Genomic DNA, 72,089 nt, shown 5'->3' on the forward strand with positions numbered 1-72,089 from the left:
CCATTTTCACCCTGGAACCATTTTGTGGCTAAGAGGTAAGAATCTAAGATCGTGATGAGGATTATTATTGCCAATGAAGCCATAAAGGATTACAAGGCTCATTAAAGGGAAAACAATGGTTTCTAGATCAGTTTTGGAAAGGCCTTTGTCCTTTGACCATGTTGACTAGGGCTTCTTTTCTAGAATATATGGGTTGCGATATCCCAAGTCCGAGGTGTTTAGTGAGTTTCATGAGGGGTTTATTGATTCTTCCATAAACAAGACCTATAGGTTAAGGAATGTTGTCTTGTACTTGTACTATCTCAGAGGCTTTAGGAGATTTTCTGTAGAGTATTTGACACAAATGAAGGCGTGGAGGATTATAGGGCTAAGAAAGTGGAGGGCATCATGTAAAATGTGGAAGGATGAAATCTTGAATAAGATCAGATTTTCTGTTGGTTGATCACACATAGGAGGATTAACAGTATTGGATCTATTCACACGTCCTCTTTAGAGGTTCTTAGTCCGCAATGCTGTATTTTGTATAGGCAGACTACAAAAATTTTAAATCTCTTCCTTTGACTTGCTTTTTCCTCAAAAGATTCAGTGAAGGTTTCTACAGAGTTTTGTTGCACGACAGTCCTAAAGTCGAGATTTGTCATGACATGATGGAGAAGGCGCTTTGGACAAGATAGGAGGACGCTCTTTTCGAAAACCGGTTCTTTTTGTTATCATTTGTTTATGGCCAGGAAGGAAGCAGAAGATTTGTGGGTTGTAGAGAAGACTTAGCAGGAGATTTGGCATTTGGCTCACTTTTAACACTACTCCTTAAACTACTTTAACTAAGTTCCATTTTGAATTTCTTTTATTATTGATTCACAACAACTGGCTTTAGACTATTTCAACTAAGTTCTTTTCTGATTTTCTTTATTATTGATTCAAATCAAGATCAAGTTTTTGTAATTTATATCTATATTTTAGTGGCTCCTTTGTCCTTCGCTTCTGTTCTGTAACATTTGTATAGCTTCATTTCGAACTTTTATTCATCTTAATGGGGTTGGTTTTCCTTTCAAAAGAATCAATCACTACTCAATAAAAAAAGATTTATTAAAGGAAAAAAGTGTACTAAGACCATCCACACAATAAAGAAATTGGCAACCTTACAACATATCAAGGTACAACATTCAACTCATCCACAGCAGGGCTTAGAATAAGAGGCTGAAGCCATTTTTTTAACAGGTTGTGACAAAAATCAATTATAAATGAGTTTAACATTTACCTATCAATGCAAATGGTTTTCAGAAGCAACATATAACTTGATAAAATATTCAGAGAAATCCAAAATATTCAAAGAAGCTTTTATCATCATAAAACAGCCAACCATCAGATTAAGAGGAAGGAGAGGGGGTAAATTTTGTTACACATACCCTCAGGAACCCCTTGCCCAATTAACCGGGCTTTTCGACCGGTCTGCTCCAAAGCTTCAGTCATTATCTTCACAGGCGTTGTGCCCAATATCCGAACCACTTGATTACTCAAGTCCACATCAACACTCTTTACACCTGAAACAACACTTGAAGAAATGCAACTAATGTACAACAAACGAATAAGGGTGTGCTTAGAAATGCTCCTAACACATTTTATAGTAGTTTAATTACAAGCACTTTGATGAGAAGTGTTCACTGAGAATAATTTTAAGGGTTCTGTGGAATCTTAAACGTGCTATTTTCGGGTGCTTTTGGGTGTGTAAAAGTACTCCATAAGTGATTTCTTAGTTAAAAAGAATAACTTATAGTACTTCTAAACAGAAGTAAATTAAAGGCATTCCCAAAACGTAGTCTAACAAGAAATCAGAAACCAACCAAAAGGTGAAACAATTAACAATTGAAACATGAAACTTGAATCAAACAAGATAAAGAAAATCTTCTTTTAAAACGCTTACCATCAACACCCTGTAACTTGTTCTTGACGGCATTAACACAGCCCTCACATTTCATATCCACCATATACTCCGTCTGTCACCCGAAGAGAACCAAATAGTTAATCTTTTTTGTTATCAACGACAGACCAACCAGCTCACCAAGTAAATTCCCAACACAGACTCGAAATCTCATATAAATCCATAACTAAATAACCCTTTAACCATTTTGATCAACAAAGTTCCTTATTAAAAAAAACTACATCAATAACCAGAAGCTACAAAACAACACACCCACACAAGGTGGAAATTCTAAAGAAATAAACTCACCAAAAGTTCAGGCAAATCAACATTGTTCTGCATCAATCAATACCAATTAAGGGGGATTAGAACTGAAACACGAATTGGGTTTAAGAAATTGAACGAACGAAAATTTAAGGGAAAAAGAGAGATGGGTTTAAGAAATCAGAGGAAACCTGAGAGGAAGAGATTGATTCCGAAGTGGGTATCTCCATACGAACAGCAGAGAGTGGAGGGGTAAAGTTTCTGATAAATCCGAAGGAATTTGGAGTTGGAAATGGAGAAGAATGTAAAGAAAGGGAATTGGGTTTGAAGGATTGAGGGAAATGAAAAGGGAGGGAAGCAGAAGGAGGACTGGTGAAGATGAAAGCTGCAGGTAAAGCAGATGCTGCTATGGCAAGGCTAGTAGTTGTTGCTGTGGACCTTAGAAATGCCATTAAGAGCGAATGTTCTTTGTTTCTGATTTTCCTTTCCACATTTGTCAACGAAACGAGCAAAATAAGAGAACAGTTGAATAAAGAATAATCTTTTTGAGAAAAATGAAAATTTCTCGAAATTTCTATAATTTTGTAGCTGGGATTGAGAAGGGTGTTTTGTAATTTTATTTTAAATATTATAATTTCTCTAAGGAAGATAATGGATATGTTTTTTTATTTACAACAACAACGCCATAGACAATAAAGAGCTAACAAATCACAAGTCACAATAAAGATATCTGATCTTCAACATGACAAATTAAACTGTGAGCAATTATAGTTTCAGTGATAAAAAGGAAAACCAAGAATAATGTCATGTTAGGAAATATTAGAGAATTAGAGTACTACATTATTTTTTTGTTAAATTAAATTATTATTTGATGTCAAAATGAACATAACTCAACCGTAATTAACATGTATTAACTTCGTCGAGGTCAGAGATTCAAATTCTAATACTCCTCATTATTGTATTAAGAAAATGCAAATTTATAATTTAATCGTTGTGTTTGTAAGGATTAGTGTTACACCATTTAAAAGACATGGGATGTTTTGAATTTATAGTTGAAAAGAAGATTATTAGGGTAAAATGCACTTTTAGGTAATAGGATTTTTAACTTAGTTTTTATTTGGTATCCCGATTTTAAATAAACATTTGTTGTCTATGAGACTTAAGTTTAGTTTCTGATTGATTCTTAAGATTTCAAGAGTGATATATTTAGTTTTCAAAGTTTGAATTTGATTTTAGTTGTTCCCTGAAATATGAAATTAGTTTATAAATGATCTTTTAAGTAGAGTTGACATAACAGTAGTGAATGAGAAGTTTTTCCTTCATTTTAGATTTGGTTTACAATGTTAATCGAAGATGTCCATAACACTGCACATTTTGGAGTAGAGTAACGAACGATCAACATAAATGCAATGACTGTAGACGATAAAGGCAGTTAGACGCCAATGAAAAGTTCATTGGAGAAAGGAGGGAAAAGAGAAAATGAAGTAGAAAAATAAAACTGTCCAATCACATGTTTAGTCACCCAAATAAATTATTAAATTAATATAATATTGCCTGATCAAATGGTATAATCAAATTTTAACTACCAAATTATTCTATCGTTGGTAACTAACGGTCAAAAGAGGTCAATAATCCTTTTTAATAATTTTCTAAACTTTAGGGACAAAAACGTTATTTTTAAAATCTCATCAATCAAATAGACAATTCCAAATTTGATGAACCAAAATTATATTTTGCCCTCGCTACGATACACATCATCTAATTTGTCAGTAAGGCGACCTTAAAAAATCAAGAAAATATTAGGAATTGAAAAGATTTGTGAACGAAAATGATTTTCTACTATCAATTTTAAGTTCAAAGAGAATGAACCCTAAATTACGACAGATATTTCAAACTTGAGGCCTTCAATCAAACTTCTTACCTTACATTGAACAACATTCTCTTCTCAACATAATGTTTCACAATTCAATCCACGTGGAATTCAAACTTTATACATTACAATCACCTGCATCCATTACAAACCATGGCAGATGAGATGATCAATCGATTAATTGCGACTTTTTTTCATCACATCGCACATGGGATCCGACCAAATACTTGTTGCAAGATGCTTGGAACTGGTGACTGCATGATCAGAAGAAAACCAAAGTAAAAATGTAGTTCTTCAACCGAAACCAGGAGGAACATCCGGGTCTTCATCACTACCAGCATCTTTACACATTTGGTTGTGCTTCCTGTTTGAAACAAAGCCTGGCGGCAGATCAACATCATCTGCATCAAACACATTGTTCGGATGGTGTCCCTCTACATTTCTACTATCATTATTGTGCCTGCCTTCATGACATTTTGGAAATTGCAGCTCCTCTACGTGCTGCTTTCCATTGTTCGTATGATTGCCGGCAAAAGAAAAACCTGGAGGTTCTATCGGATCAGCCTCGGAATGGTCAAATTGACTGGTGGAGGCCTTCATAGAACCATTATTAACTTCCTTCCGAACTGGTATAGTATGTTGGGTAGATGCTTCGGCATTTTCCTCTGCTTTTGGGTTCGCTAACTTATTGTAGACAGATTGTACCGTTTCTGTGATTTCATTTTTCATGCCATCAGCTGATCTGATTATCTCCCATAAGTTATCAGAAACCTTGCTCATTATTTCTTCCCTAAAGGCAAGGAAAGTACATTATTACCTTCTTATCTCTCAATAGAGTAATTTTCTTCAAACGAAAATTTTAGTACAGACAATAAAAAGAGGGAAACAAAGATATACTGGTAAATTGTATAAGATAATTGACCTATTTTGCGGCCTTCTCAACAATTTTTGTCTTGTCAATGTTTATCCAACTAATTCAGCACCGGATAAGACTAACTGGTCCTATATTTCCATAGAAACAAGTGCCAACAAACAAAAGTATCCAATATATTTGGTCTAAGGCATAGATAACTTGGGTCACTCATCCACTCAGATTTTGAAGTTAGTTAATGATGGAGAATTCGAGAAATAGTCAGACTCAAGGGTGTATATTTCTCTGTGGAATAATTCAGTCAACAAGAAAAGACGCACTTCGGAAGATGAATGATATGTTGTCTCTGATATTAGTGTTGACAGTATTGATAAGGAGGAGTTTGATTTGTAGAATCAAGAACAGAAAGACTAAAGGTTAATGAATTAAACTGAGGGGTCCTGAAGGATGAATTAGTGCACTTCACGAAAATGGTTTATGGACGTGTTTTCTTAGCTTGGTGGGAGAAGTTTTGGTTGCTTTCGCTTGTTGATTGCTTAGGTATTTTCTTCTTCAGGATAAATATATGTGCATATATATTTGTTCTTGTAATATTTGGAGATTTTCACCCTTTTTTGTTATTTGGTTTTCTTTTCACTCTCTTTGGAAGTTTGTATCCTCAGTACATTTTTCTATCTTTTTATCTATCAATAAAAGATTTGTTATTTGTTAAAATAACTTGAGTAAAGAATGGTTATGGGGTCTTATAGAACTTCATAGTGGGAATTTCTTAATGTGAAGCAATTACTTCATCTGGCTGAGATAGAACTTTCACCTCCCATTGTAAGAAAGTCAGCCCATTCTATGCCATCCAAATTTTAGTTGCAACATCACAAAAGAAACAGTCATAATCCCAGCTCCACTACCTAATTCAACTAGAGAAACTCAATAAAGTTCACTATAACGAAAATATAACCAATGCCAAAAGAAACAAATAAGAACATGGGATGGCAGAAATTTGGTCTTACCCAACCTCGTCATATATCGCATCAGAAAGTTGCCGAGGCTTTACATTTTCAGCTCCTGCCCGATTAAGAGCTGCAGATTGCTTCACTATTGCAATTATATTATTGCGCAATTCTTCCTACAATTAAAAAAAAAACTTTTTCTATAAGAATCCAAAATTCAACAAGTATGTCAATGTTCTTGGAACTTCAATTAATACTACCACCTCGTGAAGTCAAATTTCTCCGATTTATCTCCATTAATACCCTAAACAAATATACTTCATTTGGAATTAGAAGAATGAAAGAAGTAATAGCTCAAATGTATGAACAAATCCCTCCTTCGGCGCAGTTCCATTCTTTCTTATATGAATTCCATACGATTGATTAGAAATTATGGCTTGGTATTAAGCGAAAATTGAAAGAAGAGCAAAAACTATAGAACAAAAACCTAGGAAACAATGGAAATCGGGATGAAAAGGAAATGGGAAAACGAAGATACATTGTCTTTCAGCTTGCGAATGATTTTGAGACGGAGTTTGTCGAAGTCGCCGTCATCCTTGAGCTTTTCGATTACATCTTCTCCACTAATCTTAGGCCCGATCTCCATTAACAACAACCAGTGGCTTTCTTCCAAGCTTCGAAGGTCTATGTTCTATTATCATGATCGTTTGCCCTACACAAGTAGCATTATAAAATTATTATTATTATTATTATTATTATTATTATTATTATTATTATTATTATTATTATTATTATTATTATTATTTAAAAAACAAAAACAAAAGTTTCTACTTAAATTTCTACCTCGCCTTCTAACTTCAGAGTTTTTTTTCTCTCTTTTTTTAATTTTTTTAAGTACACTTCAATGAGCTCTTAAACTTATGTTAAAAGTAATTTAAATTAAACATATAAATCACATTCTATAGGTTTCATTCAACTATGTACTCCAAAAAGGAAAAATCATTCAACTATTAATAGAAAATGTCTCATCTTCTCCTTTTAGTCATGAGTTTGGTTTGATTGGTAGATATTAAATATCTAGAAGTTTAATTTAAAATGTTTAAATATCTAAGATATTAATTATTTGTATTTGGATAAATGTGATTGTTGATGTCAAACGAAATATGTGTCTATTTCACTACATTTGCTCGCGAGAATCCTATCTAATTAACTAAGTAATGAATAATCATAAATTAAAATTAGTGTTATGTAATATAGGCAAGATTGCAAAAATCATCCTAAAGTTTGGTAGTAGTTGATATACCTTTGAACTTTCAATGGTAAAAATGGAGCTATCAAACTTATTCAAGTGTTAAATTTAGACTGTCAAGTTTAAAATAGTTATAAAAATTTGATCTAATTTGAATCCTTGAACTTATACAACTATTACGATTATGATTCAAGGAGATGATCCAGTTGAGTTTCCTCTAAGATGATGTGGTTACAATTCTTCATATCTAATTGCCCATGGCCGTGATGTCAAATACAATATGTGTTTATCATAAGAATTATATTTAATTAATTGAGTAGTTAATAATCATAAATTAAAATCAATGTTATGTAATATATGGCAATTTGCAAAAATCACTCATGAAATATAGTGGTAGTTGCAATTACACCCTCAAACTTTCAATGGTACAAATTGAGTCCTCAAACTTATATTGTTAAATTTGGACCCTCAAACTTGAAATAACTATAGATGTTGGACCTATAGATCGAGTCCTCAAACTTATACAATTGTTATAGTTATGATTCAAGGAGGAGATGATCTAGTCGTGTTTCCTCCAAGATGATGTGATTACAATTCTTCAAATCCAATTGTCTAGGGGCCATTCAATCGTGATAATTAGATCATATGTGACCTCGACAAGAAAAGTGTGTCTAACGTTAAAAACACTTACTTTCTGGGGTGAAGTTGGCTAACTTGAATTATGTTTGTTCCTCTATAGGAGATGTCTTTATGAACTTGTAATAGTCCATATGGAAGGCTAAGATTTGGTAATGAAAAATTATCCATGATATTTTATTAAAAAACTAAAACTAGTATTGCTAAGAAAGCCGTTCTAACTTATCTAATATGCCTCATTTTCAAGAATCGTGTGGAAATGACAACTCATTTTATGTGGCAATGTCAGGTATCTATGGAGATTTGGCCTCGGTTTCTTTCCACTAACATTAATCCTCTTTGTGATGGTAGGTTTTCATGGAGTTATCGAGATCACTAGCACTAGCTCTTTGCACATGTCACCTTTGATTCTCTGGTCAGGTAGCAGCCACTTGCAGTGTCTTTTTGGAAGTTGAACACATGATGCTACTTGAAGTCATGTATCTAATATGAGTGGCCCTGGTTGGGTGTTTTTAAGATCATTTGGGTCATGTGCCATTTGGATGAACTGACGTTAATTCCTATATGTTGTGAAGTTAAGATCTTTGAAGTGATGGCAGTTTGTCTTAAAACGGAAAACATTTTTCAGATTATTAATTCAAATCTCTTGGTTGAATTTGATTGTTTAAAGGCGATCAACTTGTTGAATAATGTTGTGGTCGATATCTTTGAGGTCTCTTTCTCCATCGATGAGGTTAAGACTTAAGATAATGTTATGGGAGCTATCTTTTCCTCTCATGTTGATCACTGATGTCAAAATGTCCTAACATACTCTTTTTGCAACTAGTGCTGTGAGTCTTCCCTTCTTACTACTTCTTATCCTAAAAGATTTTTTTATACTCGTGTTTTGTGATGTAATCTTTTTAGTTTGTTTGTTTTTTTTTTTTTATAGTATCATCCTAAGTAAAAGATGACATTTCCTTTTATTGTTTCACTAGTATTTATAAAAGATATCAAAGACGTCAATATATCTTTAATATCAATATTGAATCATTCAATTTAAGAATATATTTACATGTCAACGAATATTTTAACCATTAACTACAGAGACAATATTCGAACTTTCTCTAAATATGGGGACGAAATTTATAATTTAACTTACAAAAATTTATCTTTACATTTGCGGATACAATTCACAAATTCCGAAACCATGATAAAGGCCTTAGTCTGCCACGTGACAAATACACAGGTGGCAAGTGACCAAATCAAAATCATCCACATGATGAAAACTTAAGGGACAGCTCAGATCCCAACAGCCAATAAAAAACAGCCATGAAGCTGACGTGGCCGATTTGATCGATTTCCCAAAACCTCTGCGAAATAATATAATAAAAAAATAAAAAGAAAACCGTTACAATTTTTTTCCCTCCACACATTTTCCCATTGCCTTATCTTCCTTTCCCTCCAAACAGGGAGGGAGAATCCATCAACCATCTTCCAATAATCCTACACAATTTCTGCTCAATTTTTCCTCTCCAATGGCGACCAAATTGACGCTCTCCTTAGCATCCTCGAGTTCGCTCACTGTTCCGATTCAGAATCAGAAACCAGCAGCTTCTCTGTTTTCTTCTTCTTCTTCAAGGTCCCAATTGGTTAGGGTTTCTAGCCGGCGCCTGTTCCTTCGACGGCGAGTGGTTCTTCCACCTCCCCGGGCAACTACTGATCAACCAGGTTAGTGTTTTCTTTTTGTTACCAACTCAACTAACCAATATATTAGTGAGTAGTGTTGAGATTAGTTAGTGCGATTTGTTAATGGGAGTGGGAGGCAGGGGTGGCAAGATTAGTTTGTGTTTGATGGTTGACGTAGTGGTATAATTAAATTCACTGTAACATATTAGATTAAATTTTTGAATTAACGGGTGATTTAACATCGTATCACGTAGTAGATTGTCTTGAAAATTTATAATACTTATTGAGATTTTTATATATTTTTGAATGTATAAGTGAAGGGAGTGTTGAAGTATTGATATAATTAAATTTATTATATAGTATTGATATATCTTCTATGTATTTATGTTCGTTTTTTGGAGTGTTTTGTTAGAACTTTGAAGAATACTTCTAACCGATAATAATACTAAAAAAAAATAATTAAAAGTAGTTTGAAAAAGTTTGGAAACAGATTAGAGTGCACTCAAAATGCTTTTGTTCGAAACATTTTTCTTCTAGAAGTGATGTTTCACTTAAAAACACTTTTTGTTCCAAGGACATTTCAAATTCACTCTTAGTTTGAGAGGTCAGGTTCCTTGGGAAAAAAAAACGGTGTAAATATGAACTAATGATGCTGTTTGTTTCTTTCATTTTCCTAGTATTTGTTGTTTTTATTCTAGAGTAGAAGTGTTCTTATTTAAAATCACTATACAATACTTTGAAATAATTATACATTAAAATAATTAAAACAACCAAGATTGAAACGTTTTTGAAGGTTAACATTCTAATGTTGTAGAGTGGAAAAATCACTTAAACTAGTGATAGGTACTACATTTTAGATTTATTGAAAGTAAATGGAATAAAATTGAACTTATGAAAGCATACATACTAAAATTGGACGAGTCCCAAATAAGTTAGGAGAAGTTAGAAATTTGCAATCAAGCATTTCATCCTCTTTAAATAAGTTAGGTGAAGTTACAAATTTAGTCTATAAATTTTCAATTTTTTTTTTTTTTAATTTTTAGAATTCATGTATCTACTCGAACAAAATTTTAAGTTTAAGGCTCCGCTAAGCATAAAATTCATACTTGAATCTAATAGATAAATTAATGTTTAAAAATGTTGAATTTGTCAAGGACCTATTAGGCACAAAATTGAAAGTGTATGGACTTAAAGAAATACAAATCTGGATACGAGACACGAATATGATATGGATACGGACACGGTGACACTTCATTTTTTAAAAATGTAGGACATGACATGGCAATGACATGTTTATTAAAATATATATCGTTTTTATACCCGAAGAAAATTCAAAGTAAATGGGTTGCTTGATATATTTCACACTTAAAATGTATTATTATTGTCATATATGTATCTTTTTAGTCTACTCTGACAAGTGTTCTATGCATGTTTAACACATTTGTTGTATTAACAAGTGTCCAACAAGCATCAAAGTATCCAAGACATAAAATAAAGTGTCCATACTTCTTGATGGACCAATATCGTTTATAGACCTTATTAGAAACTTTTGAAAGTTAAGTGCTTGTGTGTTAACATTGTTGTTTTTTTCCCCTCACTTTTTTTTTTTTTTTTTTCATTCTTTTTCATTCTTTTTATTATTATTATTTTAAAAAACCTACATCTGATAACTATTTTTTTTCTTTTTTCTTTTTTTATTGAAAATAGAAACAAAAATAAGTATGATAATCATTTCTTGTGTCTTATTCTCTAATATTGCAAGTTAAAAATGTAAAGTCGTATATGAAAATTAATTTTAAAAATTAAAAATCCAAGATTTTTATGTGATATATTTTTTAGATGTTTATTATGCATTTTATAAGTTGATTAATAATAAAAATTATTTTATTTATATTTTGGAAAAAAAACTGGAAACAGTAGTAAGAAACAAAAAATTGATTTTGTGGTTTCCAAAATTTCTCTACACTTATGGAAATGTTATGAAAATTGAGCAACGAGAAACAAAAACAGTTCCCAAACACTTTTATTTCTAAAATACTAGGGGGAAAAAAAATGTACACGAGAAACAGGAACAACTCCTAATTTGCTTGCAGATCCTCATGAAATTAATCCTTTGAAATAAAATGTTCACCAGATATCTGATTCTGTAATTTTTATGAAAGGTTTGGTATGACAATTAGAAGATAATATTGAAAACTTCTTGGCTTTCACACCATCTTGTTTGCCTCTAGAGAAGGTTCAGAAAGGAAAATTTGATTAATCCTTGATTGCAAGAAGAAAATGCAATGTGCTGAGTCCAACTCTCTTTCAGGTCAGGTTGAGGAAGATGAAGTTGTTGATAGTAACGTCCTTCAATATTGTAGCCTAGACAAGAAGGAGAAAAAGTCCATTGGAGAACTTGAGCAAGAATTTCTCCAAGCTTTACAGGTACATTGTATAAAGATTCTCAACATTGAATTCTGAATCTCTTTATCAACGTTTTCTTGTAATTTATGCAAGATTTGATATTTTTAAGGTTTAATTATAAATTTAGTTTCTATGACAAGGAGAAAATTAGAATTTAGCACTATGATTTAAAAGTTAAAATTTATTCCCATGGTTTGTTAACAAACTACAAGGTTGAAATTCGTACTATTAAAACCATGAGATTTAAATTCTAACATTTTTTAAATTATAAATATCAAAATTGTAATTTAACATTAGGACTTGAAGTTTGGTATCAGAATTGATCTAGTTTGAACTCAGGAAACTCATAATGTTTTTATGCCTCTAGAAGTTTGATAACTTAGATTGTATGCACTCTCGAGTCAAAGTTTTCATATTTGGATTTTGTTACAAAGCAATTTACTTGGTAAGAAAGAATTTGTTGAGTACTTTTGGCTCAAATGATTGATGAGAAGCACTTCTAAAGTACTTTAAAAGCAGAGAATTAGGTATCAAAATGATTTGTTAATTACAAAAACAATACTAAACAATTAAAAGTACTTTTAACAAAAAGTACTCATTCTTGAAGCACTACCAAATGCACCCTAAAATAGTTTCTCTTCGCTTGGTGCAGGCATTCTATTACGAGGGTAAAGCAATTATGTCAAACGAGGAATTTGATAATCTCAAGGAAGAACTTATGTGGGAAGGCAGCAGTGTTGTAATGCTAAGTACGTACTGATCAAACAATCAAATCTCTCCCTCTATACCCAATTCGATTGAAGATTGATCAGATACTTACAATTTGTGATACAGGTTCTGATGAACAAAAGTTTTTGGAAGCTTCAATGGCATATGTATCTGGAAATTCGATTATGACGGATAAAGAATTTGACGAATTGAAGCTGAGACTTAAGGTATATTAAAATTAGTTACAGTTTTAATCTCTGCTGGGCTGATTGAATTGCAACTTTATCTTGATTAACTCCTACATGGTTTTAAAGTTGTAATTTATTTTCTTTTTCTAATTATATGGCCATGTGACGAGAAGTTACTACAGGAGGGAAACGGAAGATGTAATTGGAAATTATTAGGGGGCATGCAGATTTTATAATCCACCTCCCCCTTAATTTTTCCCACGCGGCCCCTTCCTTTTGTTGATGATCTCTACAGAGTGGATCAAAGTTTTTTGTTCTTTTTTGGGCTTGGTTAATATGGTTGCCAGAGGACTAACATAATTATACTGATAAGTGAAACAAATAATGCCTTGTGGAATCTTAGCCATGTAACCCTGTCTCTCCACTGTCCTTTTCAAGTACATTTCACTTCACAATCAACAGTCCTCAACTCAAGAATTTGTTTGGACCATGCCCCTCATTATATAGTTACTGCCTTACTGGATACAAATGAGAAGTTCCAAAGGAGGTGCCCCAATGTGCATTTTGTCCCAACCTTGGATGGAAGCTGTTTTCATGAATGTACAATGGAGAAGTGGGTGTTCTACTCATTTTCAGGAAGTTTGGTAGTTTAAGAATAGATGCAGATGAGGACTTGGAATAGCTCAAGCCAGAGGTGCCACCTTTTTCTGCCTCATTCTTTAATATTCTTGTTATTTTGTCTCAAAAAGATAACACAAGAACAATTAGGCCTAGTTTGTGAGTCCTCAAGTGCAAGCAATATCAATAACCTACCCATATTTGGGGTTTGTTAAATATCTATCTAATCTCATTCCATGGTTTAGAGTAGAAAACCACGTGAAGATAATAGTGGTTTACATAAGACAGAGACATAACTTGGAAATAAATTTGTAATTGAGTTTTGTAACTCTGTTCACTTGCTTGATTTGTGAAGAATGGGAACCCATTTAGAGTTGGGTATGTACAACCACTTTTCCTTAATACATGGAGAGGTCACAACAATATATAAAGTTACAAAACTAATAATCAAATCTAAACAATCTAACTAAATCTGGAAGGAAATCACAACCATTCCTAATACACCAACTCAAAACGCATGACGGGAGAGGAGTCATGAGTTTGGAAGAACAAGGGGCAAAGGAGTGGGAAGAGAGTGATTTAGTGAACAAGTCTGCAACTTGGTTCTGTGAAGAAATGAACCGAACCGGTAGATCTTTCTGAACAAACTTCTCTTGAATAAAGTGATAATCAATTTTGATATGCTTGGTCTGAGCATGAAAGACCGAATTACTGGCAAGATAAATAGTAGACATTATCACACCACAGCCGTAGCCAGTAAACATCAGAAGCAGTACTAGCAAGGGACCGATACTCAGCCTCCGTTGAGGATTTGGACACAGTATGTTGTTTTTTTGGTACACCATGAAACAGGAGAGGAGCCAAGAAACACAACATAACCAGAAGTGGAACAACGATCCGAAGAATCACTTACCCAATCAACATCACAAAAAGCTTGGAGATGTAACCTGCCAGGTTTGAATAGGATCCCAAGGGTTCGTGTGCCACAAAGATACCGAAGAATGCGCTTGACAGCAGAAAAGTGAACAACAGTAGGTCGTTGCAGAAATTGACTAACACGATTAACAGCAAAGGCAATGTTTGGGTGAGTGAATGTGAGGTATTGGAGGGAGCCCACTAGCTGTCTGTAGAGAGTGATATCAGAAAAGGTGGAGCAAAAGCATGAAGATCCACCGTTGTAGACATAGGTGTCAAACAAGGCTTAGTAGTAGACATTCCACAAGACTGGAGTAGATCCAGAAGATATTTAGCCTGATTGACAAAAAGACCCCCAGCAACAGTCTGTAGAGATCCATAATCATGAACCATCTATTCTTAGCATGGTGGTTTGAGATTCATTACTCAATTATATTGTTACAGTTCCTTCCACGAACATAGGTGCCTCATCTCTATTGTCCGTCCCTTCATGAACTTGCGTACCGAGGCCAAAGTGAGAATCCAAGCTACTTATTATATGCGTGTCTTAAACATAGGATTCCATCTTTCAATGATAGTCCCCAAGCATTTCATTCAACATATCCACATATACATACAGTCTTAAACGTGAACATGATCAGAGCTACACCTTACATCTCTATCAATGTATGTTAACTTGCTAAGGGGGAACTAAGCCTGAAGAAAAGGCACTTGCATTGAATGTATTCATGAATGAAATTCAAAGAATTGTAAAGAACTTTATAACTAGCCTGTGGTCAAAGTCTCTAGGATGTGAATGGTAAAAACTGTACAGAGTTGACTTAGGCAAATGATCTTCCTTCATTACTAGGTTGAGCTCTGTCATAGGGGAAAAAATATATGAAGACTCACTGAATGTTTTTAGAGTTTAAGCTTTGAGTCTTGATAGGAAGAATAATATGGGCATGTTTGGAATGACTTTTCATGTTAGTCATTCCAAACAAGCCCATGATCTCCTCCCCAGAAATTGTGTTTTTAAGGTGCTAATCAACAACTTAGTAGAGAGATTTTTTTCCACTGAGAAAAAAAGGTCTCTTTCAAAATTGAACAAGCAGAAAAATGAATGCTTTCTGCAGCAGTTCCTACTATCCTACTACTAAAGCATAACACAAAACAAATAAAATGAAGTTAATACATTCAAGTCTAAAGGGTGTTCAATATCTCTAATGCGATAAACTTGAATTTATTGAACTTTCAGATGGAAGGGAGTGAAATTGTGGTTGAGGGTCCCCGTTGCAGTCTCCGGAGTAGAAAGGTATGTATAATTGAGTATATGGATTCAATCCATTTTATAATTGGGCGAGTTGAGTATGGTGAAATATGTTTGGTTATCAAAAGTAATTTTGGGAATTCTTTGTACACTTAGAAAGAAGTACTTATCCGAAAAATGCTTAGACAAAATATTTTTTGGGTGGGGGGTGCAAAATGCAAATGATACTTCAATGGGCTAACTTGTTCTGTTTGCATATCTATTACAGGTTTATAGTGACCTTTCTGTGGACTACTTTAAGATGTTCCTCTTGAATGTTCCAGCCACTGTAGTTGCACTCGGACTGTAAGTCTCCAACTAACTATTTCAATTTAGTCTCTTTTAAGAACCATCTCAACCAAAAACTTGCAGATTATGTGATGATATCTGATCTAGAAAATCTTGAAGGGCACATAAAACTTTCGGGAAAAGAATATCTGTATCTTGAAGGGCACATAATATTTTTTATCTTAAATGCTGTAATCTTAATCTTAAAAGTGAACAACGGTTGCTACTTTTACCTTCTGATAAATTTCCAATATATATATATTTTACGTTAATATAAGTTTTTTAAAAATAAGAAACCAAAAATTAAGGACCGTTTGATAATCATATATATATATATATTTTTTTTTTGAAAAGTAAGCCTATTTCATTCACATTTTTTACAATGATTTGCATATTTCTTAAGTATAATAGTTGAATTCTTATCCAAATTCTAAAAATAAAAACAACTTTTTGAAAGCACTTTTTTTAGTTCTCAAAATTTGGCTTGATTTTTTAAACCATTGGTGAAAAGTAGATAACGAATGAAAAAATTTGGAAGTAGAAGTATCGTCTTTGACTTAATCTTCATAAACAAAAACTAAAAAAAAATAATTACCAAACGGGACCTAAATTATTATCAAGTTTGGCCTAAAACTAAATCTTGAAACTATGGCAAGGTACTTGTGATATTGCAATTTTATCATGCCTGACCAATATTTGTTTCTGCATTTGCCTAACACATACATTCTCTTATGGATCCTTTTAGGTTCTTCTTCCTGGATGATATCACCGGATTTGAAATTACATACTTGTTGGAGGTAAATTTTCATCTTCTTTCATTATGGCGCGAAGCCTTATTTCTAATTCTGTCGATATGACATCTCAAATTAATAATTTTGCTACCCCTTCCTTTTAACTCTCCAATTCTCAAGCTCTTACCCTGACTTTTCCTTAACCAAGTTTTGAAAATAAACAAGATATTTCTCTAATCAATTGCATCCTCTAAAATAATCCTATCAGCATCTTCGAAACTACATAATTCCTGTCACACAAGGAACAAAACCCTTTTTAAGCTTTATAGAGCTAGTTTTTAGCAAGCGACAGCAGTGACTACAATGATCTCTCTTTTTATTGGCATATGAATTGTCAATCAATTCTTTTTCAAGAGAAAGCTCTATAGGTAAAGAATAAGGTAGCAGAGAGCTTCCACCAAACATTGCACCATTTGTTTAATTCTAAACTCTCATGAGACATAATAACTTCTTACTTTATGCTCTTATAACTTGGAATTTGTTCACACTGAGTTGTGTATGCAGCTTCCAGAGCCATTCAGTTTCATCTTTACTTGGTTTGCCGCTGTGCCATTTCTGGTTTGGTTAGCTCTTACCCTCACAAATGCAGTTGTTAGAGACTCTTTGATCTTGAAGGTAGAGTTCTTTGTCACCAGTTTTTTTGCCAATTTACACCTTGAAATGGCCTATGGAGCAATCCTGACTGAAGAAGAATCTTATTTAGGGACCTTGTCCAAACTGTGGAACTGAGAACGTTTCCTTCTTTGGCACCATACTGTCAGTTTCGAGTGGTGGCAGCACAAACAATCTCAAGTGCTCGAAGTAAGTACGAATCTCATAAATTTGCAACCATTAGTATCAACATACCTATGATCTTCTTTTCTCAATTAGTAGATCCATCATCCAGCTGCTCATCTTATAACTTCTCAATGTAAAAACTAAATATTTTCCTCAGCTGTGGAACCGAGCTGGTTTACAACTCAAAAACACGCCTGATTACGTTACCAGAAGGAAGCAACGCCTAAGTGAGAGGTACACTTTGAGATCATCTTCAATCCCCTGAGGAATTGTCTTTTAACATGCATCTACTGAACATTAATTTCTAAGGAACCAAAGTTCATCCCACTTTCCAACTCAGTTCGACATTTGAGAACTCATGCCCCTTATCTCAAACCCCATCTCATGCTACTTACTTAATATCTGTTGACAAAAATCCAGGATTTGTTAGCTGCAATTCCAGGAGAAACAAGACCAAAGGATATCATTAGGCAGTTACAAGAATTCTCCATGGTTGGATACTAAGGATTTTAAGATATTTAAAACCCTGCCTTGTAGAGAGTGGATTCTTCAACTGTTGTACAACATTGTATCTTGATGTACAAATTTGTGAATACTCATCATGTATAAACGATACCTAGAGAAGGGTGTGATGAAGTTTCAGAATGCCATCCAATAAAACATAATTCATGTACGTAAATCATCAATCTAGTTGAATATTTCAAAACTAAACTTTGCAGTTGAACAGAATGGAAAAGTATTTCCTTTGAGAAATAGAGTTTCTAATATACATAGAGATCTAACAATACAATATCTGGGGAAATATAAGAGGAGGTTATTAAATATAAGAGGAGGTTATAAAAATTCACAATCAATACAATCTGTTCTTCTACCTCACATGACATCTAAATATAGAACATAAAAAATGCAGAACAGAATCGATACTACAAATGACGCCAAATCCAATCTTCTAAGGCAGCAAACAAATAACTCTCACTCTTCAACTAAATAATAGCATCCTTCAACATAACCAAGATTTCTATAGGATTGCCACGTCCAGATAGTCTCCAATCTACATTTTTAAAGTTAAAAACACATGAGAAGATATATCAGTTTATCCTCATAAACTTTCAAATAACTTAGTTCATGAACCCTAAATTTACCTGGAAGTCCAATTCACCCAATGCCTTGCTATCGTCTAACCTCCTCCCATTTCCATAAGAATGTGTCATCCCCACCTTAAAACGAGTATATCATTTTCATATTAAGAAAATGAAAACAATTTATCCAAACAAGTAGCGCATTTAATAAGTAAACTGCTAAACATTTAGTACAATTGTAAATGAGAATAATTTAAATTCCATTGCAGTTGCAGGTGATGTTTATGTTAACATTCACTAACCTGTTTCAAAACAAATCGACCGCGCTTATCGGGATAAACAAAAGCAAAAGAAAGTTTGGCATTTCTTCTTCTTGCCTCTGGAGCAACCTCCTTAACCTAAAATTAGATGGTCATTTGTCAAATACAGAACAGCAGCAGCAAAAATATATAGAAAAACACTAGAGAAGAAACGGATGAATGTAGGTTTTCAGCATACTAGATCGGTCAGCTCCCGAAGTGTTGCATCTTTCCATGTATAAATCTGAACCTCATCTTTGGGTTCCTTACCTCTAATTGCAAAATCATCATCAGTGTGATGACCTCCAACCTGCAAAAAAATGTAAATGAAGCATATTTTGTATAATAATGTCTGCAGTAAGATGAAAATACATTATGAAGCAAATTTTTCTCAATATACTTCCCAAGTGCACCAATCAGAAAAGAAAAACATGTGGACAACAAGAAAAACTTCAACACAATCTTCACACAACAAAAGAAACTGCCATACTGATTCAAGACGAGGTATCATCAAAGGTACTGGCAAGTCAATAATGGAAAACAGATACCTATTCTCTCAAATTCCAAAAGAACGATGATTAAATCAGACAAGCATGCTTCTCGATGAATTCAAATGTACCTTAGTGAAAACGCGAAGCAACAAAGGGCAAGTCTTGAGATCACCACAGAGGAAAAGAAAATTTGCAAAAAACGAAACGAAGAGAAACGTCAGTTGAATTAACGAACCCAAGATTTCAGAAACCATAAACTTATCTGAGTGATGAAAATAAAAATAGGAGCGGAAGCAGCAAGCCCTAAGAGAAACCTTTTCGCGGTCGACAGGCTCGAAACGAGGACGAGGAGGAGGTGGCGGAGCTTTGGGCGGAGGAAGTGGCCGCCCCGACGGTCTCCCTTGCGACGGAGCAGTTGCAGCTCCGCTCATCTTCTCGTCTCTGCTTCTCTTGTCCATAGTCGTAGTGTTACAAACTTCTGATTCTTCCATTTTTGGTTTAGCCATTTCTTCGTCTCGTTTTGGGCTTTTGGAATGAATTGGGCCGAAAGTGGGAGAAGCTAAGCCCACTGCCTTTATAGCCCATTTTGATACATTTCTCCCTTAATTGTAGGCCTATATTACAATATTGTCCTCTAAATCCAATTTATTACATAGGATTGTAAATTTTTACTAGTATTGTAGTGCATTTACCATTAGGACCTCATCCAATGTTTTTATAAAATAAAACAAAATTTAAAGAAAAATGACGTGACTCTTTTGTGACCATTTAATTAACAACTAATTAATCAGTCGATTAATAGCTTGATTGAGCCTGAAATTATAAATTGGAGCGAGTTAAGTAAGCCCAAAACAAATTCAAGCCCCTTACAAAAATTTGGTTCAAATAAAAGATTAAGCCCAAATAAAACAAGTCTAAGCCCAACAAGCAGTTGGACTCAAGCCCATGGGAAATCTAGCCTCAACCAAGGGTCATGAGAAGAGCAGAGAGACGCAACCAAATTCACCACATCACCTTGTCACGATTATTCTTGAAGAAATTCTCACCTGGATAAGAGGTAAAGATGTCCACGGGACGGGGCGGGGCCGGGACACCATTCCCCATCCCGTCCTCGCTCCCCATTTCATTTCCCATCCCGTGAAATTCCTTACGGGGATCAGGGCAGGGCGAGGATCGAGTTCCCCGCGGGAAACTTTTTCCCGTAACTTTTTTTTTTTGTAAAAAGCCAATTAATTTAAATCACCAATGTGAGCAAATTTTAATTAAATAATTAACTTTATCACTAAATTGTTTATTATGGTTGGTTTTATATAACAATTTGAATTTAAAGATAAATTACTCAAATTTTGGCCTAAAAATGCTAATTAATTTTTTTAGTAGATAGAAATAAATATAAATCAAATTATTCACATATATAATCTAAATTTAAACATATTCATTATGTTTCCCAATAAATAATCAAATTTAAGATTTAAATGTAATATTTATATAATAATAATAATAACATAATATTAGATAACAATAGTAAAAGCTAATCGGGGCGGGGTCGGGGGCGGAGACGGGGAATGTCGTCCCTGTCCCCGTCTAGTTTACGGAAAAAAAATTTCTCCTACACCCTCCCCATCCACCTAATCGGGGAATCCCTGCCCCCTTCAAGGCGGGGCCTATGGGACCCATCCCCGTAGGAAAACTGGATATCTCTAATAAGAGAACCAATAGAGAATGAAAAAGATCTTCCTTAGGCGAAAACAAAGATCGTAAATTAGAAAAAGACCGTAGTTGAAATCGTTCATTGATGATCTTCTCGATGGAAAGCATCTTCCTTGAGAATTCAAAACAATTATTTCAATTCATTAGAAAAATAAAAATATAGGACTGTTTTTTACCACCATCGATAAATTATTACTCCAACAAAGTTTTCCACAAAAACATGACATTGTCAAAGACTAATAGGCTAAGAAATTGGATTTTTCCCAACTTTTTAACCATGGATTTTGGTCGGGATTTTCGGTTTTTGCTATTCTTCAATTCAAAACCCCAAATTTTGCTATCTGATAAAAAATTTCCTGATCTCTGAATAACATTTAAAAAATTTATTAATGAATTGGCTTTTAAAAAAATAAAATTAAAAAAAAAAAAAAAAACTAATCAGAACTACAAAATATTATTCAATCTAAATCTCAATCTCACACCAACATTAAAAAGAACATACACTCAATTTATGTTAAATAATAAGAAAAAAATTAAAACATATGACATACCTTTGAATTAAAAGAAAAGAGTATGATTGTTCAATTAAACAAGAAAAAGAAAAAAAATTCCTCCTCATTTTGGGAATAATGTATAAATTTTCTAAAAACAAAAATCTACTTCCAAAAAACAACTTAGCAGCTCCCAAAGCATGAGCTGAAATGACGTCTCTCATTCCAATCTTGAGCATCATTTCACCCTATTCAAGATGCTGGAATGAACTAATTCCCTGTAAAGAAGAACAAACGTGATTAGTGGCTCATGAATCCAGTATCCAAGCATCATAGTCATTTTCCACTAAACAAGTTTTTAGAATAAGTAAATCATATTTACCTTCTTTCTCTTTCTTCTTATCCCCAAGGTACTTGGGGTAATTACTTTTCCAGTGACCATCCACATTATAGTGGGAGCATTTGCCCTTATCAGCCTTAGCTTCACCCTTACCTTTTCCAGCAGCGGGAGCCTTCCTCTTCACTCCTTTCTTTTTCTGGATCTTTTTAGAACTAGAGGTCGAAAGAACAGACTTATTTCTAGAGGATGAACCCCTATAAAACTTTTTGGAATGGACAACATTTGTTTCTCCTTCTACTGGTCCCTTACCTTTCATAAGGGACTCAAAAGTCTGTAACTCGTTTAGAAGGGTAGTCAAACTGTACTGTAGTTTGTTCATAACCGCATTGCTGCAGAATTGAAGAAAACTCTTCGGAAGAGATTCTAAAATAAAGGTCACCTAATTCTGCTCGTCGATGACCACACCTTTCATTTTGATGACATTGAACTAGACCATCAGGTCGAGAACATGTTCTCTCATCGATCGGCTTTCTTTCATGTGCACATTATAAATGTACTTGAGGGTTTCATGCTGGATTTGAATGGATGGTTGTCCAAACATCTCCTAGAAGAACTCCATGATCTGACTTGCAGACATTATGGCCTCATACTTCTTGGTAAGAACGTCAGACAAACTTACTAAATATAGACTCGGGTCTCATCATTAGCCTTCATCCAACGGTTATAAGAATCCTTTAACATTTGGGATGCATTTCGAGTGAGGACTGGAGGACATTCCACTGTAAAAAAAAAAAAAATTACAGATCATCAATAACCAGAATCATATTCAGGTTAGATTTCCATGTCGCATAGTTTTCACCAGTTAATTTCTCATTTGGAAGCAAAGATATGATTATGGAAGACATGCTGAAACATAAAACAATCAATTGACCGTATTAATTATATTTGTCATAACCTATTACTTAATAATCCAATCAATTTAGCAAAAACAAATGTAATAATAGAACCCTAATTGAACTATTGATTTTCGTTTTTACAACGATATTTCAGAGGTTTAGAGCAACAACCACTGAAGGATGATCGGCTAGTGTTCCCCTGAATCGAGACAATCTCAGCTAATCACTAACACCAAATTAACTCTTATTTCTATAGTTTTTAGCTACCATTGTTTCAGCTAAGGATTCATTAACTAATACAATTCATCCTATAAGTGTGACCCTCCCATTTTCGGATCCCAAAGGTACGCTTCTACAGGCTACCGAAGGGAAAGACAACTGTTGAAGATTAACCTAAGAAACCCTATCCATTGCTGGAGTTTGCGTTGTTTCGACCCCTATAATCAGACTCTTCGAAGAGATGGTCGCTCCAGGACAACATGCAACTGGACCATAGGAATCTCATAGTGCAACCTAATGGAAGAGACTGTAGGATACATTGACACGCGTCTGTTGGGTTGTATGTCCTAAAACTCGCAGTTTGTAATGTTAAACGTATTCTATTATCAATAAAGATGTTATTAATGTTTATTCAATAAAACTATTATTGAATATGTGAATTGCACTTGTAAAGTCTAAATCTAATAAACTAAAGATCCATGGCTATTATATGAATACATGAACTTTATGTGGAGACATAAAAGTGGATCAAGTTCAGTAAATAGCCAAAACGGTCTATAGTATATGAATAAGGCTGGGTACTTTATTCTGGTAACACTATTGGATGCGGCTCACTCTGTAGTTGTTACAATTTGTTGTAAAATTCTATAAACGAACTGATCCTAATTCATTCATATATTGACATGAGGAGTGAGGGCGTCCTATGCAATGAAATTGCATAAGATCGGACCAAAAATTAAGTCACTCTTACTTTATAACATTGTTTACTATTTAAGATTGACTATTTCACAGCGATGACCTTGGTAACTTGACCTTAATCCTGAGCTAACTATGAACTCCTATTTATTCGGGATTATCTTTAGATTTGCATGGGTGAGGGTTAGCTCAACAGCGTCGGCTCAATAAGCTTCCCATTTTAGGGGTAAGACCGGGTAGATAACTGGGGACATAGGGTGCAAGACGGAATTCACTCCTACCCGCCTTTAGGGATAGTAGAGAGGTTGTTCCCTTAAGTACTGACTCCGAGTCTTGAACAAGGGGCCCCACCCTCCCATTAGCCTGAGAGGACTCGGTTTAGTGATTGAATCACAAACCAATTGTTCATTATAGGATCAGTGGAACTTAAGAAGCAAAATGTAATCTCGGGGGTAAACAGCTTTTGACCCATTCGTTATTACAAACAACCTGTGAAGGGTTGACTTACTAATAATGGTTATATCGAGCGAACATAATATATCTACAATGAGGGGAGTGCAACTACTGGCTTTAGTGGAGTGATCCGGTAGCTAACGAATGGTGGTTAATTAGGTTAAAGAGTTTAGCCAGTTAATCGCGGATCGTTGGAGCCCATGATTTGTAGGTCCATAAGATCCCCTACTAGCTCCAATTGAACTAAATCTTAGAACAGTGTGACGAACGAATTTGAAGTTCAAATTCGATTTTTGGAGCAAAGTGTTAAATAGATATGATATATTTAACCTAATGTTTAATTGTGAATTAAATATACATAGAGAGAAAATATGAGATATTTAAATAAGATTTAAATATCATAATTATGAATAGTGATTCATATAATAATATTAAATTAAATTAAATTAAATTACTTAATATTAATTTAGTTTTAAATTTGATTATTAGAATTAATTTTGAAATTAAATGGATTTGGTTAAAATTGCATTAAAAGTCAATTTGTTGACTAGGTAAAAAATGCAATGGAAGTCAAATTGTTGACTTTTGATTCTTGAAAGTCAAAAAGTCAAATTTGTTGACTTTGAACTTTGAGAGTCAAACTTTGATCAAGTTAGTGAAAAGATCCAACATTTGTGAGTGGGAAATGCCAACTTTTGCATGGCTAAGTATTGTCTTCATTTGAAGACACTTGTCCCACTAAATCCCACTTTTTGAGTTAGTGGATTTTTTAGTGTCAAATTCCATCAAACTCAACGTTGCATGTTTGAATGTAATGGTCTTTAAAAGGGAGTGTTTAATGCTTTTGAAGAAGACTTGGCCATAGTGGGTTTAGATGAGATTATGTGATAATCTCATCTCTTTTTCTCTCAAAGCTTTAGCTTTTTCCTCTCCAAATTAGTCACTCACCGGATTCCACCATCCCATTCTAAGGACAGAGAATAGTTGGGAAGACTCTCTGGTGGTCTACGAACCGTTCGTGAGGAGATTGGAGTTGATTTGGAGAAGATTCAAAGACTACAAATGTTGTATTCTTTTTCTCCTTTTTCTTATTTTATTGCATGCATGCTTATCTTCATAATTAATCTAATTAGAGTACTTTAGATTCGTTTTTCTTCCATTGCGCATATGTTTGTTCCATCAGCGTCCCTCTCCCACTTACTATGAGCACTTTCCTCATTCACCTTGTTATTGACCCATAAAAACACTTTCTAGAGGGAGGTTGCGCCTAGGGTGACACGAAGTTGAGCATGAATCTCACAGTGTGAACTCATAGGGATGTGAGAGATGAATTTTGATATATCACGTATACCATCATCCTCCCACTAAAGTATTCTAATATTTTTAGGATTTTATTATACTTAAACCCAACTAATGAATTTATCTAAGTCCTTTTATATTTCCTCAATATAACATTTATGTTTTATAATTTGACAATACTTGATTTCATTTATTAAACTCTTTTTAATAAAATCAACCATTTATTGCATGCTTATAAAATATTTTCCCAATTCACCTTCCAGGTCGGTTTCCAGGTGAAGGTGTTCCGTTTTCGTCAACTTAAATACCCCTCCTAGACAAAACCTTCCTTAGACAAAGGTACATTATGGGCAATTATTTTATAAATTTAATCTTTTAATTAAATTTATTTTAATCCTATTAAAAAAAATTAAAGAGATAAACCTATTTATAATTCCATTAGAAATAACATAAGTCTAGGTTGATCACTTTTAAACTATCTAAAATTAATTTGGACCTATGTTTGCATGCGACTTTTGATTATAGATTTTAATCTATCTCACTAAAACTTTAACTCTTTATATTTGAATCTTTATTAAAACCTATAAATTTGCATCTAATGACATCGATTAAATACACAAATATATTTATCTAAGTAATGTCATACTAAATACAAATTCAATTTTCATTTGATAAATATAACACTTATATAAATCATTCATGAAAAACAAGCATTCACATATTGAAGGGCCCTAGATGAGGAGATCTTTGAGCGAAAGTGGATCGTCCCAAATCTCATTTTTACAGAAGTCATAATTTTACAGAGATAGAAAATAATATGCATTTAACAATAAACAATTACAACATTTTTAATAAAGAAATTGCAGAAAAATAAATAGGATTAAAAAAACTCTTACCTTTGAAGAACATTTCTTCAATTGTAAAACCCTCGATCTCCAAATTAGGCACCACCACGAACGCAACCTCGATACTCTCGGCAGAGAATTCATGAGGTGTTGGCTCTGGCTATTTTGGACTTTTTAGGGATGAGATTGAGAGAAAAGAAAAACAGAGGAAGAATGGAGAAAACCTAACAAAAAATATAGAAGGAAAGTGAAGACCAAACTTCCACTCCTGTACGTTGTGCATAGAAAATCATAGGGAGGGAGTTGTATCTCCCTCCCTAAAAATGGTTTATTACTATTAATATTAAAATAAAATTAATAAATTTAATTTAATAATAAACTTTAATATATATATGAAAGAGTAAACTAACACGCAGGGGAAGAAACTAGAATCAATAAGCACTAAAATTACACTTAATTTGAGTTTAAAACATGCATTGAAACAAAATTTTAGAAGAAGGTTTCTAGAATACAATACCTTTGAAAATTCTATTTAATTTTAGCTTCCCTCCACAAATTAGATCTTCAAATCAACAGAGGACCACCACAGAGACATTCTCTACTATTCTCTAACTCAAATTGAGAGATGGAATCTTTGAATTTGAGCTGGATTTAAGTGTGTTCAAGAGAGGGTTTGAGATGGATTTAAGTGTGTTCAAGAGAGGGTTTGAGCTGGAGAGAATTGAGTTTGCATGCATGAATAATATGAAAAATTGAACGTTTTATATGTTCAATTCATGCAAGCACTTAGCATTAATGCAATTTGACACTTTAAATTGCATTAATATTAATGCTTAGATGTGCAATTTAGTGGATTAACCCAACAAAAGTTGGACTATTCCACTACCTAATTTTTAAAAATAAAAAATCGTTTTCAAAATAATAAATCAAAATTGATTTTCAAAAAACCAATTTTAATTCAATTCTTAATTTCTAATTTTGAAAAATGATTTGTTTAAATAATTAATTAAACAAATTCATTTAATTAATTTAAATAATAATAATTTAATATCAAATATTAAATCAATTAAACACTTTATTGATACATGAATCCTATTCATGTATTTTGATGATTAAACCAAATATTGAAATATTATAATCTCTCCGATTACGTTGAATTTCGATAAATTAAACATATAATTGTATCGAATACAATCAAACAAACCATAAATTGAATTTGAATACTTCGAATTCAAAATCCTAATTTCAAATTTGAAAATTTTCAAATCCGCTAATTCACTAATCCAAGATAATTTTACGAGCTAGTAGAGGGATCTTATGGACCTACAGATCATGAACTCCAACGATTTGAGATTAATTGGCTAAACTCTTTAGATTGAATTAATCAATATTCGTTAACTACCGAGACACACCACGATAGCTCGATAGTTGCACTCTCCTCACTGTAGATTTATTTCTTTCTATTTTAACCATAATAAGTAAGTTGATCCTCCACAGGTCGTTCGTAATTAAAGTTAGGTCAAAATTACCATTTTACCCATGTGAATACATCTTGCTCCTTAAGCTCCCACTAATCCTCTATTGAACAATTGATTTATAGCTATGAAGCACAAATACTTCATGTGAGGCAAAGAATCAATATCAGACACGTATCAGATACCGATATTTCCAGATACTTCCTAGATACGTATTTGACACGCGATTTGACATATCTATACTTTCAAATACTTTCTAGATACGTATTTGACACTCAATTTGAGGTAACTATTTTTATGCATACTTTTTTTTTAAAGAAAAAAGACAAGTAACTCATCTAATCTTTCCCAATCTAAAATTAGGCAACCTATTTAAAAAGCTCACTACTCGAGACCACCAAAACTAAAAGAAAAAAAAAAATAACAGACCAAACCCAAGACTAGAATCATCTAATCTTCATCTTCACATTTGAGTCCCCACAAAATCCACCAAAATATAAACCATTTGGATATCTTCAACAATAAGTTCTTCGTTTATCTTCATACTTCTCTCTCTAATATTCTTCTTCTTCTTTGCAATATGAATCACTTTTCTATTGCATTTTATTAACTATTGTACTTCAACAGCTTAGATGTTGCTTTTTTTGTATTGTATTTCAGTGTTTGTATTCTATTTTGTGCTATTGTTATTAATTTGTATGCTAAATTTATCTATATCCTAGATTTTTTTAAAGAAAAAAAGGTATCTTCAATGTATCAGTATCCTTGTTTTTTAGAAATATATATATTAAAAAATATATATAAAAAATGGCGCATCTTTAGACGTATCCGTATCTTAGTTTTTTAGAAATTGACAAATCGTCGTATCCAATCGTATCTGTATCGTGTAGCCGTATCTGTGTCTGTGCTTCATAGATTTATAGTCTAACTTATAAACCACATCCCTCTCGATAATGAGAGGGCGAGGCCCCGTTGTTCAAGACTGGGAATCAGCGCTTAAGAGAACAACCTATCTGCTAACCCTAAGTTGGGTAGGAATGAATTCTATCTCGTAGAACTATGTCCCCTACTATCTATCCAGTCTTATCCCCAAAATGGTAGGCTTATTGAGTAGTGTTGTTGGACTACTCTCACCTATGCAAATAAAAGAACAATCCCAAATAAACAGGAGTTCATAGTTAGCTCAAGATTAAGATCGAGTTACCCTAGGTCATTGAATTTGAAATAGTCAGTTTTAATAGTAAATGATCATTATAAAGAAAAGTGACTATTTCGATATCCGATCTTATGCAAACTCATTGCATAGGATTCGTTTATTGGATTTTTATAACAGAATGCAATATCAACAACAATTTATTGAATAAAATACTTAATAATATATTTATTGATAAATAGAATATGTTAACCGTATTTATGAACGGCGAGTTTAGGACATTCCCAACAATCTCCCACTTGGACAAATACTTCAGTGAGATAAATATACAAATATAATGTTTTACTATGTTGATAAAAATAGAGAAAATACAATAAACTAGAGCATCTATATACCCTTTGATATTCTCCCACTTGTCCTAGATTATGATGCTCGTAGTCCTAATCCGACTAGGTGGCCCTTGAACACTTTAGCTGAGAGGGCCTTCGTAAACGGATCAACAAGGTTATCTTCTGAGGCTATCTTCATGACTATCATGTCTCCTCGATGTACAATCTCCCTAATGAGATGGTACTTTCTTTCGATGTGTTTTTTTACGTTTGTGACTTCTTGGTTCCTTGGAATTGGCAACTGCACCGCTATTGTCGCAATACAAGGTAATGGGCAGATGCATTTGGAACCACTTCCAAATCTGACAGGAACTTGCGCAATCACACTACTTCTTTAGCTGTTTCGCATGCAGCTACATATTCTGCTTCCATCGTGGAGTTAGCTATACAACTCTTTTTTATGCTTCTTCACACTATAGCTCTTCCGTTAAGAGTGAAATCTGATCCTGAAGTAGATTTCCTAGAATCTACATTAGTCTAAGAATCAAAATTAGTGTATCCCGTAAGGATCAAATCCTTAGGTTCATACACAAGTATACAGTCCCCCGTTCTCCGAAGATACTTGAGGATGTTCTTGACAGCAGTCCAATGACTGTGTCTAAGGTTAGATTGGAACCTGCTGACGATTCCAACTGCAAAGCATATGTCAGGACGTGTACACAACATAGCATACATCAGGCTCCCAACTGCCAATGCATATGGAATTCTTTTCATTTCCTCAACTTCTTGAGGTGTCTTAGGACACTACTCCTTCAACAAATGAAGTCCATGTCTAAAAGGTAACATACCTTTTTTGGAATTTTGCATATTATATCTTGACACATCTTGTCAATATAAGATGCTTGAGATATTGCTAAGGTTTCGTTCTTGCGATTTCGAAAAATTTGAATCCCAAGAACATATTGGGCATCTCCCAAATCTTTTATTTGGAATTGTGATGCTAATCATCTCTTCACATCAGCAAAGAAACTTGTCTCACTCCCAATGAGCAAGATATCATCAACGTAAAGGACCAAGAAAGTTATGGTTTTGTTGACTATTTTCTTATATACACAAGGTTCGTCAACATTCTGTTCAAAATCATAAGATTTGATTGCAACTTTCTTCAATGGTCATCTTGATGACAGTATTTTCATGTTTCAAACAAAAGATTCATGTCACTACATTTTGAAGTGTAAAATGACCTCGCAATAATAAACAAAAGATTCATGTTTCAAACAAAACAAACAAAAGATTCATCCTAACACAATTTCTTAGGATTTTTCACCAACACGTGTGTTAGGCATCCCTATATTTTGAAGTGACATAAACTACTTTTACGTCATCTCCATAACTCATGCAGTGTTTCTGAAACACTTTTTGAGTGAACCATGTTAATAATATATACAACAGTCTGTATAGCACTGTATAGCATACCCCCCAAAAGAATTGAGGTAACTGAGTATAACTCATCATTGAACGAACCATGTCTAACAAAGTTCGATTTCTCCTTTCTGCAACACCATTTTGTTGTGGTGTTCCAGGTGATGTAAGTTGGGATTGAATTCCATGATCTATTAAATAGTTCTGGAATTGTAAATCCATATACTCACCACCTCGATCTGATTGAAGTGTTTTAATTCTTTTTCCTAATAAGTTTTCAACTTCAGTCTTAAATTCTCTAAACTTTTCAAGAGTTTTAGACTTGTGACCCATTAAGTAAATATAACCATATCTTGAATAGCCATCAACAAAATTGACGAAATATTCATATCCTCCTTGAGCTTTGACATTCATCGGACCACAAAGGTCTGAATGTATAAGTTCTAGGGGTTCTTTGCCACGAAGACCTTTTCTAGAAAAAGATCTTTTAGTCATTTTTCCTTCAAGATATGATTCATATGACGGTAAAGAACTATATTCTAACTGATTTATATGACTGTATTTTACCAATCTTTCAATCCTGTTGAGATTTATGTGACCAAGTCTAAGGTGCCAAAGATAGGCTTTAGAAGAAATTTTTCATCTTTTATTTTGAGTTTCAGCCGTTTTACACATCTCTATATTTAAACTGGCTTTTTCTTCAGTTGGTTTTAATACATACAAGTTATTTTCAAGTCTAGCAGAAAAAATATGAACACCTCTTGAAAAAACTAACACTTCATTGATTTCAAAAGATACTTTATACATATTTTCTAATAGACAAGATATGGAGATCAAGTTTCTTTTCACTTTCGGTACATACTTTAACAAAATGAAAGATTCTCCAAAATATAACTTGATGTCTCCCACTGCTTCAACTGAAATGACTTCCCCTATTCCCATTTTGAAAGTCATTTCATTTTCTGAGAGTTGATTCCAAGAACTAGTTTCCTGTAGAAAAGTGCAAATGTGGTTAGCGGCGCTTGAATCTAATCTCCAGGTTAAGTGAGAATTTTCCACTAAGCACGTTCCAATTACAAGTAAATCTGATTTACCTTGACTTGCCTTTTCTGCTCTCTTTTCAGCCTGATATTTCATGCAGTTGCGTTTCCAATGTTCATTTTGTCCTTGTTCATTTGAGTAGGTGCTCAAATCAGCATCATTTGCCACCAAATCATCGTAGAAGCAAGGTACTCTAACCGATAAGTACTTGGCTCTCTTTCTTCACAACTTGGGGGATGGAGGAGAGTTAACTATTCAGATATTCATACCCTTTATTTTTCCTGGAAGACCCTGCATTATATCACCAGATCGTGATTTTTAGCCCATCTTTTCCACAATGAAAACATTTTCCTTTAGGAGCATTGGTTTTATTAGTAGCAGGTTTCTTCTTCCCTTTTCCATTCTTCTTCATTTGGATACTTTTATCTTTAGAAGAGGAAGGGGCAAACTTCTTTTTGTTTGAAGGCTTCATTCCTGAAAATGATCCCTTCAGAAATTTTCTCTGTGAAATAACTTTTGCTTCACTTTCTTTTAATTTCATCATCGATTGGTAAGTCTGGAGTTCATCCAGTAGAGTAGTCAGATTGTAATAAATCTTATTAATTACAACATTAGTTCGGAAGGTCAAGAAGCTCTTCGTAAGAGACTCCAAGATCATGCTAACTTGACTGGTCTCATCTATGATAGCATTGTGATCTTCTGTAATGTTAAAGTGGACCATCATGTCCAGGACATGCTCTCTAACATTGTTCTCATCTTTCATGCATGAGTTTTAAACATACTTTATAGCCTCATGTTGTACTGAAGATGATGGTTGCCCGAACATCTCTTGCAACGATGCCATAATTTCACGGGTACTAGGAATGGGTTCATGTTTCTTGTTGAGCACATCAGATATGCTCGCCAAAATGTAGGCTCTCGCCTTCTCATTAGCCCGTGCCCATCTATCATAAGCTTCTCGAACACTTCGGTTAGCATTTGAACTAGGAAAAGGAGGACATTCTTCCGTTAAAATAAACCTCAGATCGTCAACCACTAGTATTGTGCTTATATTATATTTCCAATTATAGTAACTTTCTCCATTGAATTTATAAGAAGCAAGAAGTTGTATAATCGAATTCGACATTGCTGAAAAATAAACAAATTCTATGAAACTAATGCATTTAAATCCAATTTTAGCAAAAGTAATAAAGTACCTATATTTCTTTATTTATTTGCAACGATACTTTTGTGAGTTAGAATAGATGCTACCAAGGGGCAGTCAAATACTCCTTCACTGAAGCAAGATAATCTTGACCAAATACTATATCCAAAATAACTCTTATTCCTATAGTTGTTTGGTTACCGTTTTCGGTCAAGAACTTTACTAACATTTAGTAACTCTTGTAAATATGACCCACCATTTTCAGATCTTATAGAACGGTATGAACATGCCCCCCAATTGGAAGACAATGTTCAAGAGGGAACTATAAAATCCTATTCATTTCTGAAGCTTGGGTTGTTCTGAATCCTATGTTACAACCCTCCGAAAGGATCGTCGCGGTTAACGACTAGCTAGTGCCACCTAAAAACGATAGTAGGTGCAATATAGGAATCTCACGGTTCAAACTAACGGAGGAGACCATAGGATATATTGACACATTTCCTTCACCCACTTACTATGAACTACTTCCCCTATTTACCTTGTTGTTGACCCATGCAAACACTTTCCAAATGGAGCAACCGCGGTAAAAGCGACACGAAGTCGAGCATGGATCTCACAGTGTGAACTCTTGGGGATGTGAGAGCTAAAAACAATATATCGTACATATTGTTAATGTCCCACTGAAGTATTCTAAAAGTTCGGATATTCTTTTACTTATGCATATTCTGGCTAATTTAACTAACCTAAGTCTATATGATAAATCCAAGCATAACGTTAATATTTGGATTTTATCCTACGATGTCTAGGTGTTAAACCAATTTTAAACCTCACACCGATCATGCAAGCTTATAAATCCGATTAAGAACGCTCAACATTTCGGTCACAATCTCTAGGTAGTAGATCTTACGTAAACTGTCAACTTAAATACCTTCAACCTTAGACAGGATTATGAACCGATTGAGTTTGTAATCGAATTTTATAAGATAACGACCTATTTTAACTATTAAAACAAATTCTTAACCTAAGTGAGCATGTTATTTATCTTTATTATGGATTTTAATGTCTAAACCAATTTTATAACAATTTATAAAACAATAGACATGCTTTCAAACCATAACATACATCAAAGGCATTCAAAATTAACATAACACTTATATTAATTTTAAGAAATCCTAAACATGCATACTATATATTATAATTAACTTATAACATAATATTATGCATGCAACATGCTTTCGTATGGTGAGATTTTAAATCTAAATGGCATACTATATGCACAAATATGTTTAATTCAAATATAATACACATCATATACATAAAATAATTAAACAACATCAATATGGTTAACCTTTGGCATCCTAAGCAAGCACAATAATTAAATTATTACAAAATAGGTAAAAAACTACTTCAAAACTGTTATGGACCGCACAAATTGACTCGAATCGGACCTAAACCGCCCAAATCGAACCACCAAGCCTTCAAAAGATGCTCAACTGATCCAATGATGGTTGAACCGGACCGGAATGGTTGAAAACCGGTCGAACCGGAACTTCCATATGAACCGGTTCCAAAGTGCGCATTACTGAGCTAGGATGAGCAGCGTTGCAACGCTCTGAAGATAGCGTTGCAACGCTGCCTGGACAGAAGTTGTTCTTCAGTTTTCTGCTACAGAGCTTGCCTTCTTCAATTTTCAATTACAACCTAATTTGGACTCTATTGACTCTAATAAAATTACAGACTCTAAAGCACACATATAAACTCATCAATCAAGAGCCAATTACAAATTAAACTTCATAACTAAAGAGAAAACTCAAACTTAAACTCAAACTAACAATAATTGAGTACTTAAATCATAAACTAACAATAATTGAGTACTTAAATCATACTCTGATACCAACTGAAAGAGTAAACTTACATGCAGTAGAAGAAATCATAATCAATAAGAACTCTAATTACACTTAATTTGAGTTAAAAACATGCATTGAAACAAAATTTCTGAAGAGAGTTTCTAAAATACAATACCTTTGAAGATTATCTTCAATTTTATTTTCCTCTACGAATTAGATCTTCAAATCAACAGAGGACCACCATAGAGATCTTCTCTACTACTCTCTAACTCAGATTGAGAGGTGGAATATTTGAATTTGGGTTAGATTCGAGTGTGCTCAAGAGAGGATTTAAGTTGGAGAGAATTTTCAGAATTTTTCAGAGAATTGAATTTGTATACACTAATAATCTGAAAACTTGAACATTTTATATGTTCAATTCATGCAAGCACTTAGCATTAATGCAATTTAACACTTCAAATTGCATTAATATTAATGCTTAGGTGTTTAGTTTAGTGGATTAATCCAATTTCTACTTTTTAAAAATAAAAAATTATTTTCAAAATAATAAATCAAAATTGATTTTCAATTTTTTTTTTAATTCAATTCTTAATTTCTAATTTAGAAAAATGATTTATTTAAATAATTAATTAAATAATATTTAATTAATTAAAAAAATAATAATTTAATATCAAATACTAAATCAATTAAACACCTAATTGATACATGAATCATATTCATGTATTTTGATGATTAAACCAAATATTGAAATATTATAATCTCTTTCTGATTACGTTAAGTCTCGATTAATTAAACATATAACTAAATCGAATACAATCAAACAAATCCTATATTGAATTTGAATACTTCAAATTCAAAATTCTTATTTCGAATTTGAAAATTTTCAAATCTGCTAATTCTAATCTAAGATAATTTTACGAGCTAGTAGAGGGACCTTATGGACCTACAGATCATGAGCTCCATCGATTTGAGATTAATTGGCTAAACTCTTCAGATCGAATTAATCAATATTTGTTAACTACCGAGACATACTACTATAGTTCGATAGTTGCACTTTCCTCAGGCGTTCTCCCACTGATACTCCATTGAACAATTGGTTTATTAGTCCAACTTATAAACCATATCCCTCTCGATCATGAGAGGGTAGGGCTCCACTGTTCAAGACTGGGAATCATTGCTTAAGAGAACAATCTATCTACTAACCCTAAGTCGGGTAGGAGTGAATTTCATCTTGCAGAAGTCCCCAGTAATCTATCCAGTCTTATCCCCAAAATAGGAGGCTTATTGAGTAGTGTTGTTGGACTACTCTCACCTATGCAGATCAAAGGATAATCCCGAATAAACAATAGTTGATAGTTAGCTTAAGATTAAGATCGAGTTACCCTAAGTCATTGAATTTGAAATAGTCAGTTTTAATAGTAAACGGTCGTTATAAAGAAAAGTGACTATTTCGAGGTCCGATCTTATGCAAACTCATTACATAGGATGCCTCCACTCACATGTCTCCACATGAATGATCTTGGGATCACATCATTTGTATCAATATATAAAATTGGCCGCATCCAATAGTGTCACTAGCATGAGGTACCCAATCTCGTCCATATACTTATAGACTATTTTGGCTATATACTAAAACTTGATCATCTTTTATGTCACCACATAAAGTTAAAGTATTCATATTATAGTCATAGATTCATTTATGGATTTTTATAACAGAATGCAATGTCAACAATAATTTATTGAATAAAATACTCAATAATACATTTATTGATAAATAGAATATGTTAACAATATTTACGAACTGCAAGTTTCGAACATTCCCTTTATATTTGTTAATAATACATATTTTATTACATAATTTTAAATGAATTTTATATTTATTAATAATACATATTTTATTACAAAAATGAAATGTTTGTACATTACAATTACAAACTATAGGATTCTACGAAATTTAGAACATCAACCAACACATATATCATTCCACTATTTATTATAACAATTTTAATATATAGTATGATGTATGGACATGCTTAGGTTAATCATACATCACTAACATAACACTTATATCATGACGCATGAGCATACTAATTTAAATCATGCATCTATAAAATATAAACCTTTTATATTTGTTTAAGAAGCATGTATCTGTTTATCCTAAGGTTGACAATTTTGAATCTATGTGACATATAATATGCAATATGAATTCAAATATTCATTTAAACACCCATCTAGTGCATAATTAAATTAAATTAAATAACAAAAATTGGGGCACCTTAATGCAAAATTAATTGATTAAATTAATATAACTTTTATATTAATTTAATTAATTAATAATAAATTAAATAATACAAAGGTAATTAGACCAAAAAGCAGCTGCAGCCGAAGGTCCTCGCACGCGTCGCCTGCACTCCGTCAAACCTCAGAGCATTGCAACGTTGAGGGCAGTGTTGCAACACTGTGATTGCTTCACAATGCGTATGCCTTTGAGCGTTGCAACACTGCGATAGTAACGTCGCGACGCTAAGGGACAAAATACTCCTGTTCTGCACATTTTTGGCTCCAAACTTGCCTCAAACATCTCCATTTCTTCTCCATCGCCTCAGCAACTGTTGCTCTTTCGATCGACATGGACTTCCAGACTCGAAGCAAGAATTAAATTTTCCAAAAAAAAAAAAAAAAAAAGGCCCTTATAACTTAATCAAATTAGAAGTATTCTAATGCCAAAATCGAAAATATCCAATTTTGCAAACCGACATTCAAACATTTCAAATGTTGAATATTAAACCCACCTCTAAATTGATTTTGTTTCAAAAAATATGAAGAACGTTGGTGCAAGAAATTGGCTTTGATACCAATGAAGGGATTGAATCCTACTGTTTTGTGTGAGAACGCTTTGCATCCCGCAATTCGTTTTTTATATAAACACATTCATTTTACCAAAACAGAATATAAACATGTAATTTAGCTTGCTTTGGGAAAATATTAGAATCATTCTTACCCTTGTAGATTCCCAAGCTTTACGAATAATCCTCTTGAAGTTCCAACGAACGGCTCCTCCAACGATCTTGATCATGAACGATTTCTTGAACAATCTCAAACACTACCACGAGAGTAACCTCGTCATTCTCTAGGATTCTAATAGAGAGATAGGTGGTATCCAACTATTGGGAGAGACAGAGGAGAAAAGGATTTTAGTGAGTAGAAAGGATTCTCTTTGTGACTCAGGGAAAATTTTGCATTATAACACTTGTGTATTGTGTATTTTCCACAATTAATTAATGAAATCACACTTATTTAATTTAATTTACACATTAATTAAATAACTGTTTATACATTAAATTTAATTTAATGTGTGTGTGTGTATATATATATATATATATATATGATTATCATAAATATCCTATGTATATGTGCAATACCTCTCTATTAATTAATTTATTGTGAATTTAATTTACTTGAATTAATTAATTGAAACTTATTCAAATATTATTTTCCAATTTATTTTGAATTATAGATCATATCCATAATCAATTATATATTAATCACATTAATATATAGTTTCCTCAAATTGCTTTGAACAATTCAAACCATCCTTTTAAATATCCTCTAATGAGCTAACAAGGGGACCTAGTGGATCTGTAGATCAGAAACTCCAACGATATGAGATTAATTGGTTAAACACATTAACCAAGTTAATCAATATTCATTAATTGTGGGTACACTTCACTAAAGACCCATAGTTGCACTCTTCTCACTACAAATATATTTTTGTATTCATTGATATAGACCAATAACAACAAGTTAGTCCTTCACAAGTGTTCGTAACTCCAACTGGGCCAAATTACTATTTTACCCTTGGGTTACCTCTAATTCCTTAAGCACCAGTGCTTCTCTCATGAACAACCTGTTTATGGTCCAACCAATAAACAGAAACTCCTCTCGAGCCAATGAGAGGGTAGGCATATTTGATCGGTGAACTGGCCACCCTCATCCATACAAATCAAAGGACAATCCCTTGTGAACAGAAATTTATAATATACTCAGAATTAAGTCTAAGTTGCCTAAGTCATCCTACTAAAATAGGAACCTAACTAGTTAATGGTGTTACATCTAGTGGTTACTATTTCGTGGTCCAGTCTTATGCAAACTCATTGTGCTAATAGAAGAAGAATAATAACTAAATTTTTCCAAGTTGTTTATTATTAACCCACTGTATTTACTTTAAAACATTCTATCAGAAGAAGAATAATAACTAAATTTAAAATAAATTGATTTTTAGTTTGATATTTTTGCTGATACCATATTCAAAGTTAATAGGTTTCTATTGATGTTTTTATTTATATCCTTTTTAAATTTTAACTAACATTTTAAAATTACACACATGAAATCATTCAAACAACATATATTGAAACTTTGAAAATAAGGAAGACATAACAATAAAATGAAAAAGGTCTTAAAATAAAATTTTAAAATTGACAGGCACATGAAAGTATTCAACCAAATTTCTAATTTTTTGGTGTGAGATGACAAGGGTCTTCCTAGAAATAAGTTTAGGTACTTTGATATTTTTCTATACATTTTTTGTCCACTATATAATTTCTTTGAAAATTTTAACCATCAAATATTGACTAAAACCTAATTGGCCAAATTGTTTTATAATATGAAAGTAGTGTTTTGTTTTAATGTACATATATTGCATTTTAAGTTGATATTTATATATTAGTTACTGAGTTGTTGTAGGTAGGTTAAATAAGTCCCGAAACTATCGTTACAGACCAACTCTAAATTATGTCTAACTTGTAGACTACTATAATAAATTTTAGACAATCCTAAAAATTGTAGACTATAATATCAAATTTTATGCAAATCCAAATATGTCACGTATTATAATACTAATGTCGACTTTTGTCACTATTACGTAGAGACATTTATAATGTGTCAACTAGAATATCTAGTTGCATACTTTAGTTTTTTTATAGGTAGTAAAGGGTTATATGAGGGGACCTTATATCATAACCTCTGCGTCCTAACTCCCCAAAAAAATCATTCACTTCAACGTTCATTATTGGTTTTGACTACCTTTATTCTGAAAATATATATAGATGGGAAAACACAAATTCTATGTCGTTTTCATTGGTCGTATCCTAGAGATCTACCTATATTGGCACGAATGTCATGGACAAGTCAGTGGGTACAAGGGGCATTATACAAGTCATATGAAACATTCGATGAAGCGGAGCATGCATATAGGTCTTACAGTACACACACATTGGACAAGTTAGTAACCAGGGCGTAGGACAATGTAGTACAATTATTGCAACTGTAATATGCTTTATTTTTGGGATGATCGTAATGTATACATGACTCGAGATAGTCGAATATGAGTGATATACTAGGTTATCACGACTTGTTATTTTGTAACTAAACCCAAATTCACTTATTTTAAGCGTAATTCATTCTTTCAGGAACTACAACTTCCCTCATTACCCTAGTAAGATGGAGACTATTCAGAAGCTGTTTAAAATCATAACAAGTATTACTGAGTCTCAAAGACAATTATTCTTCACTTTGGCAACACTACTTAACAATAATAGAAGGATAAAACAACAACTAACAAACATTAGACATTACATTCGACAATTGACGTTCTTCTGCCTCATTTACGAGAGTGATTTATTGTGTCGTGAGAGTACTCGGATGGATAGAAGGACGTTTATGATTTTATGCAACACGATTAACACAACGGGATGTATGGAGCCAGGTAGATGTGTTGGTATTGAAGAGATGGTAGCAATGTTCCTATATATTCTTGCTCATGATGTAAAGAATAGAGTAGTGCACACACATTTTTTTAGATTTGGCGAGACAGTTTCGAGATATTTCGATGTAGTTCTTAGATCAGTAATACAGCTACACACAGTGTTGTTGAAAACCCCCAAACCAGTTACAAGTGCATGTACACATGGATGATGGAAATGGTTTAAGGTAGAAAAAGATCCAGTAACGTTCTATTAATGCATCCGAAATAAATTGTGTTGACATCTTTTCGAATTATTGTGATTGAACAATTTCAATAGAATTGCCTAGGTGCATTGGACGACACGTACCTGAAAGGGAATGTCAGTGCCGTAGATCGACCACGATATAGGATGAGGAAGGGGGAAATCACCACAAATATTCTTGCGATATGTGACCAAAATGGAGAATTCATCTTCGTTATGCCAGACTAGGAGGGCTTGATCGCCGACTCTAGGGTCTTGAGGGATGCAGTTGTGAGACCGCATGGATTGAGGGTTCCAAAGGGTATAAAAATCATTCACATACATAAGCAATCTTTAGTTTCTCCATTAATAGACATATATTACAATCCCAAAAATGGTCTAGGGTACTACTGCTTGTGCGATGCTGGCTACCTAAATGCTGAAGGATTTTTGGCTCCATATGAGGAACACTACCATCTCTTAGACTAGTGTGGCATGGGCAACACATCGACAATACCGAGAGAATTTTTCAACATGAAGCATTCGTCGACAAGAAATTTTATTGAGCGAGCATTCGAATATTTGAAGGGTCGATGGGCAATTCTTAGGGGCAAATCCTTCTACCCGTTACAGGTCCAATGTCGAACAATAACTGCGTGTTGCCTGATTCACAACTTAATCACAAGCGAGATAAGGATTGGTGCTTCACTTGATGATTCGCTGGATGAGATTCTGCTTCTATTGTTATAGAGGGAAAGAATATTGAATTTATTGAGACCTCGGACGAATGGACCAAATTTAGAGATGATTTGGCTGTCGAAATATCTTTTCAATGGCAAAGATCATGATTAAGTTTTCTAAAGAAAGACATATTTGAACATCTTATCTATTTGTTGAACAATATTCCCGTGCTTCATTTATGTCGTGAACATTTTTAATTCAACTATTTCAATTCATGGTTTTAGTGTTCGAGGGTCACCTAGTAGGACTAAGTCTACGAGTTTTGTATCACTAGGGCAAGTGGGAGAATTGATGGGTATTGTGATGCCTTAATTTATTGTATTTGTACATTTTATTCTCTCCATGTAAACTCAACATTGTATATATTTGTATATATTAATCCACTGGAGTTTTAGTCCAAGTGGGAGTATTGTTGGGTTTTATGTCCTAAAACTCGCAGTTTGTAAAATGATAAACATTTTCTATTATCAATATACTTGTTATTGATCTCATAAATTGTATGAAAGTCTAAATCCAATAAACTAAGACCCATGACTATTGTATGAGTACTTGAACTTTATGTGGAGACATAAGAGTGGATCAGGTTCGAGTAAATAATCAAAATGATCTATGGTACATGAATGAGGTTAAGTACCTTATTCTGGTAACACCATTGGATGCGGCCAACTCTGTAGTTGTTACAAAGAGTTGTAAAGTGCTACATACGATGTGATCCTAATTCGTACATGTTATGACACGAGGAGTTGAGGCGTCCTATGCAATGAGTTTGCATAAGATCCGGACCAAGAAATAAGTCACTCTTACTTTATAATGCTGTTTACGGTTTAAAACTGACTATTTCACCTAGATGATCTAGGTAACTCGATCTTAATCCTAAGCTAGTTATGAACTCCTGTTTATTCGGGATTGCTCTTAGATTTGCATAGTTGAGGGTTGGCTCAACAGCGCCGGCTCAATAAGACCCCCATTTCAGGGGTAAGACCGGATAGATAGCTGGGGACATAGGGTGTAAGACAGAGTTCACGCCTACCCGATTTAGGGATAGGAGAAAGGTTGTTCTCTCAAGTACTGAATCCAGGTATTGAACAATGAGCCCACCCTCTCACTGGGCTGAGAGAGTTTGGTTTAGTGATTGGATCACAAACCAGTTATTCATTCGAGGATCAGTATGGACTTGAGGAATAAGACGTAATCTCGGGGGTAAAACAAATATTTGACCCAGCCGTTATTACGAACAACCTGTGAAGGGTCGACTTGCTGATTATGGTTAAATCATATGGACATAATATATCTATAGTGAGGGGAGTGCAACTATGGGCTTTAGTGGAGTGACCCATTAGTTAACGAATGGAGATTAATCTGGTCTAATGAGTTTAGCCAATTAATCTCGGATCGTTGGAGTCCATGATCTGTAGGTCCACGAAGTCCCCCTACTAGCTCGTAACGGATTAGCTCTAGAATAGCGTGATAAGTTAATTTGAAACGTTCAAATTAGAATTAAGGGAATTAGTAATTATATGAGATATAATTATATGTTTAATTTTAGAATTAAACGGAATAGGAAAATTTATATATTTAAATATGATTTAAATATATAAAGATGGATATGTGTTAAAATTAATTTAATATTTGATATTAAACTAATTAAGTTTTATTTAATAATTAATTTATGAAATTAATTAATTTTTCATTTTTAAAATCAAAATAGATTTATTAAATCAAATTTTTATTTTTAGATAAAATTGAAAAAGAAAACAAAAACACATTTAAATGGAAAAATGAGTTTTTCCATTATCTATCACTTAATTAGCTCACTCATGAAGCAACTATTTTGCCTTGTCTTCTCCAAGCATGAGCTGCAACTCATGCATCTCTTCTCTTTGCATGTTGATCTGCAATATAGTGAGAAGATTGGAGTGAAAATCGGGCATGCAATCTACAGAATTTTGAGAGAAAATTCAGTTTGAAGAAATGTTCTTCAACAAAGGTTGCTTGCAGTGAGCTATTCTCCTTCATCCTTTGATTTAAGCTTGTTTTGAGTCCCACAACTCAATCTAGAGCACCAAAAGAATAGTGGGGAAGATCTTGAGATGGTCTACAACAAGATATGGAGAAGATTGCAGCTGGAGATGGAGCTTTGAAGAAGTTCTTCAAGAGGTATGTCTTGAAACCCATTTTTTCTGCAGAAGCATGCTTTATATTATGCCAAAATTAGTGAATTTGAATGCTTAGACGATCCTTGTTCTTTCGTTGCGATTAATACAATCCTACAGTTAGTTATTATATTTATTTATAATTAAAACAATTATATAATAATTGTTGGTAGTTTCTCCTTAACCATGCGTGAAAGTGGGAGGTTATATTTAGTTTTCATAACTGAAGGATAAAATGAAAAATGTTTTCATTTTGTAGCGTATCACTTCATTAAGTACACTCCTAATCGTTTAGCTCACGAGAGACTACACGACAGTCTTTAATTGTTTGTCTAAACGATTGTGTACATGTGCCATTCTCTAAACGATCGTGTAGCTTTTTGCTAAACGATCGCATGGAAAGCGAGATTCTCTAAACGATCGTGTAAATGATCACGCTTGTTTTCCTAAACATTTGTGCACTTGCTGAGTTTTACTAAACGATCAAGTACCACAGTCTATATGATAGACAAATCACTTTCCCACTTGCTTAGTCGTATAGTGCGATCTAGTTTCCTCTAAACCGCTACCAAATTCATAACAGAGCTCACACCTCCTGGATTTTCACTCCGAGAATACCAAGGTTACTAATGGTGGTGTTCGAGAGGTTGCTTGTTTGTGGAGAAGTTTGTTCGTGATTGACCAGACAATTGAGTAGACGATCGTAGCGATAGCGAGAGGTGCTGGTCCAAGTCTTCACAAGAGTGAGAGATCTGTGGAAGAAGAGTTCTTCAAAGGTAAGTCTTTCACTCCTTTTGTATTTAATTACTAAAGCATGTTGTAAGTTTGTTAAAGATGCACAACTAATTTGTATGTTTGTGAATGTTTGTAATTCTGTTACAATGAATTTGAATCGATTGTGCTTCCGCTCATGGATTCTCTGTGTAACACTCCGTACATTTTTTTAGTAATAATGTAATTTCAATAACTTTATTATTTGAAATTTTAGTAATTGTTATTAGTTGGAGGGCATTTTTGAATTTTTTGACTTATAGTATAAGTGCAAGAATTTAATGTTGGCGTGAAATTATTCAATTTGAAATTCAAATTGAAAATTAATGGCATGAATTAATTTTATTTTGAAACGGAAAGGAATTTAATAGTATAAAACGGAAAGGAATTAAATGTAATTATATTTACTTCCTCTTTTGTTTTATTATTATTATTGTTTTTTTTATTTATAAAAATTCAAACCCCACCCCCTTTTCTTCCTCATGTTCGTGAGCCCGTCCAACGCTGCCCGAAGTCGCCGTGTCAGTTTCTTCTTCATGACCTCCGTCCACCACTACTTAAGCATCATTCGCTTTTGCCGTCACTGGATATATCGATTTGGGTAAGATTTCTGCCTTTTGGGTTTGTTTTTGGTTGATTGTTGAATACTCATTTACTTTTGGCATCAATTGGTTGATACCCATTGTGTTTCAACTTTGGATTCAAGTTTGTGAAGGTATTGAGGTGTTGTTCAATGAAGTTGGAGTTTGTTTTAGCGAGTTTTGGTAAGTTTTATGCTTTGATTACCCTCTTGTGGATTAATTTTGGTAAAGTCATTTGGAAGTGGTTTTTTGACGAAGCTACATATGGATAATTTATTTGAGACATTGGTAGTGAAGTATGTATTTGATTCAAGCTTTAATCATGTAAGCCTAATTTCAAATTATGATTAGGGGGTTGATTCAAGAATTTCATTCAAGATGAAGAAGAGTTTGGTTTGCTAATTATTTGGACTTAAAATTGGAGGTTTGGAAGGTGAATTTGAATTGGACCTTAGGTAAGGTTATCTGAAAATATTTTGTAATATTTGGGTGTTTGGAATTTGGCCTTAACTATTAATTTTAAAGCTTGGCTTATATTTAGGCTTGATTAAGGATTCAAGAATTTCACAAAGATTCAATTGCTTTTTGGTTCGACCTAAAATCAAGGTAAGTAATCTTACTACTGGAACTGCCCACGGACCAGGCATTAGATGTATGCTAGCATGCTAAATGAAAGTTATGGTAGAATAACAACATGAAAGATTGAAAGTATAATATGATTAAAGTATGTTCTGTTACGAGATCCGAATTATTTATTTATGCACATAGACACTTGAATGCTAGTATGAGATGGTATGTGCTTCCATGGTTTATTTGATCTGATGATGTTGAGGTATACATGTATGTTGTAGAACCATGATGTTGAGGTATATGTGTATGTTGTAGAGCCATGATGTTGAGGTTTATATGTATGTCATAGATCCATACAATGATGATTATGATGTTGAGACTGTGCAAATGTCTTTACTGATCAATTAGATGCTCATTAGATTTTGTGTTTCCTTCAGGATTCACCAGTTTTTATTTCCTTCGGGATTCATAAGTTTGTGCTTCCTTCGGGATTCACCAGTTTGTGCTTTCTTTGGGATTCACCAGTTTGTGCTTCATTCGGGATTCACTAGTTTGTGTCTCCTTCGGGATTCACTAGTTTGTGTCTCTTTCGGGATTCATCAGTTTGTGTCTCCTTCAGGATTCACCAAAGGTAGTGGACATACTTAACTACAGTAGGATAGGACTCAGTCTCCTTCTTATTTCATATGCATATGTGTCCCATGAGGACTAAAGTAGTTATATGTTTCACCAGAGGTGGGTATCTAGAGGACATAGATGCCCAGCATGACCCCAGTAGTGGGGTTACTTACTGAGCATTTTATACTCATTCTTTCTCATGTTGTTGTTTCAGGTAAGGGTAGAGATGCACTGATGATGGACAAACGGAATTCGTGATCGAGCCACTGGGACTAGTTTTTACGCTTCCGCATCATGAAATTTAGAATTCTTTTCATGTTTCTCTTAACTTTTAGTTTTGATGTTTAAAACTTATTTTTAAAAATCGTTTTTCAGATTATTTATTATCCTTTATGATTTATGGGTACCCTACTATTGTTTTAATATTTGAAATTAATGAAAGTCTTTTGAACTTACCTTATTTAATTAGCATTTATTTCACCATAACCGAGTGTCGTTTTGAGTTCCATGCATGCATGTATTTAGTTATTGAATGGGTCGTTACACTCTGTGATAAGAGTTCCTTCACCATCTGTGTCACAATGGAAGTTAAATTAGATATTTGAAATCTTAATTCTTTTACTTCAGAATTAGCAACTGAATTAGATTCAGAAGCTGTGGCTCCAAAATTTTTGTTGTTTTCAGCCATGCATGAGATTAATTCCTGAGCCTCCTTGGGCGTCTTTTCAATAAGAGCGTCTCTAGCAGCTGTGTCAATGGTGCTCCTATCATTGGCAAGCAAACCACTATAGACACACTGAATCAACAATTGGTCATAAATTGGTTAATGGGAAAAACTGGCACATAAACATTTGTATTGTTCCCAATATTTAGATAATGATTCACCAATAAACTGTTTAATCCCATAAATATCCTTTCTTATTGAATGGGTTCTAGAAGCCAATTTTTTTTTTCAAGATTTTTTTTAAAAAATCATTCCAAGTAGTTATCGATCGTGGAGCCAAGTAATACAACCAATCCTTAGTGTCATCCTGTAATGAAAAAGGAAAAGCCCTAAGGTTCAATTGTTTTTCTATAACTCCATGGGGTCGCATACTCACACAGACCATATGGAAGTCCTTGATGTGTTTATAGGGGTTCTCCCTTGCATTCCCTCTGAAGGTAGGTAATAGATTAATCAGCCTTTGCTTGAGCTCAAATGGTATAGTGGTTGGTGGAAAGACGATGCATAGAGGCTATTGGTCCATGTCTGGTTCTGCCAGTTTCCTAAGAGTTTTCTCATGAATTTCCTCTCACATTACTCTTGTCATATCATTAGCAACTTGTTGGTTTTCTTCTTCTAGTATTTCTCCTTTACGCCTCCTTCGGATTCTCTTCTCCTCTTGGTCAATATCTATAATAAAAACGAAATATGGACTCCCAGAGGAGTGGGTCATAAACAAAAAATAAGCAGTAACACACTTTTTTATTTTATTTTATTTGGAATCCAAAAATTTTCCTAGGCTAATTGCCAAGTCTCCCCAACAGCAGCACCAATTTATTTGCAGGTCTGTCACAGGCCCCGAACAAAGGAAGTTTTTGTTTTTGTTTGTTTCACCGACTCAAGACTTATACCTCAAATGTAGTAAAATGGTAAGATCGGGGTCAAATCCATAGAGAGACTAATGATTAGCTAGGCTAATTTAAGAATTCTAGGTAATGGGGTTGGTTGGATTTGAAAATCAATTAACAAATAATCAAAGAAAACAAGAATGAATGCGAAAAAGGGATTAAATTCAATCGATGAAAAAAAATCTTGGGATTAGTATGCATGCTTTTTATTTCTATCATCAGGCACTAGTTAATGGTTCAAATTTCGCGAACCCTTCAACCTATTAGAAAATCTAATAGCCCAATTAGCCAATTTTGATGATAAACCAAACTAGCATTATCAATTTAAGACTCTTCCTTCTTAGCGACATACAAGTAAAAATTGAATTGTTTTACGAAAGAGTTCAATTGTTGAGACATACCACAAACTAGAAAAGCCATATCTTATAGTATGATTAATTGAGAAAGATTATAGTAGGGCATACATAAATTTGGCTAGAAAAAGTCTAGACCCCAAACATAAAATCCTAATATGTGCAACTTAATTAATCAATATATGCATAAACTATGATGATTTTGCAAACAAGAGTTTTGATAAATTAATTTGTTAGATCAATTCATAGAAATTCTATAAGAATCAATTAAATCTTCCCAAAGTGTTCACAACAATTAAATACATCAACTAGTGGATCTTCAAGAATCAAAGCATACTTTAATCCCAAGAAAATTTACCTAGCCTTGTATCGGCATAACGAAATTACAATGATTAATGGAGAAACGAGGCTGACTATATGAAAAAGTGCACAACAATTCGACTGAATTTGCTCCCAAAATGGGACTAATTCTTAAATTTCTTCACACCTTTAGCTAGAGCCCCAAATATCATATTTATAAGTTTGCCACAGCATTACAACGCTAAGAAGAGCGTTGCAACGTTGTGGCGGCAACGTGCAAAGCGTTGAGGAAACATCACAACACTGGCCTAATGCTCAGTTGCGCGTGCGCGGAGGGGGAAGTCCATCAAAGTCCATAACGTCACGATGCTTTAGGGGAGCGTTGCCACGCTACCTATTCTACCTTATAGCGTTGGGCTTAGGTTGCGAACGGTGGCGTTGTTAATCTTTGGAGCATTGCAACACTTGGAGTAGTGTTGCGACGCTGCCTTGCACCTGAGCCTTACTGCCTTCAAGCGTTGGACTTAGGTTATTGATGAGCATTGCAACACTGAAACATGGCAGTTTAATCTTTTGTCATCTCAGCTCCGTTTAGGTGCACTCGACTCCCGATCTTCCATCCTTTTTGCTTTTCTTCAACTTTGCAATATAATTGCTCCATGAGATCAATTCTCCTACAAAATAGGACAAATTGACACAAGAATTACTTGAAAATAGTAAAGTTAAGGTCATAGACTTAATTCTTTTTTAGAGCTAATAGTAATAAAGTTCAGAAACTAAATTGTTACAAAACTGAAAGTTCAAAGACTAAATCGTTATAAACCAAAATTTAGAAACTGAATGATTACTTTTACGAAAATTTAAAGACTAAAAGTGATTTTTTTATCAAATTTAAAATAGTTTAAACCCACTAGTTTGTAATTAAAAGTTCACCCAATCATGGACGAAACAATAAAGAAGAAGAAGAAGGATGATGGAATGTCTTATCAATTGCGAACCTCATGGTTCACACCAAGGAGCGGATCCTTTTTCTTTATTTATTTTAATTTAATTCTTCTTTTTAGTAGAAGGTGGTTTAAACCTATTCTTAAAAATTTAATCACTAAATTGGTAAATTTGAAAGATAAAAGGACCAATTTGAAATGTAGGGGCTAAGTTAGATTCTTTAAATGTATCTATTCCTTGAAACGAAGCAATCCACGAACTACATCTGTTTTTCTTGTTCCAGGAAACCTAATCAGAGATATTTCACAAGAATGAAGCAATCGAAGGACCCATTTGAAGCGGCGTTCGAAGAGCAGGAGGAATCGCCTCCGAACTCTCCTTCTGCCGTCGACGACCTCGAAATTCCGACCAATGTAGCCCCTGCTACCGCCGACGCTTTTGATTTGCAAGACGCCGGCGACGATGATTCAAAATCCGCTGCTGTTGCCACACATTCCGCTGCTCCTGCATCCTCCACTTCTATGTTTGTTTCCTCTTCCTCCAATGTCTCTGCCGCCCCTAAAACCAAAGAAGATGATGACGAAGAAGAGGAAGAGAATGTCGAAGTTGAACTTGCCAAATTTCCCTCGAGTGGTGATCCAGATAAGAATATGGCAAAGATGCAGTTATGTTCTCTTGGATCTCTCATATATTGGTTTATGTTTTATTTTTAATTGATTTTTCTGCTTCAAGATCAGCTAGGTCTCGTCGGCAATTAGATTTACTTGATGTTTAAAATGTTAGAAGCATTTAGCCCTTTGGTCAGGACATCATTAGTTGATGGACATGAGTTGACTGTGAACTAGTTCTTTATTTAGTTTATCCATTACAATTTCTTAAACTTTTGAAATTCACAAATTCTCCCAATGCCTCTGCCAAATATTTTGCTTTCGAACCCGTTTTAGCTATTGCATGCTGCTTCCTGCTCTACCAAATTACCAGGTGTTACCATTAAGAATACTGTAATGGCCTTATATTGATTTTATTCATCAAGAGATCCAAAAGGTTTGCTTCTAAGATTGGCTTATCCAATTTTCTCAACCATTTTCTCTGAGAAATTCCCAACCCCATTGGCCTAGAAGAGCACGATTCCTAATAGCGAGATTGCTAATACCCAAACCTCCCATTTCAGTCGAGAGAGAGGCAGTTTTCCAATTAATCATATTTGTGGCCCCAAACTCCTTACTACCTTTTCAAAAGAAGTTTTTAATAAGTTTATCTAGCCAATTGATCACATTGTTGGGACAAGCAAATATTGAGAAATAGTAAAGGGGGATGCTAGTAAGAATAGACATAGCCAATGTAATTCTACCCCCCTCTTGAGAGGAGCAGATTCTTCCAATGCTCCAACTTTTTTTTTTCTTTTTTCGAATTTATCAATGACAGGTTGTAAAAAAGAGGAAGTCTTGGAGTTATCGCCAATAGGCATGCCCAAGTACTCAAAGAGGCCCAATGCTAGCCGCACAACCCCACTTTTGTGCCACTCTGAAACCTATGAGTTTCAAATATTAAGCCCAAGCCAACCAAGAGAGCTTTAGAGAGATTAACTCTTAAGCCTGACATCACCTCAAAACCCACAACAATGTTCTTCAAGTGATTGAACAAGGGTAAGTTGTAGTTCGAAAAGAGAAGAGTGTCATATGCAAATTGCAAATGAAAAATATGAACCTCTCCACCTCTAATGGGAAGGCCCTTCATGAAGTCACCCCTCACTCCTTTGTCAATAAGCCTGCCAAAGGCATCCACCATCAACATGAAAAGGAAAGGGGCAAGCGGGTCGCCTTGCCTAAGCCCTTCAGTAGCTTTGATTTGTCCCCCCCGGTCTCCCATTAATCATAATAGCGGAGGGGTTAGTGATACAAGCTTTGATCCAACCAATCCAACGAGCACTGAAGCCTTTATGATTAAGCACCTCAAGCAGATAGTCCTAGTCAACCATATCCAAAGGCCTTCTCAAAATCCAGTTTGAAAATGAACCCTTCTTTCTATTAATATAATCATCGAGGATCAAGAATTTGCCTACCCATGATGAAGGCCGATTGGCTGTGGGTATGATGTTAAACTTTCTTAAGCCTTGTGGATAAGATCTTGGCAATAAACTTGTAGAGTATAGTTTAGTGGTCAGAGTCGTCAGACTAAGTGGCCTAAGATCAGTCACTTTAGAGGTACAAGCTTCTTTTGTTGTGTCTGTAATTTATGAATACGCTAGATCATTTTTATTTTGGTACTTTTTGACTGAACTATGAATGAAACATTATGAAATCTTCACTCAGAAAGAATCCTCTTGTAACTTGGTCTTATCATTTCTCCAGAGCCATTCTCTCACAATTTACGGAAGAACAGATGAGTCGTTACGAGTCCTTTCGCAGAGCTGGATTTCAGAAAGCTAATATGAAAAGGGTAAGAATCTTAATAATTTCTCATTTTAAAAGACATTATAGACAGCAAGAAAGGGTGGGGGCGGGAATGCATTCTTCATTCTTGACCCTGGGGGAAATTTTAATCCGTCTCCATCCCCCATTTTCTCAAGGTCAAAGGTGGTTTTGTTTTATTTTGTTTTTTTTTTTTGAGCCTGAGATATCACTCATTTTGTTTCAATTCACTTGTAAATTGTAGCTGTTAGCAAGCATATCGGGGACGCAGAAAATTTCTGTACCAATGACAATCGTAGTGTCTGGTATAGCTAAGATGTTCGTTGGGGAACTCGTAGAAACAGGTATGTATAAACTTCAATAAAACCCAATTCCATTGTTCATGTAGGATTCAAAAGATGCATTTCTTTTTCCTCTGTTCAGTTGCTTTAAATGTCAATGTGAAACATAGACAAAAGAATTTGCATATTTAAAAAAATCTGACCTATTTCAATACTTTTTATTTTGTTTCAGCAAGAGTTGTTATGACAGAGCGGAATGATTCGGGACCTATCAGGCCATGTCATCTCAGAGAAGCATATAGAAGACTAAAGCTTGAAGGTAAGATTCCTAGGAAATCAGTGCCTAGGCTCTTTCGCTAATCACTCTGTTTAATTTATAATCTTTGCATTAGGAGTTTTTGGAAGAAAATTTCAATATTAAAGCATCAAACTTAGCAAAACATCTAATAAATATAAGTTCATACCATATTTTTGTACGAATTGGCTTCTCATTTTGCTACAAGCACGAATTACTGAAGGGAGAAAAACACAAGCATGGATTTCAAAGCACTGGAATTAAACCTATACATTTAAATAGTATAACACATTTGATAGTTATATGGAGTTGAAATACAATGACACGTAGAGTTTAGATATAATATGCTATGTTCATAGGTGACAATCATATAATGCGTGCTTCAAAATGTAGGAATATTCAACTCAAAAAATGAAAGTTTTGATACACATTATAACACATTTCATACTTCTAATTTTTCGCCATGGATATAAATATATATGTGCGTGTGTTATAGATGCATGCATGTATATTATTTTAACTTTCAGTACACTTGAAATAAGAGAGAATTTATAGTAAATTATTTTTATAAAAAGTGGTATGAAAAAATTTAGTTCTATTTTTAAAAAACTTCAATTAATATTTAGGTTTCATTTTTGTGCCTATATATTTAGGTGAATAATTCTATAAAGGTTTACAATGATTTTTTAAATTAGTATTACTTGATCTAGATATCTTATATATGTATTTAAAATTATATTCAAGTGAAATTACTAGTTTAATCCCTTAGTTTTGAAAATTATGGCTAATAAATTCTTGGACTTTAAATTTTGACTCCACTAAGTCCCTTAAAAATGTTTAATAGGTATCAATTTTTTATTTAATAGATCTCATAAAATATTAAAAATATTTAAAAATCAACCTTTTTATTAGACAGAAAATTGATTGTGTTATCGAGCCTTAAAGTTTCAAGTTTTTAGCTAAAAAATACATCAATTTCTTAGTTGAATATAAATTTGGGCTTCATGATTTGGAGAAAATTAGAATTTATTAATTTTAGTTTTATAAGTTAGAATTACATCTATTTATGAGGATTTTTATCAAATTATAGAGACTAAATTCTAATTATAAACTATATAAACTAACTTTAACCAAATTATATAGGTCAAATTTATAATTTAACCCTTTTGAAAAAAGAAATTGTTTGGTACTATGTATTAGATACACTAACCGAGAATCACGGACTATATTTTTTAAAGGTGCTCAATTTTATTAGTAAATGAGTTAAATTTTATTTTCTTACTAAATTTAGACATGAAATTTAAATTTTTTGACTACTTAGATCATAAAGTTTCCATTTTTTATTTAATATATAAGTACAATTTAAATAAATTCAAAAAAGGTTAAAGGCCTACTAAAATAAAACCCATCACCTCGAAATTGATGATATAAGTTTTGAAGTTTAGCTGGGGGAAAAAGTTATAATTATATATATTTTTTGTCGATCAAGTTCAATCATTTAAACTTATTATCAAATTATCTTAACATTCATTTAAACGACCTCACTTAATTGAAAATTATTAATTAAATAATGAGACTATTTAATAAAAGTTTATCCCTCTCTATATATATATCTCAACTCTTTTAATAAAACAAATGCATAAACTTAACAGAACAAGAAGTTGAATATTGGAGTAAATATATGGACGCAACATGCGTTATTTATTCCAAATATATATACAAATAACAAATGCGTTATTTATGTGAGACGCTTTTCTGTTTTGCTATCAATATATATTTTGAATATTTGTTGCGTATTGTGTTTATAAATTTACTTCAATGTTGAAATTCTTTGATATGTTTTAAGTTTATGCATGTGGTTTCTTATAAGAGTTATTGTCAAACTCTTATTAAATAGTTTTACTGTTTAACTAACGAGTATCAAATTAGTGATTTTACATTTTAATGTTGAATGTAATTGTAAGTTTAAATAGTTTAATGTTAGATTATATATGATTTCTACATTTTTATACTATTAATTTCGAAGTTTACAGCATAAGCATATATGAGAAAAATGAGCTAAGAGGATATTATGCAAATGTTCCAATTACTAAGAGTTTATTTGGTAGGAAATTTGAAAACATGAAATTGAATGAAAAATAGTTGTAATTCATGATGTAAAATGTGTTTGGTAATAGATTCATAAATTGAATTCTATTTTAAACCATTGTTTAAATGTATTTGATGTTATATTTATAAATCATAAAATTTAGTGTAATTACTCACTAAAAAAATTAAATGACACTAAAATATTATTAATTTATTTATGAACATATTTTATAGAAAAAATTTGTTTAATTATTATCTTGTAATATTGTATAATTTAAAATACAATACATAATATTTTATTGTTACTATTTTTTTTTAATTGAGTTTATAACATGACATAATTCTGCATTCTAAAATTTAAAATTCAAAAGAGGGATACAATCAAAATATAAAAATTATGTTTTCAAAATTTGTACGATTTGGATCACAGAATAGATTTGTCAAATATATTTACTAAACTTAGTAAATCTGAAAATATAAAACAAAATTTGAATTGCCAAACAAGTAGAGTCTAAGGGTGATTAATCCCACAACTCAAATTCTTTTTCTTTTCTTAATGAAGGAAAAACGTGAAAACAAAGCAAATAATATTTATAGTATATAATTTAGGAGTATCATTTTTTGCGAATCAACGTGATTTTTTCCTATCTCTTAGACAATATGTTGAGTTTGCGAATGTTACATATATTTTTTTGTTGATCCAGTTTAATATTTCACCATTTACTCTAATCATCAATTACTTTTAACATTCAATAACAAATACAAGTGTAATAGAGAAACATTAAGATGTATATCACTTAATTGAAACTTATTAATTAAACAATCAGACTATTTAATAAAAGTTTTTATATTTTAGCTTAATAAAACACACACTCATAAACTTAATAAGACAAGAACTTGTACATTGAAATAAATATATAAACAGAACCATTAATTATTCAAAATATACATAGACGGGAAAACACATGTCTTGCTTTTGTATATACAAAACTTTCCACAGGAAGACATTTTCTCCTTTGACATGGTCGTCCCATAATGGTCTTAGATGATAAGTAGTCGTTGAGGAAGCACTATAAAAAATAATGGTTTAAGATAGTTAACGAGAAAGACTATAAAAGACTTTTTATAGTCTCTTTTGAAGGGTTTGATAGCCTATGTTATAGTATGGGACTTTTTAAAGCATTTTGGTAGAACTACAATGATGCTATAATAGAATATGAAAATATATCATGTATACATGATTATGATAACATTTAATAGCGTTAGTCATTAAAGTTATTTTTAACATACTAATAGCATGTTCTCAATGCTATCTTTACTATATAATAACATTTTTTTAATATTTTCTGACATATGATATTTTTTTTTTAAAGGCTATTATATTATGCATGTAGATTTAATCTTATGCTATAACAAAAAATATTGAAATTATGCTTATTTACATTATAAGCACTTGTTTTTAACTAAAAAGACACATTGTATGTATTAAATACAATGGCTTCCTTTCAATATTGAAATTTAGTAATCAATTTACGTTAAAAACTAAAGAAATTATCTAATAATATAAGAAATACATCAAATGTAGTTTGCAACTATACAACGTCCACAAAATATAAAATTCATCAAGTGTTGAAGATTATAGCATCATGGAATAGAGCTTCTATCTTTGATCTTTCCGCGTGTAAAAGTATCATTCCATCCACCTACATAAAAGGTGAATTAGCATTAGTTTGGCTTCCAAATAACGTTAATAAAAATAAGAGGTCTGGAAGGTGAATAGTTCTAACTCGAGTTTCAAAAATAAAAATACGAGGGCAAGAGCAAGATTAGGAAATGATTAAATTTCAACAAAACCATACCATATGCATATGATGTGGATGCGTGAAGGTCACTTTGTAAGTTTAAATTTGGTCACTATGTCTTGATTTTGCTCATGTGCACTTGATTGCTCTAGATACCCCACAACTTCCTTTTGCTATTTTGGTCTACCTTATCTAAAATCAACCAGATGATTAATATAAACTTAAGAAGGGAGATTGGAGTATATAGCAGAATTTTAGGTTTCAATTGAAAAAATGGTAAAATTGAAATTTAATAAGAATTTTAGCAAATATGTTGTGGAGTAGGTGACCTAACTTTTTCTAATTCCTTATTTGCCCTTAATCTGATCTATAGTACATACAGTGTAATTGCTGAAAACTGAGTTATTAACATTTATATATACAATGTAAAAATTAACTATTGATTTATTTGTTTCCAATAGAATTGGATTAAATAAAAACAAAAAAAATAAATATATTTTTGCATTTAAACGAATAATCCTTTCTAGTTTTTCTCCCAAAATATCTCTCTTTGAATGAATCTTCGGATTTGATTATATTTTTTCATTTAAACAAATAATCCCTTCTAATTTTTCTCCCCAAATATCTCATATGTATCTCTCTTTTCTTTGAAGCTTTAGTTTTATCAAACTAATTTTTTTATTTATTTTTGTTACAAGGTTCAATGTTTATCTAAATATTTTTCATTTATTTATACATATTGTTATTTATTTGTTTTCATCCTTTTCTAATGTATTTGTTTGTATTCTTATCATATTTTATTTCATATTATATTAATATGATATTATGAGATTTAATTGATATATATTTACACATATAGTGTAGTTGTAGTGCGAAGGTATAAGAATTTTAACCATAATTTTGTATGATTCCTAATTATAATGCTATATCGCATCTTTCTAAAACTCTACCAATCTCAATATAATCTGATAATTAGCTAATATACATTTATAAATACAGTATAATAATAATATAAAGTTATTAGATTTAACTAATTTACCTTTACACATATAGTGCAATTATAATATAAGTTATGATGTTTTATGTAATACCCCAACCTTTCAAAAATAATTATTTTCAATCAATTCAAATTTAATTATGAATTTTGTCTTTCTTATTTGTTTTTGGAATAAATGTGGGTTCGATGAAATCAAAAGTTGGCTTAATTTGACTTTAATAGATGTCCAAGTTTTAATAAATTAAATTTACAATAGATTAAATTAAAATATTTTAGTTTTCAAAATGTTGAATAGAGATTTTGAATATAAGTTTCATAATTTTGGAAGTTTAATATATTTATTTTAATTTTAAACTTTTAGAATCAAAATTGAATTTATTGAGAAAGATTATCTTACGAAAGATAGGCAATATATTTGAAATTTAAGATGGAAAAGAGAAACTTTTTTTTTTTTTTAAATTAAACATATTTGAATAAGTTTTTAGGTTAAAATAACATATAAAAAGTAAAAGAAGGTTAAAAAAATGGAGGAAAAAAACCCTAGTTATCTAACATTCGCACAAAGCCCTCCTCCCCCCTTCCCCAACTTCTCCTCCACACCATCATCCCTGCCATTTTGTTTGATTGCAGTCCACCACACACCATGGACCGCCTCAGGTCGTCTAAACTGTCGCTGTCACGAAAGTTAACTTCGATAAGTGCCATGAATCTTCCTATCTCATTCACTTTCTTTTTCTCATTTCCTCTCTCACTTTTCATCTCTTTTTCACCATTATTTACTAGACATCATCACTAATGCTGCCGTGTGGTCATAAGAGGAATCAACCAGCATTGTTTAGGTGATATTTAGGTGATTATTAGAGTTTTTTTTTTTTTTTTTTTTTTTTTTTTTTTTTTTTTTTTTGTAGATTTTTGTTAAAGTTTTGGTTTTTATATGATATGATTATCAAATTAAGGATTGTTTTGGAGTTTGGTGGCAATTTTGGTTGCTGTCTAACAAAGAGTGTTCGAAGACGTCTGATTTAAATGTAATGTAATATAGCAGTGTATTTGCATTGAATTAACTTTTTTTAGATTTGATTTTGTTTGTGATATATGATTTTATCAGTTTTAATATGCAGGGGTAATTTGGATATTTGCTAATTAGTATTTTTATTTTAAAAAAAGTGTTTTGCTATTTTTATGATTTTGATTTTTTTTTTTGCTATTTTTCAAATAAAACTTTAAAATTTGCTATTATCTCGTTAGTCCTATAAGGAAACATCTAAAAAAAAAAAAAAATGAAAACTTGACAACTTGATCATGAATGAATTGAATCATGGATGCAAAATGCATAGATAAAACAAAGAATAGATAAATTTACACCTATCTCTTCGTAAGCTTCTTTGAACATAAATTTCAAATATCCATCCTACTTCATCAATGAAAAGAAATTGAATTAAAATTTGGTGAAATTAAAAAAAAATCAAGTGTAAAGATTTATAAGAATTACTTGGATAATAAAGTGCAACACAGGATCTCTAAAGAATTACTTGAGTAGTATATTGCAATACCTTGATCTACCTTCTATGCCAATTGGTGATTAGAAACCAAAATCAAAAGGCAAGTATCCCTGTCCCATCCCCGTCTTCGACCCCATTCTGAATATTTTTAATATATATATATAACAGTAGCATATTATTGTTTTTAAAACTTTTTTAAACTTCATTTTATAATATAATCAAATTTTAATATATATATTACTTTTTTATTATTAATTAATATATATAACATAATTAATTTTATATAAACATAAAACAGTAGCTCTATCTTTTTAAAACTTTTTTTAAGAAAAAATTTCATTTAAATAAATAAAACAACAATAATATTAATATGTTATCTAAAATATTTACAATTTTAATATAAATATCAAAATTTAATTAATTTTAAGTAAATAAATAATTTAAAATTAAAATATAAATAGGGAGTTTTTCCCGCGATGACCCGGTCCCCAAACGGTGACTCCTTGACTCCCCAAAATGGGAAATAGGGCGGGGATGAAGATTACAAATCCCTACGGAAACGGGGATGAAGATTGCAAATCCCTATGGAGACGAGAATGGGGGATGCATCCTTCGTCCCATCCCAACCTGTTCCAATCCTATTGCTACATGAACATTCTAAGATAGTCAACCACAAAAGCAAAAGCAAACTATCTTCTTCCATGGGCATTCTATTACAAAAGCATTGAGAAAAAAAAAAAAGGTTGTGTGTACATTCTCATAATGAAAATAAGAAAGAAAATGGTTGTGGATCAAAAGATATCAATAGCTTGGATGATAAAGAAAAATCATATGACATTTATATTTACTGAGCTGATCAAATTTAATTAGGTTCAATATTCACGTACCTAATCAGATTGAGATAGATCAAACATGTATATTTACTAACTCACTACATGTGTAGTTGATCTAGTTACACAAATGGGTCTCTCCACCTATATTATTAAATATATATTTTAAATTTTAAATTAACCATGTTAGTCATATAAAGAATATTGTTTAAATGAAATTAAAGTAACATACCAAGAACCGTAGACTCGTCCAATTAATTCATGATCATTAACGTGTTAGAGTTGAGGAGTCATTGTTCGAAATCGTTTTCAAGCCCATATTTGCAGAAGTATCACAGGCTTGATAATGTTGCGAACATCAGGTTTTGTTGTTTTACATAGCTATCTATAAAGCTATGCCAAACACGCTCCACCTCAAGAATATTGTCCCGCATCATGGAGATTGATTAACAATGGCAGAATTAACAGGTACACCACGTGACTTGCTTTGTCAGAAAACAAACTTCCAGCTATCAACTTTAGTATGTATTCTTAAGCATATCTCATTACAACTTCCTCATTTGCGTCATCATCTGATCCTTAAAATTGTGATATTAACCATGTTAAACCTAATCTCAATCCCCTGATGGAACGAGCATCTAGGCTCACACCGAGTAGCATTTGACACATATTTGACCAATTATAAATCATTAATACGATAATTGGCTCACCGTCAACTGGTAGTTTGAACAATACTGCTGCGTCTTGTAATGTGATAGTACACTCTCTTGCCAGACACATGGAATGTGTGTTCCTCTGATCTCTATCACTCAACGAGTACAGTGATAAGATGCCAATCTAACTGAATGAAATAAAATTTGGCCACCCTATAGGATCCAAGCCCGCGAAGTGCAAACATTATGCTATGGTGGAGTGAGATGGCGTGGTAAATAATTGCCTTCCTTTGTCTTCAATGTAGCTCGTCCATAGTTCGATCTCGCCATACAGCTTCTGATGATGGATAGGTCGGTCGATCAACCGGTCTTGAGTTTAAAGCCATGATCTGAAAAAAAAAAATTATATACTTTTCTCAAGTAAAACAAGTAAATAAATTAGAACTTAAATAACAAATTATATAATAAACAAAATATAATCCTCAATAAAAATATTGATTACAAAATAAAAATATTAATTGCAAAAAACCTAATCGTCAAGTGCCTCTTTTAGTCTCGAAGGACATTTCCTTCGATTGTGACCTAACTGATTATGGAATCCAAATCGTACTTGAGCACTTGATTCTCTCTAGTTCTTCTCATTATGATAGAGTGAACTCTCTAGTCTACTAAGTTTACTTAACAATGATGGGTCAACATGTAATATAAGCATGTTGAGAGATGTGATCCAGTAATCTTTATGAGTTCCAGGTTGAAATTGAGGAGAGTAAAATGCAGTGAATGCTAAAAGTTTATAGTAATCTTAAATGAAATTTTCTTAGTTCATGTTAAAATGTGAGAAAATCACCATAAAATGCGACGTGAAATGGCACACTTGTCATTTGTTGCATGAACAGTAGCGCTCGAATTCATTTAACCTCAATATTTGAATATTTCCTCATTTAACATTGAGGCAATGACGTCCAATTTTAACATGAAACACACATTTATATTGATCATATGATTGTACTTCATGTTTATTGGATCTTGCAGCTCATTTCAGAATTTTCTCATGAGTGTCCCGAAATATTTCCTCCATTAGTATTATGAATATAATCGAAAATAACTTCTTGATTACTAAAAAGTATTTGAATTTCTGGGTATATTTATCCCGACGGTCCAAAACATTTCTTGTTTCTTTCTTCTTTTTTCAAAATAATTTACACATTTATGGAATGCCATTTGAGCAAGAGCATTTATAGACAACATTCGAGTTCCTTTAAGGACTTCGTTGATGCACTCGGATAGATTTATCGTCATCCACTAGTACATAAACCCTCCATCATGTGCTTGAGTTCATCGTTCAATGCCAACGTCATCAAAAAGCTCATATAACTCTTATTTATTATTTTGATATCTTCAACTGCTTTGTTGTACTTGCGAACTTGGAATGCACATCCATCACAATGAACAAAATTTATCAATGTATTGGATATTTATTTTTTTTTTTAATGAAGTTGCTGACAATGTGGCATAAGAAGAATCCATGGTGAGATTTGAAGGAACTCTAACAGGGAGAACCTTGAGCAGAAGCGGATCGACTAAATTCCATTTTTATTGAATGCAAAGTTTACAGTAAACAAACAACAATATGTGAATTTACAACTAAATTACGGCATGCTTTAGAAAGAAGTTGTTTCAAGAAACCTCACATTTGAAGACTTTTCTTCGTGTTTTTCCCTCGAACAAATCACGAACAACTTGAAGACCTTCTTCAAGATAAACCTCGAATAGAATTGGACACTACCACAATAGATACCTTGGTATTCACATGGTGAGAACCCAAGAGTTATGGACTCTGACTATTTTAAGCGGATCGACTAAATTCCATTTTTATTGAATGCAAAGTTTACAGTAAACAAACAACAATATGTGAATTTACAACTAAATTACGGCATGCTTTAGAAAGAAGTTGTTTCAAGAAACCTCACATTTGAAGACTTTTCTTCGTGTTTTTCCCTCGAACAAATCACGAACAACTTGAAGACCTTCTTCAAGATAAACCTCGAATAGAATTGGACACTACCACAATAGATACCTTGGTATTCACATGGTGAGAACCCAAGAGTTATGGACTCTGACTATTTTGGTTAAAAGAGAAAGGTTAAGGTGGAGGAGGAAGATTGAGAACCCTAAAAAACTCAAGACAAAAATACAGAACACTTCTATATATTCTTTTCTCAATCGTCCAGCAACAACAACAACAAGAAGAAAACAATTTTCTTTTTAATCTCCTTGCCAAATATAACCACCACGCATTTACGTGGGTGAGAGAAAAGATGAGGAAGTGGGTTGTAGCTCCCTTCCTTATTATTAAAATAATAATAATATAATATAAATATAAATATGTTAACTAACTGATCATACTATATATATATTAAATTATATGTTATATCAAATATAATATATAACCTATAGTTTTAATATTGTATCACATATAATATAAACCATAGTTTCTTCTCTTTTATATGACATTTAATATAAATCTTATTTATTGAATTTAATAGCTATGAATCCAATACATAGAAACTATATTTGAATCTCATTCAAATATTTATTTCCTCCCATTAAGCTATAATGTATCAAATACATTATGACAATTATATCACATATAATTGAAACAACTTAATTATATCATATATAATTAAATCTCTCTATTAATTTGAACAATTTAAATTAATCCAAAAACTGATTCTCAACCAAATCCTATTGAGCTACCAAGGGGACCTCATGGACTTGTAGCTTGAAGTTCCAACGATACATGAATAATTAATCAAACTCTTTAATTACATTATTCACCATCTGTTAACTATCGAGCACTCCACTAAAGATCGACAGCTGCACTCTTGCACTATAGATATATTTATGTGTCCATTGGATATAATCAATCAACAGTATGGTAACCCTTCACAAATTGCTCGTAAGTACAGCTAGGCCAAATTATCGTTTTGCCCTTGTAGTTACATCTAATTCCTTAAGTACTACTGATCCCTCTAATGAACAATAGATCATAGTCCTACTATTACTAAACCCCTCTCGGGCAAGGAGAGAGTGTGGTGCCACATTGTTCAAGACCCAGAATCAACCCTTAAGGGAGCAATTTATCTACTTACCCCTGCTTTGGAAAATGAGTGAATTCCATCTTGTGTAGCTGTGTTCCCAGCTCCTTAATCAGACGAATCACCAAAATGGTAGACTTGTTGAGTCGGCGATCTGGCCACTCTCACCCATACAAAGCAAAGGACCACGCTCATAGGTAGGAGTTCACAACTCACTCAGGATTCAGGTCATGTTATCTATGGTCATCCTAGTGAAATGTAAGTCTCTATTATGAACGGTGTTATATAATGAGACTAAACATTTCGTGGTCCGGTCTTATATAAACTCCTTTGTATAGAATATCTTCGCTCGCATGTCTAATATATGAATGATCATAATCAGATCATTTGTAGCACTTTACAACAATTGTAACACCTAAAAAGCAGGCCATACTCGTAGTGTTACCAGGATAAGGTATCCAACCTTATCCATATACTATAAACCATTTAGGTTATTCACTTAAACATGATCCATCCGTATGTCTCCACATACATATTTAAGTTACAAAGATAACTTTGGATGTTAGTTCATTGGTTTGTGGTTAATGCAACTAAAATATCACATATTTTATAGACAATGAATAAAATATCACATATTTTATTAAATACAAAATGAGTTTTTTCATACAATGTTTACAAATTACATGACCCTACGAGATTTAGGACATCAAGCCCAACAGGACCATGCGATGAAGGTACTATATGTTGGCCTATGAAGTATGCATCAACCATGAGGCTAAGCATGGGAAGGAGAATGCAGCCATTTGGACTATGTGTTGGCCTTGAGAGTCATGTTGGACACATGGATTAATTGGCCAAACCATTTGAGATTAAGTGTTGTGTTTGGCCGAGCCTAGCTATGCGTTAAGGATGCCCTAGTCATACGTTGAGTAAGCTTGGATATGCTTGATAGGCTTACTATGCGTTGATGTGAGTGTTGAAGAGTGAAGGACATGTGGTGAAGCTTGCAAAGTTGTTTTGAGGTTAGTTGGTCGCATAAGGTGGCAGGGAAGCCTATGTGTTGGCTAGTTCTTTTGAGGTTAAAATAAGTTACACAGGCGCATAATGCAAGGTTAGTTTGGCACGCGATGGAGGTATGCATTGATCTTTGTCCAAGGGGATGTATGCGTTAAGAGGTGTGCGACCAAATAAGGGTGTGCTACGGTATTGAGGTTAGAGTGGGTGCATAGGAGGTGTGCGATGGCCAAGCCATGCGGCCAAGTAAGCATGCAGCCATGAGGGGTGTTGTATACATTGACAAGGAAAACTTGGAGGGCAAGGCTGAGTTGCTAACTCATCTGGACATGTGGCTAACTAAGGGATGTCTTGGATTTCATGCAAGTTGAGGTGGTCGAATGAGAGGACATGAAAAGTGAAGCATATGCATTGGCTAAGGGAGAGGAAGACACTTTAGGGCTAATGTGGCAAGGGGTTGGCGTTAGCAGCATGAGAAGAGGGCACATTGACATGCAACCAAACTGGAGGTGTCAAGTTGGAAAGAGTTTTGGGCGCCTATAAATAAGGCATGTTGAGACGATTAGATCTCACAATCCACTCATGCCATTTGAGTGAAATTAGTGAGAAAATGCTCAGAAAGGAGTGTAGTGAGGTGTCCCAAGCTGTGTTTTAATTGAAGTTCTGAAGAAGAAGGAAATTGCGTTGAAAGTAAGGTGGCCCAGCTAATAGCATAGGCCTGTCGCCCAGCGCCTACGCGCGTGCCTAGCAGCCCATCGCCCAACACTACCGTGCATTCTTGCCAACACTAGCGCTCGCGCACGTCCTTGCCAGATGCGTATCCAGACGGACGCACGACAACATGCACGGACGCATCCCATGCGCATGCCTAGACGCCTAGCATTGCCCTGTGCGAAGTCTACCACCCATCTGCATGCATCCCTGCCCATTTGCCCACACAGACACGCTCACTCTGCAGCCTAGAGCCCATCAGCTTGTAATATAACCTCAAAAGGAGGGAAGCTGTTCATTCTAATTTTTAAGGTTATTTGAGAATAATTTGGAATTATTGGAGAAATTATGGACTAATTTAGAATTTCTTTGGAAAGAGGAGGAATTCAAAGAAATAAGGTAAGCAACTGATTAAGGAATTTCCTAAGGAACTGATCAGGAGGAACTGTGAGTGGTTACTTTACCATTTTCGTATATTGATTTCTATATATATGTGTGTGTGATTATATATATAGGTTATATTTGAAATAATAGCATGATCGGGAAATGTGTTTTGTTTGGACCTTGATTGTTGTTGTGTTTATTGTCGTAATGCTTATGTAATTGCATTAGAAACTGGAATTGTACCCGGGAATTTGTTAGCATGCTTTGTGGACACCTGACTGGAATTTTCAGTGTATCTGGTTGGGATTGTTAGCATGCCCAAGCATGTCTAGCGGGAATTATTGACAAATGCACATTTGGCGGGCTATAGGGTGCTGGGATTGTTTCCACATTATTCATTGTAAGTTATTCACGGGAATACCCAGAGAAATGCATGATCATGCCAAAGATATCCAGCTGACAGGCTGAGGAGGTTACATTCTATTATGTGATACTTGTTTGATTCTGGAATTGTTTTTCCAAAATGAGTTTATGAAAATCGAACTTATTCTCTTATAAAAGCACTACTCACTGGGCTTAAAGCTCATGGTTTCCATGGTTTGTTTTCTTCCCTTCCCCCCAGATAGCGGAAGTGGATTGTTCTGGAAAAAGCCACCTGAGGTCTAAACTGGTACTCTCTCACAGGGCGGGACTCAAATCATGTTAACTGAAAGTCATTAGGATAGTTGATAATGGACAGAAATGCACGTTATTACAGTGCTAAGTTATAAAACAATGCAGGTTTGCATTGATAAAAATATACATTCTTGGGTCCAAAAGCATTAAGTTCACAATATTGCGGTCGCATACGTCCATCGCATGAAAATAATTAACTTATATAATTTTGTGCAGAATATGCATTACCGTAAGGCGAAAAATGCGATCACAAGAAATCAACGGCCGAGCGCAACAAGAGATTGTGTTATCGCAAGGCTATGCGATCATTTGCGCTCACAAATATCTACTCACGAAGGTTGCCGCATAGAGCCAACAACTTTGGTGGGCGCATCTGGTGAAAAGCATAATAAATCACAATGTGATAGAAAGCTGATGACGATTGATTTCGAATTAAGTTGACAAGCCATTAATGAACTACTGTAGCAAGCACACTCAACTTTTCGGTGACAAATATTCGGCGCATCAGACAGAGAATTAATGCCATCCCATCAGTGTAATCATATGAGAGAAGAAGCCTTTTACCCCGAAGCTCTATAAATACCAGAGGCCACTTTTAGTAAAGAAGTTCGTCTCGTTCGACAGTTAGATAATTTTCCCTTAGATAGAAGTAGCCTTGTTCATAGTTTTTCTTTTACTTAGAAGCCGGAGCGAGAGAAGAGAAAAGACGCTGGAAGATCGCTCTGGTCAACTCGAGAGAGAACCCAGAAGATGTGAAAAAGCAGAGAGAGGGCCGACTCTCGTGAGAGCGAGATTATCTTTTGAGTAGAGTAGAGAAGAATAGTGTAAAAGCCTTGGGAAGTAAGAGATTGCTACTAGGCTCTTTATTCTTATTTCACATTCTTATTATGTATTTCAATTCTATATCTATAAAATGGAACTTGCTTATCTACATTTGTTCACTCTCTTAAAAACACGCATGAGTAGCCAAATCTATAGAATGGGTTGAGAAGAATTAAGCTAACATGACCTAGGATCTTCATTGCATGCGATCATCTTTTCTTATGTTACGCCCAACACCCCTTTAGAGCTACTCGAGAGAGAGTCTAAAGAAAGAACCTAAGACTTGAGAGTGCTAGTTTAGAATCTAGACTCGAGAGAGAAAGATTAGATCTGCATAAGCAAGAGATAGGGACTTAGAGATAAGCTCTGTTTGCCAACATGCATCACATGCACCCTAGAGATAGGTTATAATATTATGCGGTCGCCTTGTATGTGTGTGTGTCATTCGTCATCGCATAGACAAGAATAGAGGCTTATGTGTAGGTCCTATAGACTTATCGCATATATTGCATGCGTTCTAAAACTAGAAGCCGTAGCATTTACGTTGAGAGATGATTTGCTATTGTATGTTGTAACATGATCGCATAACATGAACGTAATCCTAGGAAGTGTTAGTTGAACCCCTTCTTAACCCGTTCCCCGCATATTCATCGCATTTTTCGTAATATTAACTCTTTTCTTAACTCCGCCGCATACATTTTAAACCGCAAACAACAAACCAACTAATCATTAATTTATTTGTTACCACAAGGTTATCTTAAGAATTACCACCGCATATAGTTTTCCTTAGTCCCTGAGTTCGACCCTGGATTTACTAGGAAACTCAGTAGGATTTATTCTTGGATTCTGCTGAGAAAACTTGTTGCATAACGCATTTTACATCACCGCAATTCCTTTCATTATTCCATCACATAAAATAACGCATCAAGTTTTTGGTGCCGTTTCCGGGGACTTCGGCAAGACAGTATGCTAACAGTAATTTTTCTGATTTCTTTGCAGCTTTCAATCTTTGACGAATTATGACTTAGAGATTGAAAGGATGTTCTAACGAAGATTGAGAGATAGCCGCCAACAACTACAACTAGAGAAAGACAACATGGCAGAGCAACCTGGAGACGAAGCACTAAATGAAAACAATGTCATGGCGAATCCAATCCTACTGGAAAACGATCACAATAGGCCCATTCGAGACTATGCATCGCCCTACCTCTACGATTTCTCCCTAGGAATCATGAGGCCTGCTCTTGATGGATCTCGATTCGAAATGAAACCGATGATGCTGCAGATGATCTAGACCGCTGGATAGTTTGGAAGAAAGCGTGGCGAGGACCCACACGCCCACCTTCGTAGCTTCATAGAGATCTACAATGCTTTTGTGTTCCCAAATATCTCCACCGAGGAAGTTCGACTAACTTTATTTTCGTTTTCTGTGTGACCAGACACGAAAATGGGCGTACTCTCTCGAACCGGGGGAGATTACTTCTTGAGAACAAGTAGTTGAGAAGCTTATGAAGAAATATTTCCCACCAACTGGGAATGCCAGGAGAAAGAAGTTAATAACAAATTTTGAATAGAACATGGACGAATCGCTCAACGATGCTTGTGCGAGGTTTAAGAGGCTGGTAAGAGACTGCCCACACAACGGATTACAGACTGCTTACAGATGAAGATTTTTTACCAAGGATTGAACCCTGCTTCGCAGACCATTGCCAATGCGGCAACAGCTAGAGATCTGCTGGATAAAACATATGAGGAGGCCAAGAATATCCTTGATCGCATTTCAAAAAATCACGAGGATTGGAGAGAAAGCGATCAAAGATTAAGAATTAAAGACAATGACGCGAAAACGGGGCCATCACATCCCTTCAGAACCAAATGACTACGATGATGAGTTTGATATAAGGCATCGCAGTTAATAGCATGGGAGCGAAAAAAGGGCAGGTCAACGAAATTGCTCAAACAATCGCAAGTTGTGTTATCTGTGGAGATGCACATCCGATGGAAGAATGCCCAGGAAACCCGCAATTAGTATGCTTCATAAAGAATAATCCTTATTCCAACACGTACAACCCCGGGTGGAGAAACCACCCCAATTTCGCATGGAAAAATCAACAACAAAGCTTTCAACTAGTGGCGCAAAAAGAAGGGCCACCCGAATTTTTCCCGCGAACCAACAGTCCAATGCATAACCAAGCCAACAGTTTGCAGGTACCACAATCTTCATCCTTAGAGAGCTTGCTGAAGCAGTACATTGAGAAGAACAAATTAGTGCTTCAAAATCAAGCAACGTCCATAAAAAATCTCGAAATTCAGCTGGGACAGATTGCGGGCGAACTCAAAAATAGACCACAAGGATCTTTGTCGAGCTCAATAGCTCCCTCGCAATGCTAGGGGTACGAGGAAGGAACAATGCTTAATCGTCTCCTTGCTAAGCAAAACAATGACCGCGGAAGGAAGGGAGGAACCCATCGCGACCAACTTGAATGCGGTAACCACCGAGGACCAGTTGACTCATAATTCAGAAGAGCCCGAGAAGATGAACCCAGAAGTTGCGTCTACCTTTAAGCCTCTAGAACGCAAGATAGAAGAAGTCCAACTACCACCATTCCCGCAAAGATTGAAAAAGAAACAGAATGATGAAGAAAAGATCGCGACAGTGGCAGTAATACAAAATGCCAGGATCCCACAAAAAATGTGCGACCCAGGAATCTTCACGATACCATGCTCAATTGGAGGGGTCTACAGTGGTTAAGCACTATGCGATCTTGAGGCGAGTATAAACGTAATGCTACTATCAATATTCAAACGATTGAATATGGGCAAACTCACGCCCACAACGGAGACTCTCCTACTTGCGGACAGATTCTGAATACATTCTGAGGGAGAGTTGAAAGATGCCGCAATCTCAATTGATAAATTCATCTTGCCGGTAGACTTCATCATTTTGGATTATAAAGCGGACGAAGATGTGCCCATCATATTGGGACGACCATTCCTCTCGACCGATCGCGCTCAAATTGATGTGCGCAAGAGATTGCGATGAACATTAATGAGGAAAGGCTCCGGATTAAAGCAGTCGAGATTCCGGAAGATCAAGAAAAGAAGAAAAAGCCACCGTGGACGTGAAAAGTCCAGCTTGAAATAAGCAGTCCCTGAGTTACTATGCGACTCAACCTCATTAGAGACGCAACCCTTTTGAATATCTTTTTTGTTTCGTATCAATGCTTCATGAACTCTCATTACCTTTTTTTATGATCTGTTATCGCAAGTTTTTTATTTCTTAAAAAAGAGAGAGGGAGAGAAAAATAATAATGCGATCGTGTTGAACGATCGTGGTAAACGATTTTGTTCACTCTGTTTTTTATGATTATTTGACCCTCTCAATATTTTTCTTTGCAAACGATCGAGGTAAACGATTGCAGAGGCGCTACACGAAGATGTAACTACTTAATTTCATCACCGCAATCCAAAGAAAGTAGATCGTCGCAAAGCAGGATGCGTTAACAAATAATGCGGGCGACAGGTACCACAACTACTTGTATATTTCCTTGACTTTATTCCAAATTTTGCACTATCGCATTACATTTTAATTTTGAAGATTTTATCACCGCATGCTCTTTGGTTACCGCAATCATTTAACATTGATCAATTTAGTAAGTCACCGCATGATTTCTCTTTGCCAATTATGATTTCAATGACGAAACGCATGCTTCTATTTATTCATTTACACTAGAGTTAACTTAATTTTAGGACAGTCACCTCATGAAATATTTCTACAAGTTAGTGGGCTGCTAGCTTTCTTTCAAACTGACCCTTTACGAAACTTCCTAAGAACATCCCATGACTTCTTTCAATATTTTAGCAATGAGGACATTGCTGCATTTTAAATTTAGGGGTGCGGTATTCATTTTTCAACCTTGCTATTTTTAGTCTTGCTTATCTAAAAAAAAATCATAATATTGCGATTGGATCCTACTCGTAATTGGATGTCCGCATGACATACGTGAAGGCAAGCGAAAATGAAGGCGAGGCACTTGGAGCAGCACAAGGCCAGAGAAAAAAATATAATAATGTCTAAAATACGCAAGGATAAAAAAAATCATTCAACACCCCAGTAAAAAGTTTTTTTTGAAATAAATCATGCGATGTCCTGGAATCTAGTAAAGTATTTTTGAAGATTAAACTTGCGGTCCCTAAATTTTAGAAATATTTTAAGAAGTGATCTGAATAAGTATTAAGAAAATTTTGGTGTATAGGATTTGAATGAGGCATCATTGAGAAATCTAGGAAAAGAGATCGCGGTCGACTTTCTAAAAGAAATCTTTAGCTTATGCTTGAGGACAAGCATTCTTTAAATTTGGGGGTGTGATAATGGGCAGAAATGCACGTTAATACAGTGCTAAGTTATAAAACAATGCAGGTTTGCTTGATAAGAATATACGTTCTTACATCCAAAAACATTAAGTTCATAATATTGTGGTCGCATGCGTCTATCACATGAAAATAGTTAACTTATGTATTTTTGTGCAGAATATGCGTTGACGTAAGGCAAAAAATGCGATCACAAGAAATCAACAGCCGAGCGCATCAAGAGATTGCATTTATGCAAGGCTATGCGATCATTTGCGCTCGCAAATATCTACTCAAGAAGGTTACCACATAGAGCCGGTGCAACTTTGGTGGGTGCATCTGGGTAAAAAGTGTAATAAATCACAATATGATAGAAAGCTGATGACGATCGATTCCGAATTAAGTTCACAAACCGTTAACGAACTACTATAGCAAGTACACTCAACTTTTCGGTGAAAAATATTCGGCGCATCAGACAGAGAATTAATGTCATCCCATCAGTGCAATCATACGAGAGACGAAGCCTTTCACCCCAAAGCTCTATAAATACCAGAGGCCATTTTCAGTAAAAGAGTTCGTTTAGTTTGACAGTTAGATAATTTTCCCTTAGATAGAAGTTGCCTTGTTCATAGTTTTTCTTTTACTTAGAAGGCGGAGTGAGAGAATGGAAGAGACGCCGGAAGATTGCTCTGATCAGCTTGAGAGAGAACCCAGAAAGCGTGAAAAAGCAAAGAGAGGGCCGACTCTCACGAGAGCGAGATTATTTTTTGAGTAGAGTAGAGAAGAACAGTGTAAAAGCTTTGGGAAGCAAGAGATTGCTACCAGGCTCTTTATTCTTATTTCATATTGTTATTATGTATTTCAATTCTATATCTATAAAATGGAACTTGCTTATCTACATCTGTTCACTCTCTTAAA

The 72,089-nt window shown here is 33.8% G+C and overlaps 5 protein-coding genes and 1 long non-coding RNA gene across 10 annotated transcripts in view; 3 read left to right on the forward strand and 3 right to left on the reverse strand.

The window, feature by feature from the left end:
* CCS (copper chaperone for SOD1) overlaps positions 1–2,649 on the reverse strand; it is a 5,257-nt gene extending 2,608 nt beyond the window's left edge. The window contains exons 1-4 of one of the 2 annotated variants that reach the window (XM_039050496.2): positions 2,374–2,649; positions 2,228–2,254; positions 1,922–1,994; positions 1,407–1,541 (exon numbers count right to left, since the gene is read on the reverse strand). In XM_039050496.2, the coding sequence (XP_038906424.1) occupies positions 1,407–1,541; positions 1,922–1,994; positions 2,228–2,254; positions 2,374–2,634 (496 nt within the window). In that variant the 5' untranslated portion in view covers positions 2,635–2,649. Of the gene's footprint in view, positions 1–1,406; positions 1,542–1,921; positions 1,995–2,227; positions 2,290–2,373 lie in introns of both variants that reach the window. The other variant, XM_039050497.2, reaches the window with a different exon arrangement.
* Positions 2,650–4,085: 1,436 nt separating this feature from the next.
* On the reverse strand, positions 4,086–6,584 carry LOC120089960 (uncharacterized). Its single transcript, XM_039047412.2, has 3 exons — positions 6,409–6,584; positions 5,931–6,046; positions 4,086–4,842 (listed from the first exon to the last, which is right to left on the reverse strand). Exons 1-3 carry the CDS (start codon positions 6,514–6,516, stop codon positions 4,347–4,349), a joined length of 720 nt encoding a protein of 239 aa, XP_038903340.1. The 5' UTR covers positions 6,517–6,584; the 3' UTR covers positions 4,086–4,346.
* Positions 6,585–9,116: 2,532 nt separating this feature from the next.
* LOC120091245 (PGR5-like protein 1B, chloroplastic) lies at positions 9,117–18,081 on the forward strand. The gene is made up of 11 exons (XM_039049187.2): positions 9,117–9,465; positions 11,735–11,850; positions 12,482–12,578; positions 12,664–12,764; positions 15,496–15,552; positions 15,776–15,852; positions 16,580–16,631; positions 17,130–17,240; positions 17,329–17,426; positions 17,560–17,636; positions 17,823–18,081. The coding sequence occupies exons 1-10, from the start codon at positions 9,273–9,275 to the stop codon at positions 17,627–17,629; spliced, it is 972 nt and encodes a 323-aa protein (XP_038905115.1). The 5' UTR covers positions 9,117–9,272; the 3' UTR covers positions 17,630–17,636; positions 17,823–18,081.
* A 40-nt stretch (positions 18,082–18,121) lies between these two features.
* On the reverse strand, positions 18,122–19,760 carry LOC120091246 (histone deacetylase complex subunit SAP18-like). The gene is made up of 6 exons (XM_039049188.2): positions 19,586–19,760; positions 19,400–19,432; positions 18,980–19,090; positions 18,784–18,879; positions 18,545–18,619; positions 18,122–18,453 (listed from the first exon to the last, which is right to left on the reverse strand). Exons 1-6 carry the CDS (start codon positions 19,727–19,729, stop codon positions 18,421–18,423), a joined length of 492 nt encoding a protein of 163 aa, XP_038905116.2. The 5' UTR covers positions 19,730–19,760; the 3' UTR covers positions 18,122–18,420.
* A 5,876-nt stretch (positions 19,761–25,636) lies between these two features.
* LOC120090231 (uncharacterized) lies at positions 25,637–46,502 on the forward strand. 3 transcript variants are annotated; one of them, XR_005485459.2, is made up of 8 exons: positions 25,637–25,714; positions 43,260–43,513; positions 44,093–44,881; positions 44,987–45,044; positions 45,213–45,316; positions 45,403–45,467; positions 45,869–46,062; positions 46,264–46,502. It is a non-coding gene; the product is annotated as an uncharacterized LOC120090231 (long non-coding RNA). The 3 variants fall into 3 exon arrangements; XR_016524535.1 differs by having other exon boundaries at positions 43,415–43,513; XR_016524536.1 differs by lacking the exon at positions 43,260–43,513 and having other exon boundaries at positions 25,650–25,714.
* A 2,883-nt stretch (positions 46,503–49,385) lies between these two features.
* TAF11 (TBP-associated factor 11) lies at positions 49,386–58,192 on the forward strand. 2 transcript variants are annotated; one of them, XM_039048779.2, is made up of 5 exons: positions 49,418–49,922; positions 51,610–51,697; positions 51,914–52,013; positions 52,183–52,269; positions 57,763–58,192. In XM_039048779.2, the coding sequence occupies exons 1-5, from the start codon at positions 49,483–49,485 to the stop codon at positions 57,819–57,821; spliced, it is 774 nt and encodes a 257-aa protein (XP_038904707.1). In that variant the 5' UTR covers positions 49,418–49,482; the 3' UTR covers positions 57,822–58,192. The 2 variants fall into 2 exon arrangements, with proteins under 2 accessions (XP_038904708.1, XP_038904707.1); XM_039048780.2 differs by lacking the exon at positions 57,763–58,192 and having other exon boundaries at positions 49,386–49,922; positions 52,183–52,426.
* The last annotated feature ends 13,897 nt before the right edge of the window (positions 58,193–72,089 follow it).

The sequence above is a fragment of the Benincasa hispida genome, chromosome 11, assembly GCF_027475165.1.
Source record: "Benincasa hispida cultivar pf3 chromosome 11, pf3_genome.v1.1, whole genome shotgun sequence".
NCBI lineage: Eukaryota > Viridiplantae > Streptophyta > Magnoliopsida > Cucurbitales > Cucurbitaceae > Benincasa > Benincasa hispida.

Bases quoted from the DNA above. Each gene is read 5' to 3' on its own strand.
- LOC120089960 (XM_039047412.2), bottom strand. From the start codon at position 6,516: ATGGAGATCGGGCCTAAGATTAGTGGAGAAGATGTAATCGAAAAGCTC. The intron at 6,047-6,408 runs GTATCTTCGTTT...TTTTAATTGTAG, and splicing joins TTCGCAAGCTGAAAGACAAT to GAAGAATTGCGCAATAATAT. The intron at 4,843-5,930 runs GTAAGACCAAAT...CCTTGCCTTTAG, and splicing joins GCGATATATGACGAGGTTGG to GGAAGAAATAATGAGCAAGG.
- LOC120091245 (XM_039049187.2), top strand. From the start codon at position 9,273: ATGGCGACCAAATTGACGCTCTCCTTAGCATCCTCGAGTTCGCTCACT. The intron at 11,851-12,481 runs GTACATTGTATA...CGCTTGGTGCAG, and splicing joins AATTTCTCCAAGCTTTACAG to GCATTCTATTACGAGGGTAA. The intron at 12,765-15,495 runs GTATATTAAAAT...TTGAACTTTCAG, and splicing joins AATTGAAGCTGAGACTTAAG to ATGGAAGGGAGTGAAATTGT.
- LOC120091246 (XM_039049188.2), bottom strand. From the start codon at position 19,729: ATGGACAAGAGAAGCAGAGACGAGAAGATGAGCGGAGCTGCAACTGCT. The intron at 18,620-18,783 runs GTTAGTGAATGT...ACTCGTTTTAAG, and splicing joins GTCGATTTGTTTTGAAACAG to GTGGGGATGACACATTCTTA. The intron at 18,454-18,544 runs GTAAATTTAGGG...TTAAAAATGTAG, and splicing joins TGGGTGAATTGGACTTCCAG to ATTGGAGACTATCTGGACGT.
- TAF11 (XM_039048779.2), top strand. From the start codon at position 49,483: ATGTATCTATTCCTTGAAACGAAGCAATCCACGAACTACATCTGTTTT. The intron at 51,698-51,913 runs GTAAGAATCTTA...TGTAAATTGTAG, and splicing joins AGAAAGCTAATATGAAAAGG to CTGTTAGCAAGCATATCGGG. The intron at 52,270-57,762 runs GTAAGATTCCTA...GTTTGATTGCAG, and splicing joins TAGAAGACTAAAGCTTGAAG to TCCACCACACACCATGGACC.